Source organism: Uloborus diversus, chromosome 7, assembly GCF_026930045.1.
Source record: "Uloborus diversus isolate 005 chromosome 7, Udiv.v.3.1, whole genome shotgun sequence".
NCBI lineage: Eukaryota > Metazoa > Arthropoda > Arachnida > Araneae > Uloboridae > Uloborus > Uloborus diversus.
Window position 1 is genome coordinate 148,119,541 of NC_072737.1, and position 72,089 is coordinate 148,191,629.

Consider the following 72,089-nt stretch of genomic DNA (forward strand, 5'->3'; position numbering starts at 1 on the left):
GGTCGTTTCCAAAATTTTAAAGGTATTTTTTTCGGAAAGAGCAGGCTTAAAAACATAGAATCTGACCATTTTTTAAATAATTTCTTTAAGTTTAATATTTTTAAAAAATTACTTAAATCGGTGCTCTTTCATCGTTTAACGCTTCTGCCGATGACATCACAAATGATGAAATGCCATTCATTATTGCCATTCACGGTCCAAAATATTTAATTCGTATCTGTACTCACGTGTATTGGCAACGATATGGCTGGTAGCAAGCGTAGCGCAATTTTTTTTCGTTGCTTGATTTTCATAACGTGGAAACATAGTAGAAAGATGCGGCAAAGTGCATCATTTGTGACGTCATAAAGAACACGCCTTGTGCGAAAAATCGGACATTTAAAAAAATTAATTAAAAAAAAATATATTGGGAAAATGAAAGTATTTTCTGGGTCCATGTTATTTTTTTTGCTCATTCTATCCATTTCAATGACTAAAAGTAGTACTTTTGACTGATGGAAACCACCCCATTCTACACCACGCACTACTTTAAATCTACACTGCTTATTGGTTTTTAGATCTACAATACTCACATGCGTAAACGAGTGACTAGACCAGTTTTGTATGTAAAATTTCCCCTCTTTTGTAACCTAGTATGAACTGTTTTAGTCAGGGTTGGGTTTTGGACTGTCCAAAACTGGTTTAGGACAGGACAGGTGGTTTTTACCGTCCAAAACTGTCTAAAATTGTCCAAAAGTGTCCGAAACTGTCTTAAACTGTCTAAAACTAAGCTGATGCTAAAGGGGTGTAATTTAATTAATTCGTATTTACTGCAATATTTCTAATGCATAAATATAAATATTAATGAGGTCAAAATAATAAGTATTTGATAGTACTTTTCTTTAAAATGTTCATTAAAAAAAAATTTTACATTAAAAAAAAGCCAATAACTATTACATTAAAACTACCTTATGAACAGTTGGTATAGTTCTGAAAGGGAATTCACAACACTACCAAGACAACTAATTTGAGTTCCATTTGTAACTTAAAGGAATGTTATTAAATGTGCAATATTAAGGTGCAAAAACAAAATTGTTATTTATTGCATTTAAGTCTATTATTGCAGTATATTTTGAACACTTTCTTTTGCACACATACATAAATGTCGAAAAATTTGGTAAATGGAAAAAAACTACTAAATTGAAATGTTTAATGAAGAATTTAATTTCTACTCAACTAGATTATTAAAATCAGTTGCATAAATAAGTTACCATACTTGAATGTTCACTTTGAATAAACATATTAAATAGTCAAAAAAATAATTTTGACACCCACTTAGCCCCATTCTTAGTGATATTTACATGCATTATTTTGAGGTTAAGCTGTTCCAAAAACTGCAGTTTCAATTTTATGTTCGGTATGTTGATGATTGTTTTGTTCTAATGAACCAGAATCAGTTTGAGGGTGATGAGGTTTTATCTATTTTAAACTCCATTGATCCTCATATTCAGTTTTCTTGTGAGAAAGAACGGAATAATTGCATTTCATTTCTTGATGTACTTGTTTCTCGTACTGAAATTGGTTTTGAAACTACTGTTTATCGCAAACCTTTTGCTGTTTCTTTACCTCCTCAATGGCTATCGTCTCATCCTCCAAATCAAAAATATTCTGCTTTCAATTCTTTTGTTTATCGCGCAATTAATATTTGTTCTTCGTCGGAACTTCTCAAAGTGGAACTTAATTATCTTAAAACTGTGGCAATTGATAGAGACTATCCGCCAACTTTGATTGATTCCATTTATAAAAAACTTTCAAATAAATCCCAAACTAATGTTCTTAACCGAACCTTCATCAGAAAGAATTTGGTTGTTTTGCCATTCTTTCCATCTGTAAGCTATCAGGTTGCTAAGATTCTAAAACGTTTCCAATTCCAGGTGGTGTTCTCTCCTATTAATAAACTTTCATTCTCTTCTCTTAAAGATCCTATTCACCCTCTTAATTGTTGTGGAATTTATAGAATTAATTGTAGTTGTAAACTTGCCTATATTGGACAGACTCGGCGTGCTTTAAAAATTCGCTTGAAAGAGCATCAAAATTATGTGAAAAAACAACAATTAAATAAGTCTAGTATTGCTGAACACTGTTGGGATTCGAATCACTCTTTTGATTTTAACTCTTATCAGATTATCCAAAAATGCCCCAATTCATCAGATCTTGACTTTTGGGAATCCTTTCATATTTTGAGGAACAGTTCTAACTTAGTTAACGATCTTAGTGCAGTTCCATATTTTTCTAACATTTGGCTCCTATATCTTTAATACTGTCCTTTCCCCATTCCGCCCCCCCCTTTTTTCCCATTCATTTTTATCGATCTTACTTTGTTTATTTTTACCTTTTTGTCTTGATTGACACCCCCCCCCCAATTTTCTTCTATTTATCTTTATTTTTCCTTTTTTCGAATATTTTCTGTTTCCGTTTATTTTATTTCATGGTTTTCCATTCAGCTTTTCCTTTCTTGCGGTTCACGGTTACTGACAATTTCTTTTCTTTTTGTTTAAGCTTCGGCTTAATCTTTGTCCAATTGAATTCTTTCTTTCTGGGCTCGAACCTAAGAGAAAGCTCTTGGCCTTTGCTTGCATTCCTATTGGTTCCTGATCGGTTTATGACTTTGTCATTGGTGTTTGGTTAATCCGCTGTTTTTATCTTTTAAGCTGCATGCTTATCTGCTCTTGGCTTTTGTCGGATGTCTTTTCATCCATAAGCTCATTATTTTTTGCATTGAAAAAGGCGTTCCCTGTAACGCCGAAACACGTGTCTGCTGTAATTTACAAATTTGTGCTTCTTCTACGTTGTTTTGTCTTACTTTACTGTTCAGCACAAAGGTATTTATTTATCTTATTTATCACATTTTGTTCTGTTTTTGATATTTTCTCATAAAATATAGTTTCTCAAAATTTGGACACTTTCGGACACAGAAGTTTTGAACAGGATGATAAAAACCTTGCCATTATTGCTTTCATTTGCAAACATGCATAAACATAGGGAAATTTGGTTACTATTATCAAAAAATAAACAAATGAACTCATTCATACAAATTGAAATGTCAATCAATTATTCAATTTCTATGTAACTGGATTAAAAGCAGCTGCATAAATAAGTTGAATGCTTTCATTGAATAAATGTTCAATATAAAACATTACTTTGATACATTTTATTCTGTTTTTGATGTTTTCCACACAATACAATTTTTCTAAAAATATAGTTTTGGACACTTTCGGACAGTTTTGGACACTAGGGTTTTGGACAGGACGGTAAAAACCAGGGTTTTTACCGTGGTTTTTACCGTTGTGTCCAAAACCTTGCCAACCCTGGTTTTAGTTAATCAGTTTGCACGATTTGATCGCATATATGTGAAATTCGTTAGCAATAAATAAAGAGTAATTTTTGTTTAGCTTTTACATATACTGTTGTCAAAGTTTAAACGCATGCGAGTTTTGTTGAGTTTTTAAGCTATTGCTTATACTAGTATCGTTTTATAACAATTTCTGAGTTATTCGCGAAATTCGCTCATGCGCGGTTACCGTGCCATCATATTCCACAGACAATCTGGAGTTCACTGTATGAAATCCTCATAAATATACTAGCCAATGATCGAGTAACGTTCCTGACGTCATCAACAATAAAACTCGTGCCACGGCATGATAATTTGATAATTGTTTTGTTAATGTTTAAAATGCAGGGGAATACTTTATTTTGACGAGGCTGAACTGGGTCCGGTAACTTAATTATTTTACTGGTAAGACTGTCATTTCAGGAGAATGAAGAAACGAAAAAGTGGTCAACAATGAACGCTATCGACTGAAGTTTAAGATTAATCCACAGGAGTTATATATATAAGGGTACAATTTTAACTGTAAAACTATCACCATCAGGCAATGGCTTCATTCAAATGTAGAAGCAATTTTCACCCGTCGTATCTTGACAGGCGATTCTCTAGTCTTTAGAATGATTTAAAATAATTTAAATGTGCAAAAATATTTTCGTTTTTGCACTATTTCTAGGAGTAGAAATATGCAAGTTTGAAATTCCACCATTTTTTTCTTTTTTTTTTGAATACCCTGTATAATAATGAAAACAAAAGTATACCGATTCAAGTTAGCTTGACGAAGGGAAAAAAAGGAATTCTGCTGCGACCGAATAAATTCTGACGACCTTGGACGAAACCACTGGACACTGCTTCCTTTTTTCCGACACGCACTCATGCCGGCAGACAAAGATTTCGTATGAATGTCCGAAAAAGATCAAAACCTGTGCAACGCCCCGTGCTCTCTTTTGATAACGAGAATTCATCAACGACTTCAGTAGACACACGATTGGATGAATGAGGGGGACCGTCCACAAATAACGTTACTGTAAATTTTAAGATTAAAATTAAAATATTTCAGTTCAACCTCGTTCATCCGGACTAACTGGGACCAAAGACAACAACCCGGATGAACGAAAATCCAGGTAATCCTCATATACATATTAGAGATGAGACGGGCTCAGCCCGGGCCTGACAGCCCGAGTCCGGGCCCGAAGCGGACTCGGGCTCTAGAACCGAAAATAGGTTTCGGGCTCGGGCTCAAGCACAGATATTCAATTGCCAATCTCCATACAAATTCAAAGCTAATAAACATTTTCCTACTGTGAGAAAATGAAAGGATCAATCAATGTCAAATCCCCCCCCCCCCAAAAAAAAATAATTAAGGCTTATTTATAGTATTTTTTTGTGATTACTACTGCAATATATCATACAGTAATGGTAATGCATTGAAAGTGGAGCATTTTAAGAAAATTTAGAAACTTCTATTAATGAAGAAGATTTGACGTAACATTTTTCATTAACTGAGAGATCATGTCAGACTGTAGGAGGCTCAGTTTTTGATACAGGAAATTTTCTTTCGGGCTCGGGCGGGCTCGGATTTCGGTCAGAGACACTATCACTCGGGCTCGGGCGGACTCGGTTATACATTTTCGCACTCGGGCGGGCTAGGGCTCTCGAAAATGAGCCCGAACTCATCTCTAATACATATTAGCTAATGATCAAGTAACGTTCCTGACGTCACCAACAATGAGACTCGCGCCACGGCATGATAATGTGATAGCATGGTTTGGTAATAATTAAAATGCAAAGAAAGGCTGTTTTGTGACGAGGCTGAACTCGATCCGGTAACTTAACTGCTTTACTGGTAAGACTGAGTCAGTTCAGGAGAATAAAGAAACGAAAAAGGGGACTACAATGAATGCTACCTAATGGAGTTAGGGTAAATCCACCGAAGTTAGGGTTAAAATTTCACCTATCAAAATATCACCAAACAGGCAATGGCTTCGTTCAAATGAAGAAGCAATTTTCACCCGTCATATCTTGACGGGCGATTTTCTATTTAGGCAATAAGCAGAATACATTCTTTATAAATTTATCTTTAAATACTGCAAAAAACAATGCTTTATAACACAATTACATAGCATCGTTTCTCGCGAATACTTTATCACTTACTAGTTGTACCTGCATGGCTTTGCCCGTAGTTGAAAATTAAAAGATCATTCGGTTCGCCTGTATATTTACAAATAATGGATGATGAATTTCTCGCCAATTGGCTATGTTCATTCGCTCTCCCATTCCACGTCATGATAACTTCGTAATTTACTTGTCCATCTTATGATAATTTTGCTCCGGAAAGCGTTCTTAAAATTGAAATAGAAAAAGAACAAAATCGAATTTTCGAAAAATCGCTTCGAGGTGCATACTCCCATGCTACAAACTAACTTTGTGCAAAATTTCATGAAATCGGCGGAACGGTCTAGGCGCTATGCGTGTCAGACAGCCTATAGACATTATCCAGACATCCAGACAGAGAGACTTTGAGCTTTATAATTAGTAAATATAGTTCAGCTGCAGCGGTGTTGGACTGACGCTCCAAAAGAGAGTATGGCATGTTGTTTGACAGATTGGTACTGTACTTTATTGCGAGTTTTATGCAAGAATTGCACGTTTAACCAAAATAAAAACCAAACATTCGGCGTATTAATAGTGCCGTTCTTGCTGTCATTATTTCAAATTATTATTTGAGTAAATATATCGCTTATTTTGGAAGAAGAGTTCCACAACACGAGGAAATGAAATTTTACAGGAGAAGCGTTTGAAGTTGAACTCTTCATTCAGTTTGCATTAAGTTTGCTGTGCGCTCCAGTGGTTAATATTCGAACAAAAAAAAAATGTCATTATTTTCTAAAGAAGATAACGGCATTTGAAGGCAAGGTCGTAACCAGAAAATAATTTCGGGGAGGGTTTAAAAACTTTTATGCGAACCTTTGGGCTATTTGTGCTAATGTTCAAGTCGTTGGGTTATCTATTATGAAAGCGTTTTATGCAATTAATATACATATGAAAGACATTTGAATTTTGGAACAATATTTTTTGGAAATTTTTAAATATAAACGAATTTTTAAATGTCAAACCGAACTTTTCGGGGGGGGGGGTAACCTTAAGCTCTTTTGAAGGACTTTAAACGGGGGGGAAAAAAAAGAAAATTAAAAATTTCGTATTGTTACACTCTTTTTCCAAATGAGCGATATATACAATTTTTACTTTACAAATTTTATCCGGATAAGCCGGAGATCCAGATAAACGGGGGTCGGATAGACGAGGCTCTAGTAAAAAATTCTATTTCCTAATGCTTATTTTAATCAAATACTTTTTTTCTCACGTGGGCGTAAGATTTTCATATTTTTCTAATTATAATGGGTGCTTGAATTAAATTCTATTTTCTAATGGAGGAGGAGTAGGATTTTCAGTTTGTTCTAATCATCAGGGCCCGATTTTGATCAGGAGGCCCAAGGCCAAATAGTCTTTTGTGCTCCCCTGTATTCAAACTTTGAAATTTTAGCCATATTTGATAAAACAATTTCAGCTATTGACTAAAACAATTTTAGCCATAACGGTCTAGTCGGCCGATTCAGTAATCTAGTTATGCTAATCATAACGCTTATTCTAACACTCTCTCCTTACTTACCAAACGATTTAACTCTTCGCAAACCAAATGAAACGGGAGTAGATGAACGGTAGCTAGTGAGCAGGGGGTTGGAAGTTGGAAGTTGCATTTTAAATAAGTAGTACACATTTAACCATTATTTTTGCTGTGCTTACAACTGCTGTGTCATTAAAACACATAGTAAAAATCAGAGAAGCCCCGAAGTTAAATTTTTGGGAGGGCGGAAATTCTTAATTTGCCGAATGGTACTCTAAATTCTGCCGAATGGAACTCTAAATTTTGCCGAATGGAACTTCAAATCTTGCTGAATGGTGATAATTTTTCTGCATGGAATTTCAAATTTTGCCGAATGGTGATAATTTTACTGAATCGTCAGACAAAATTTGACAAACAAGGAAATTTCCGGGAGGTCACAGTGACCTCCCATGATTCCTGAATGATGAAAACTTGGTAAAAGTTTAAAAATACAATTTGAAATATGATCTACAATGCTGTGCTTTGTTTCTTAACTGTAAGTATGTTCATAGGCGGCTAGTACACCAAAAGGGGGGGGGGGATGAGACGCGGGGAAGGGCGTTGCAAAATTTAGGTGGGCGATGCCCTTAAAATTAATTTTTAAAAGAAATTGAACTATTTTTGGATCATTAACGTCATTATTGATTGAATGTTCTTCTCAACAGTGGGGTCGTTTCCAAAATTTTAAAAGTATTTTTTTCTGAAAGAGCATGCTTAAAAATATATGATCTGACCATTTTTTAAATAATTTGTTTAAGTTTAATATTTAAAAAAAAATAGTTAAGTCGGTATGCTTTTATTGTTTATACTTTTGCCGATGACATCACAAATGTTGAAATTCCATTCAGTGTTGCCATTCACAGAGCAAAATATTGAATTCGCATCTTTACTCACGTGCATTGGCAACGATATGGTTGATAGCAAGCGTAGAGCGCAATGTTTAATTCGCTTCATGATTATCATAACGTGGAAACGTGGTAGAAAGATGCGCCAAATTACATCATTTGTGACGTCATCAAGACCACGCCTTGTTTTCAAAATCGAACTTTTTAAAAAATTAATTAAAAAATATCTGTTGGGAAAATGAAAATATTTTCTGGGTCCATGTTATTTTTTTTTACACATTCTATCAATTTCAGTGACTAAAAGTACTACTTTTGACTGAAGGAAACAACCCCATTGGGACGGATGATAACAGTAGACTATTTCCTTCCAATTCAAAGCTTCCTTTGAATTTTTACGAAAATAATAACGTGCAAAAAATATAGAACACGAATTTATTAAGTCAACCCTTCTTTGTTGACACATGAATTCATCAATACTAACCGTTTTTGACCGATTGATAAATTTTGAACTCAGAAAAGTGTGAGGGGGAAGTCGTTCCCCTTGCCCCTCTGTACGAGCCTCCTGTGATTTGTGAATATGTTTATGAAAAAGCAAAGGTGACATGTGACAGGAGGAGGGAAGGGGATATGGTGAAATGTGACTTTTTTGTGGCAGAGAGGTGGTCAAAAATCCTGAAAAAAAGGGTGACTTCTTTTTTGGACAGCCCCTCTAGAAATGGCTCTCTCGTTGGATGCGCTGTATTGCACGGATGCACATAAATGGTTTTCCATTTGTAATGCACACTGTCGTTGTGCTTGCTTTATGGATTCCGACAAAACATCCATTAATCACGCCATCGGCCTTGGCGAGCTGACTTGCCACGAGAGGATGTGTTTTAATTCATCTTTCTCTATTTTCGCTTTGCATACCTGGAAGGACGGGACGCTCGCTCGTGGTGATAACCACCGGATTTTTGCTGGAATTCATGCTCGCTAAGCGAAGAGATATTTCAAGCAGTGACGTGAGGAGATATTTTAATGGAGGGGGATTTCATTTATTTTGACACCCACGCACATAGATAGACATAAACTAATAGACAGACATAAATAAATAAATAGAAACAAGGACGTTCCGCGAATCAAATTTGTACAGTTAAATAAATTATTTTCAAAAAAAACCTTTCAAATTTTCTAAATTAATTTGAATTTTGAAATTTTGAATTCAAATTACGTTTTTCGCAATCACGAGTTGCGACATGACCCTACCCATTGGTTATTACCCCATTCGCTTGTTTCTAGAAACGGTTCCTGTCCCTCATCTTGGGCAGTTTGTGTATGTGTAGGCTTGTATGTGTGCGTAGACCTATGTGTATGAACCTTGGCGTGTGTGTATGTGTGTAAAGGCGTGCGTGTGCATGGGCGGATTTATGGGGGGGGGGCAGAGGGGGGCAATGCCCCCCCAGTTTTGGGAGGACTTTATGTAGTTACAACACATCTTCCAAAAATTAAAAAAAAAATCATTATTTTTTTTGTTTTTGAACAGTTCAGAAGAGCATGGGTGGATTTATGGGGGAGGGGGCAAAGGGGGCAATGCCCCCAGTTTTGGGAAGAGTTTATATAGTAACAACTTATCTTCCAAAATCTTATAACAAAAAGATGATTTTTTCTTTTTTGAATAGTTCAATGAAAATGAAGAGAATAGCGAATGTCCTTTTTTGAATGGAGAAAAGAAAAAGAAAAAAAAAACGAACATTAAATACAAATAGTACAGCTGTCACTGGGGTACTGAAAATTGGTCTAAATTCACTATTTTGGACTGAAAACTATTTGGTCAATATATGAATGAAAATATAGGCTAAACGAGCTATGCATTCAGCTGCAACACTTATAATAATTGACGTTTGGGACACTCCCTTTCCCCTCCCCAATTTGCTCTAACAGAACGATCTACTCGTTACGATTTGTTTTCTCTCTTTTCAGAATGTTTAATTTTCAATTTGCGTGATTTCAAAAACTAGATGTTTTGGGTTGTTACAGACGAAAGATTTTGAAGAACCTTCTGGATTCACACGTTCAAATGAAATTGGCTGATTTGAAATGTATGCTATTAGAAAAGAAGTACATAGCTAAAAGGTTTTTGTACAGCAAAATACTATCAAATGTAACAATTAACACCATACTCAATGAATGTATGTAACAATGAAACAAAAAACTGGAAAAATTGTCCAACCATTGAACAAACAGAACGTAAAATAATTAAATCAAAACTAAATTTCTGATTTTCCAGAATCATACATTGTAAGGAAAACATCTGAATAAAAGAAAAAGTGAGGGAGATATATTTCCGGCACGAAAGTTTTGCACAATTCTTGTAAGATTGCATTATTACCTGATGAAATGTTTTTATAACTGTGTTTTCTTCATTTTTTAAAGGAAAAAATTTGTATATATGAAATTAATAGTTAGAAATGTACTTCATGCGCTTGGAAAGTTTTCGGCTTGTTTTTTTTTTTTTTTTTTTTTTTTGAGAAAGAAAAGTAAATACTATCGCAGACTGAATAAATTTTAGTTATCTGAACGTTCTGATTAATTGAATCTTTTTACTTAGAGGGAAAGTACCATTTTCCTTACTTTCTAAATACTGTTTAAAATTTATGGTAAGTCATAATCATCTAAGTCTAAATGAGACAGTTATTGTCATTATTGAAATCTGAGTAATTCAGTCATCAAAAGTTTTGCAAAAGTTTGCTGAAATTTGATAAAATTCTTACACAGATTGGTAAAACCATAAAAATCCTTTAACTGTAAAAACTGAGGAATATTCGTTCAAATTATAAAAAATCTACAGGTAAGAGTGAATTACGTGCAGGGCCAGATTTGCCTATAAGATAAACAAGCTATAGCTTAGGGCCCCTGCTTTGAAGTGGGCCCCTAACTCCCAAAAAATTGTGATTCGTTCCTTAAAAAAATGGAAAGTGCTTGAAAAACTAATTTCATTTTCAAGTACTTGAAAACTTTGAATATTTGGAAACGTGTGGCTACAAACCTTAAATTTTAAAATTTCTAACAATTTGTAGGGGGAGGAATGCCAAAATGTGTCAAATTCAGCTACTTGCTACATCCTGCATCAAAAACGTAAAAATCATGGTTCTCGCGTTTGTGACATATTACTTGAAATAAATTTTTGTGACTCACATGCTTCATATCTTGCTATTTATTTAATCCCGAAAGCAGAATTTTGGAAATTCTTTTGTACTGATTGCTTTTATCTTACTTTTACTGCATATTGTTAATCTGTTTAGCCCGGGGAAAAAATGATACACCACCCCTATTTCTTTTCGTTTTCTGCACTACTTATAATTTAAAAAAAGTTGTAATGAGATATTAAAGTTTATTTTTTCTCTTAAACATAAAAAAGCCGTTTCTTACAAAGTTTGAACAATACTGTACAACTGTATATAATCTACTAAATTTCAGAGACTGGAAAGTGCAAATTATTGATAGGTTCTAAAATCCCTGAAAAGAAAGTGTAGTATAGCCTACCAGGGCTCTTGAACCAAAACCGCAATCTAACCAACCAAACCTTGAAAATAATTAGACAAGTCTTTGAAACTCCTAAAGCAAATTGTGCTTCAATTTTATTTCTTATCAAGTGTATAAATTAAGAATTGTTCAAATGGGTAGTATGTTACTCTCTTGGTACCTATTCTCTAAATCTGTGCACCATTTCTTTTAAAGTATTAACTTGCATCACAAAGCACTTTTAAAGCGTAAAACTTAAAAAAAAAAGCCTATTATTTCCAATTAACCTTTATAAGACTTCAAGATGCAGAATTTTATATCCATTTTATATAATTTCCTCCGGGGGAGTACCCTCAAAATTGGAGATATTCTATATCCCACTTAAAAGGGAGCCCTGCGTCACTCTCTCAATACCAGCCCCCTCTATTTTAAGGTCAATTCAAAAATTACACCATGATTACACACTGTAATGAAAACGACACATAAAAAAGTAAAGAATGGCCTTATGCATCACAGAAAACAGAGAAAAACATGGGAGAGGGGTGGGGAGGGCAATTAAAAATGTTGCTCCAAAAAAAAAATCCTGCCCCCCCAGGAACTCAGTCCTAAATCCGCCTATGTGCGTGTGTATAGGACATGGACGCCACCGACCAGGCGCAGCGGCTACCGGGAGGAGTCGCGCCTGCAGAGGACGGTGGGGTTGAAAAAGGAACCAAACATCAAGGACTGTCAAATGAAAACAATTAGCAATCGTGATTGCTCAATAAAAAAAGAACCTACTTCAAAAAAAAAAAAAAAAAAAAAAAGGAGCTAAGAAGTTAAAACGAATTGGTCATACTTACATACGATTTCCTACCCAAACGTATAAATCAAATTTATTTTACAATTCCAGTACAAAAATCAACTAAACTAAACACCCAATTATAAATAAACACTAATTGTAATTACTATACGATGAATAATTATTTTAATACCGAACTAATTATATACGATATCTTAATTTTTAATAACCATTTGAAGTCGGAACCTCCTATAAACTACTACCTAACGTAACTGAGTAGGTTTAGCTTTAAAGACTAATTTCGCGTTTCGTTAAATTAGTGTTTAACTCAGGATTTGGTGGGTTGTCAGTTACGTTAGGTTTATAGCAGGGCTGTGACATCTGACATTTTAACACATATATTTGCACTTGATTCCCAAAATTTTAGACTTAGGCTTTTAATTGTGATATATTTGAATATTAAGAATCATTATTCATCATAATACGAAGTGTCAGCTTTCTAAAAATATTTCTGTATTTAAAAATTAATGCTTTGTACGTGTTTGGCGCGGGCAACCGGGAAACTCGGCAACTCGTATTAATAATATTTTCTCAAATACAAAAAAAAAAAAAAAAAAAAAAAAAAAAAATGTTTTAAAAAGTTGACTCATTAGAACACAAAATGGAATATTTTGTTCAAATTTAAAATATATGATTAATATGCTACTATAGGTAAAATTTCAAAAAAGAAGCAAGTATGACCACTTGCCTCTTGACTGTGACAAAATAGTTGATTTTAATGGATTACAGTTGATGAGCTTAAATATTAATTCTGTAAAAAACATTGTCATCGGAAGTGGCTCTGAAAATCACCTGCTTTATAAACAACCTGTTCTCCGTGTGCTGTAGCTCAGATTTACTTCAAGAAACTTGATTTTTACTTCCTTTTACAGAAAAGGAAGTATTGTATTCGCGAAAAAATTTTTTTACTGAAAAATCGGCCTTAATTTCCATTTTGCTCACCCCCAAATGAGTGTTGAGTTTTTTTCGACCCGACCACACGTACATATGTACCTAAGAACGTATAGACGCCCGAAATATCCATTTTGACGTTTCCCGAGTTAATTACAACGAGTTTTCTCGTGTCGTCTGTATGAACGTATGTATGTGCGTATGTGTGTATGTATGTCGCATAACTCAAGAATGGGTTGAAATTTAGTACGTAGACTCCTAGTGGGGCCTAGTTGTGCACTTCCCCTTTTGGTTGCATTCGGGTGTTTCTAAAGGGGTCTTTTGCCTCTTTTTGGGCGGAAATCATTGTTAATTTCGATGTAAATTCAAGTGGTGCAATAATTTGTCGGACACTTGGCGATATATCGCCAATCTTTTGGTCACCAAGTTTTGTCGCCAACTTGACGACAAATTTGGCGATTTCTTTTTATGTTTGGAAAGTCATTTCGTTTTTTTTTGGGGAAAATGAAAGACAGTTTTCGTATAATGAATAAATATTTTATTAAATTATAGATTGGCCATTCTGATCCAACACCTTTTGCCATCTTTCTGGCAGTAACATAATTCTCCTCTCATAAAAGTTTTGGTCCTTGCTGGCAAAAAACTGGTTCAGGTGGTTTTTGACATCTTCATTTGAGGTAAAGGTTTTGCCATCCAAAAAATTTTGCAGGGACCGGAACGAATAGTAGTCGGAAGGCGCCAGATCTGGAGAATATGGTGAATGTTGCAGTACGTCCCATTCAAGCTGTAAAATTTTTTGGCGAGTGACCAAACTTGTGTGAGGTCTCGCATTATCCTGGTGGAACACTACACCCTTCCTGTTGATTAATTCGGGCCTCTTCTCTTTAAGTGAATCATTCAATTTGTCCAGCTGATTACAATAGACTTCTGAATTAATCGTTGTATTGTCCGGCAAAAGCTAAAAAAAAAAAAAAAAAAAAAAAAAAAAAAACGATTCCTTTGACATCCCACCAAACGGAGAGCATCACCTTTTTTTGGTGAATGTTGGCTTTTGACACGCTTTGAGCCGGTTCATCTTTTCTGCTCCATGACCTCTTGCGTTTAACATTGTTGTATACAACCCATTTTTCGTCCCCAGTAATGATCCGCTTCAAAAATGGATAATTTTCTTGACGTTTGAGGAGCGAATCACACGCGTCAACGCAACGACACAAATTTCGCTCCGTAAGGACATGGGGCACCCACACATCGAGCTTCGAGGTTAAGCCCATGCCTTTCAGATGGCCATAAACAGTCGAATTCGACAAATTTAATCTCTCACCAATCTCTCGTGTGGTTATTCGCCGATTTGCTTCAACTAATGCCTTTATCGCATCTTTGTCAGCTTCGACCGGCCTTCCAGACCGTGGTGCATCTTCGACATCAAAATTGCCGGATCGAAATTTTGCAAACCAGTTCTGACACTGGCATACTGTTAACACGCCTTCTCCATACACATCCGTCAATTTTTTTCTCGCTTGGACAGCATTTTTACCTTTTCTGAAGTAAAAAAGTAAAATATGACGAAAATGCTGCTTATTGCTCTCCATATTTAAAAGGGCACCCACCAAAAACTACTGCGTAGAATTAATAGAACTTTTTCACACACAAGCCTTGCAATATCAGCTCTCAAGACATATAATGGTTATGCGGCTTAAGTGTGAAGTTGGTTTCGAAAAAACGTAATTAAGTCCTCTGACGGGAAAAAACGAAATTACTTTCCGAACAACCCAATATTTGGTTTTAAATTGGCCACTGTTGGTGATATTTAGAGAGTAAAATATTGACTCACATTAAAATTGCCGGAAATGACACTGAATTGGTGTAAAAGGAAGTCATGTGATGCACACATCAGCTTGTTATTTCCACCATTAGAAGGAGAAGATTTTTTTCCTATTGGTATATGTTTTTTTTTTTTAAATTTAAGTGTCCTTTCAGATAAGGATGAAAAAATGAGTTTTAATAAAAAAAAAAAAAAAAAAAAAAAAACCGTTCATTTACTGGTTGGACTACAATATACATAACGATTCACCGACACATTTCTTCTTTTAAATTTCCTGTTATGATTGCTACTGAGTGAGTTCTATACGCATGGCAAAGCAAACGATTCTGTTTTATTTTTCTTGTAGGTTTCAGTTAATGGTAAAATCCATCAAATACCGCTTTTGTAGCGACAAATGTTTTTTTTTTTTTCCCCGAGAAGCAATCATTTTTGTCAAGAAGTTGTTTCCCGTAGACAATCGTGTGGGTCGGGAACACCCTAGTCATCTCCATTTCACGTCTTTTGGTTGCGTAATATCGAGGTGAAACAGTTGGTTCGTTTAAATGTTTATATACGCTACACTCCAGGGTCCCCTGTACCTAATACTATAAACTGTACTTAGTTTCACCAGCTGGATGGGGCGCTGAGAGTAGCTCTGTTTTTTGATCCAGACCAGAAGTCGAACAGTCCCTGAAACAGCACCCCCAGAGGTGTTGATTTGGAATGGGAGCTTGGAGGACTTTGTGACACGAATATATTTAACGTGTCCCAGTAACCATTAGTGAACACGGAGCATCTTCGCCCGGTTGGCATCGAACCCGGGACCCTCCAGTTGCGTGTTCGACGCCTTACTAATCTGGACCCCACTGCCTTTTTAATTACATACAGGGTGATTATAATAAATGGGATGCACCAATAAGCAAACCGGTAAGTTACTAATAAGCAAACTGGTAGATTAATTAGCGGAAGACAATCAGTCGATGCCGATGTAATGGCAGTAGGTGAATTATAATGTTAATGGTTTTTAATGCTCCAGTTTTTCTATCAACGTTTTGTTTTTATTTTAATTACAATTTCAGCTTCTCAGCAAAAGTTAATTGTTTGTTTCTGTAAGCGGTGGATTTTTTTTCTCTGTCCCCATAATTTTTCAATGTTTCAAAATTTAAGGGATAAGTAGTATTTAATTTTTCAACATTTAAACATTTTGTATTTAAAACAAATAACAAAACATTCAAATATTGTCTTTTTAAATTTCCAATTTCATTTTTTTTTTCCAATTTCCGCAGTGCTAAATTTCTGTGCAAAATACCACGACAGAAAATATCTTCGAGTAGCATTTTGAGGCTTATTTCCGGCTTTCAATGCGTCAAATACGTTTCTTTAGAGATGTTAAAAGTATATCTGCTCTTTCGTAACATTTATCTTCTGTAAATTGCTCTTTCCAATTTTATCTCCTACTTTGGAAAAAAGCCAACTTTAAGTGCAAATGCCATATTTCCGGTGGGGGAAAACCCTCTTATAAATTTCTTGTTATGATCGTCACTGAGTGAGTTCTATACGCATGGCAAAGCAAACGATTCTGTTTTATTTTTCGTGTAGGTTTCAGTTAATGGTAAAATCCATCAAATACCGCTTTTGTAGCGACAAATGTTTTTTTTTTTTTTTCCGAGAAGCAATCATTTTTGTCAAGAAGGTTAACCATGTGAATTATTTATTATATTATAACCATGTGAAATCCAATCTCTTATAAGTGAAATCCTGAAATTACATCAAGATTCACTGTCAAATTTGTTGAAAACAATGAAATCTGTAACTGCTTAAACAGGTGTCCTTCATTTTTTAAGATGACTTATCTCCCAAATTGAGATTTTTGAAAAGGATTCTACTTGACGACAAATTTTTCAATTATCAACATTCATGATGCTTAAATATTCGATAAAACATCAAAGGAACGGTTTCAGGCTAGCTATTCTAAAGATGTTTTTCAATAGAATATTGCAAAGTAACGCTTGTCGGCTGAACTACCTTTGCCAATATTGAGTATAAAGGGAAAATTTTCATATTGTTGACAGAAATAACAAATATCAAGCTGATTATTCAGTGCAATTTTGAACTTAGTCATACTAATATGTACATCGAACTTTGTACACAAAACTAGACAAGAGAAGGATAGAAAAAAGGATTTCCATGGAGGAAGGATTTGATGAATATGAATATGAATATAGTTTTATACACATGAAAAACTTTTGCTTTTTAAATCATTTTCTTAGTTTTTTTTTTAATTTTTTTACGCCAGACTTTATTATTTCTTTAAAACAAGACGAAAGAAAGAGAAAATACACGATGTATTTTCTTATTTATGAATACGGACTTCACTAATTATTTTTGTCACTTTGTAATATTATTTTTTATTATCATAAATCAATTTGAAACAAATCAATTTTACTTGATTTACATTTCATTTTCATCAATGTAAATTAGTCTTTCAGGATATTCATTGCAGAAAAGGAATAAGTTCAAATTAAAAAAAAAAAAAATAATAATTAATTTCAGTGACGAAATGAAACGTAATTTAAGGTGAGTTGATGATGCCACTTCTGGCTAGATTAGTCATAAAAAATTTCGTAGAATTTAGTTCATTTCTGAATGAAATAATTACTTTTTATTGATTCCGGAAAAGTTTCAATCGTTGGACTTATGCCCTTTCTGAAAAAATCGATTCAATTATAATGTTGCTAAAAAGACCAAGTGTTAACTGATTGATATTGGCACTGTGCTTGCATTTTTTTTTCTAAACTTTAAACTATCAAAGTCTTTATTTAAAGCATTGATTCAGTTACGAAAATAATATTTATCTTTCTTTGGAAATTGAACGTTGCAGAACAAGGTTTCATCACATTAACTTGCAAATCAAATCTCGTAGGCACGTTTCGGGATTACAAGGAGCCGATTTACTAACGCCTATCAAGTTAACTTTGGTCCGGTTAACTTATCATCCACCGATCGGATGATAATTTTATTGACAAAGGAACTCCATGTAACCCCGAAATAGGTAATTTAATTTCCAGTTTATACGAGAAACCGATAGTTTCCCACATTCGACAATTCCATACCACCACAGAAAATCTCATACACTCCATCTGTGCTGCAAACCAATCATAGCTCCCCAGCGGATGCTCAATTTCAGCCTGAGATGTGGTGTCCGTTCTGTTTAATTTGTAACTGCTACATTTATGGATGCGTTGTTAAAGAGCGGATGCAATCGCAGGGGGAGGTGGTGTTTTCCGGTAATTCGCAGGTGTGAACACGATTAATGGCCAGAATCGCAATTTCGATCGAGTCCGGGCTTCCCGCCTCGACTGCAAAAAAAAAAAAAGAACACGTTTGTTTTTGTTCTTTCCTTCTCGTTTAGCCGAACGAAGTAACAGGAAGCTCACATTATGAATATTTGAGTAGATGGGTTGGCGGAGGAGATAATGTGTGTGTGTGCATTTTGCACTGCAAATAACTAAATTTACTAAATTTTCGTCATTGCGAAACTTCCGATGACATTCTCACGAATGCGGTTTCGGTCACAGTTATGACGCGCCTGCCGTTGAGCTCGGTTATCGCTGGATCTCATAACTTGTAGATTTTTCTTGCTTTTTTTTGTCACGCGTTCGCGTTCCATGTCATTCAATTTCGACAAATATGTCATTTGTAAAACCTCGATTTATTCATTATATTTTCTTGGTGCTTGCATAGGCTCAGAATGACTGAAAGCAAAAGTTTCAATAGGGGGGCGCTGCAGCTACTGTCTAATGGCAGATGAAAAAGGTAAAACAAACAAATGCCGTAACTTATAACTTGCTTTGACGCTTAGTGAATGACAATAATTTTTCATCGTGTTTGTGGGAAGCTTTCATTTTTATTCTTCTAAAATTACATTACACCATAAACTGTCTGAAGCCTGTAATTTACACCAAAGAAAACACGTGGAATGGGATGTTTTACCCTTTTCTTTAGTATTATTAACCACCGCAAGGTTGCGTATTCGAGCTCTGGAATTGCGAATAAAAGTAAGTTATCTCATAAAACAGTTGACACGTCAGAAATTAAAAAAATATACATATAACAATGATTTTTTTCCCCCTTGGTAATGAAAATGGCACAATGAGGGGAAAGGCGGTAAAAACATTCTCCAGAGGGTTTAATTTTAACATTATTTCCAAAACTAAAAAAGTAGTTTTTTCACATGTAACGAGTGTTTATATAACTCCCCCACTCACAGTACTTCCTTTAACGTCTATTAAACAGCTGATATTTTTTAATAACTCAAGCGAATGAATTCCTGTACTCATGTACGAATTTTCAGGCTTCAGAGCGAGTCTGAAAAATCTGTTTTCTGGTAACATCTTGAATGATATCAGTTTCAATTATTTCTTCACTTGCAGTTACCTCGCTGCAAACATTACCAGCACTTCACAGATCGAATTTCAAATTAACCGAAAAACAGACATAAATATTCGAATTAAAGACACATTTTTATCACAGGAACCAATTGAGAATAACAGGGACCATTAGCGCAGCCAGAAATATCTTCTGAAGGGTTTTCTTGAGCGAAAATACCTTATGGACCGTTTCTTTGTTCAAAAAACTCTTCTAGGAGGTATTTTCATCAATTACCCTCTCCATACGGTGGTTATTTGGGGAAAAATACCTTCTGGAGGGGGTATTTTGATGAAAAACACCTTCTGAAAGGAAATTTTTTTAATAAAAAATAACTTCTGAAGGGTTTCTTTTTTGATCAAAACAGCCCTTTTATATGCATAATTTACTGCATTAGAATTTGAATTAATGTTAAGAACCAATGGCTCTGGGAGGTGTTTTCAACCCCCCTTCGCTACGCCACTGACAGGACTAAACTAAGTTCGAATTAACTAATAATTCGAATTAACCAAGTTCGAATCAGAAAAAGTGCGCTGTGTTTATTCCCCAATCTGTTGTGTCACTTGCTGATAAAAGTTTCCGGTTTCTCATCTTCTTTGAACAAGCTCTCAGGCCTCTTGAACAAGGGGAGATAGCAAGGGGGTGTTCAGCTCATCATTCGATCGGAAGTCTTTACCTTTTAGCACGGATCGTCTGCCGCATATCCTGCTCCAAATAACGAATCTTTCGGCGGAAGTCGTTGTTTACCGCTGAAGCCTAAACAGTCAACGGCACGCTTCAACGGCTCTGGATGACAGAAATATTCCTTGCGCACGATTCCTCACTTTCCGACCATCTATCACCCTGCGCGGATCTCCCCGGTCAACGGATTACCCCTCAGCAGCTCGATGCCCCCTCCCTAGAATCCCTATAACTGGAGCGGCCGACACATCCGCCATTTTGGAGCAAGCGGGAGTAGAGTACTTATGGCACAACAGAAGTGGCGCACGCAGGAATTTTGTTAAGAGGAGGGTCCAGGATCGAAAGTCCCATTCTCATATTACATTCCAACACGACGTCCAATATATTTACTTGATTTATCGATTCGCGAGAACAAAAAACAGTGAAAAATGAATTATTGAATAAATAATTGACATAATTTTAAAGAAAAATATTATTATCTGCAATTACAAAACTAAAAACATGTTTATTATGATGTAGTATTTATTTATAGCCACCAGCCTGCTTCTATAGGCTTACAAAACGTCACAGAATTAAATAAAGTTTTCTAGTTTTTCTTTCGATTTCATTTATAACTTCCTCAGAGTGTGATGGTGACATTGTTTGACTTCAGCAGTGCAAGATCATTTAAACGTTCATCACACATGGTACCACCTAAGTATGTTTTTAGCCCCCTCGAAGTCAAGAAAGATCTCTCACTCGTGCAATTCGTTATAGGAAAAGTGCACAGTTAAAAAAAATATTTTAATAAGCAAATTTTATTATTATTTTTTCTCTTATGAGTACTGAAATTATTCTAATCTTTGTTTGGAATTATTGTACGAACAAAATACATAGAATCAAAATCAATCGGAAAAAAAAAAGAGCTCCAGGGAAGGGTCCGAACCCCCTGGACCCCTCCCTCTCTTGCGTGCGCCACTGCATAACAGGGAAATACAGAATAAAAGATATTCCGTAGAACACTGCAACATGTTTGCAAAGATTACAGAGCAACGTAATGATAGTAAAAAATCATCTTTATCTTTCTCTTCTTTATCTTCTTTACTAATAATAAAGCTGAAAGTCTCTCTGTCCGGAAGATGTCTGTAGGATGTCTGGATCTCTGTGACGCTCATAGCGCCTAGACCGTTCGGCCGATTTTCATGAAATTTGGCACAAAGTTAGTTTGTAGCACGGGGGTGTGCACTGCACCTCGAAGCGATTTTTCGAAAATTCGATGCGGTTCTTTTTCTATTCCAATTTTAAGAACAAAAATATCATAAGTTGGACGAGTAAATTACGAAATTATCATAACGTGGAACCGTAACATGGGCACAAGCCAATTGGCGAGATACGAAATTAATAAAGCTCAAAGTGTCTCTGTCTGGTGGATGTCTAGATCTCTGTGACGCGCTTAGCGCCTAGACCGTTCGGCCGATTTTCATAAAATTTGGCACAAAGTTAGTTTGTAGCATGGGGTGTGTGCACCTCAAAGCGATTTTTCGAAAATTCGATTTTTTTTAAATTTCAATTTTAAGAACATTTTCCGGAGCAAAATTATCATAAGATGGACGAATAAATTATGAAATTATCATGACGTGGAATGGGAGAGCGAATGAACATAGCCAATTGGCGAGAAATTCGTCATCCATTATTTATAAATATACAGGCGAACCGAATGACCTTTTAATTTTCAACTACTGGCAAAGCCGTGCAGGTACCACTAGTGAAAAATAAATCGATATTAACCTCACACAAGCGAGCTCCATTTCCAAGCTGCCAGTCAATTCGTCTCGGCTACTAATTGTCACTTTCTTTCTTTTTTCTGCATCTGATGGAAGTCTGAAGAGCTGAAATTGTTTCTGGAGCTGTTTGCACAATTAACAGCCGAACAACCACCCATTTGACTCAATTTAACATATGCTAAAGAAATGTAAACATCAGTAGCAATGCTATCGCTGCGAAGCACTGGCTCAAGTTTGCTCCAAAATGGCGGACGCGTCGGCTCCTCCACTACAGGTGCCTAACCCTCAGCAGCTCGATGCCCCCCCCCCCCCACCTTCTACCTCTCGCTCGAGTCTCGATAACGCCCTGGTACAACGAAGCCCCGCTCCGATAATATTTCCTGGAGAGCGATATGGGGCTGTCAAGGGAACATCTGTACAGCGCGAATTTTCGTTTGACATCCGATACCTCGAGAATGGTTGCTGGCCCGTTGATGCGAAACCGTTCGGGTTTCGGTTTAGTTTCCGATGCTCAAATTGCTCATTGTTCTAAGGATTCATTCCCCCATTAGCATGGGCCGTGGGCACAGCTGATACTCTCTGAGAGGAGTGAGACTTCCTCCAGGCTGGATGATGTTCCTACAGCACGTGCAACAAGCAGAGCCTGACGAAACTGCCCAAATCATAGGTTTGTTTTTTTGCGTTTTACAAGGCCACATAAATGGAACCAGTGAATCAAGTGCGCAATTGTGAAACCTAAGGTTTCGGAAGCTCATTCTGAAGAGTACGTCCCCACAATGTAAAAGCAACATCTCTTGCTCAAAGGAAAAACAGTGTAAAACAGAAAAACGGTGATTAAAAAAAATATATATATTGTTAAGAAGTGATAAACAATGGGAACGGTGTACTCCCAAAAATATAAATATATATTAATGCTATATTATGCACTTAATTTCATTTTCAACCTTAGTTATATCTGAATGTAACTCGAATAAATATACATAATTCGGGTAGAGGTTACCTAGTGGATAACTGCGGTGCGACCTGTGCGCAACATGCTGTGTTTTCAAGATTTAAAAAAAAAAGTTCAATGCAACCTGGACACGGTTTTCGCTATAGGAGCAGCATCGGGAGGGGCCGGCCGACGACGGTGCTGCAGAGGGAGGCGGGGGGAAAATAAAATCATAGGAATTCAAAACAGTCAAGTGAAAACAATAAGCAATGTGATCGCTCAAAAACAGCTTAAACATTTTTTCGTGTATGCCTCCCCCCCCTCAAGTCTCTTTTGTTGCTACAAATATTCATGTTTTGAACTTTTCTCCTCTCGGGGCCCTCAGAAAAATGTTAACGGCTCCCAAATCAAAATAATGGCTATGAAACTGTGGAACGTAGGGAAAATGGGAAAGAGGAGGGGTGAATTATCTTTAAAAAGTGGTAGATGATGGGAGAAACTGTGGTCATGTTTGGATTCAGGAGATAATTTTACATAATAATAAATAAGAATGGTCAGCTACGAGGAAGAGCAGGGTATTTGCGGAAGTGCGGCATGTCCATAACCTTTTTAAGGTTACATAGAGGGCAAAAAGAATCCGGTGCGGCATTGATGCGGTGAAGACAAGGGAGAGGAGACAGGAGAAGGGACACATGTTCACCCGGGTCCGACCCTGAAGGGGACCCGAGATTTTTGTAATGAAGGGTGAAATTTATGTAACAATATGGAGGGGGGGGGGCGGTGTAAAGGTCTTTTGTGACGGGCCCCAAAATTTCTGTGTACGCCCCTGACTGAAAGTGTGTTTTGAAGGCAGATATCCAGGGCCCGACTAACTAAATGTGAAGCCCTAGGCCTACAATATTTTGGAGGCCCCCTGAAGACTCTATAGCGGGATACAGTGGTTACAGGTTTGCCCCCCTTCGGAATTCATTTTTGGGGCCTCTTTGTCTATCCCAGAATTTTACGTAAATCATTAACCATGTGCATTTATGAATCCCTTCAGGAGGGTCCCTCATAGTTGTGACATGGTAAATTCGCTAATAGCAGAATGAATAAAAATTCTCCTTTAAGGAATTTTCTTGTGATTAATAAGTTATTATCATTATTTTTAATTATTATGCATAATTCTTTGGAAAATTTGAGTCCCCTTAGGAAGATGGGGCCCCAGGCCCAGGCCTAGTTGGCCTGTGCCATTATCAGGCCTGCAGATATCTACTCTAAGATTTTATGTTACATTAACGGTGAGAGGCATAAGAGACAGTAGCGTCCGAAGAATGGAGTTTCTCGAAATTAGAGCTCATTAAGAAACATACATTTAAGAAGCTCTATGGCACAAGATAGACTCTCATAATTGGCTACTATCACGATCACGACGAGTAGGATTGAAAACGAGTTGGATTGAAGTTTAGACTTCAGTACTTTTATAGAAAATTTGAGTAGGAAAAAAGTCGACATTTCCATAGAGTTTCTTAATTTAAAGTGTCATAAAAGACGATGTATATTATAAGTATTGGTTTTTGCTTTGAATTATATGTGTCCTAAAACAGGGATTCTCAACCGATGGTTCACCAATCCCGGGAATTTTTACCTGGCTGCGTTAAAAATATTTCCTTAATAATTATTACCCTTCATGAGTGCATCCAAGTTTTATTTTTAGCTCCGCTTTTTGTGAAAAAAATTTTGTAAACTTTTTTTCCTTTTTCTGAAATAATTATTTATTTGGGCACCACGTCCTCCTTGAAAACTTTCTGGATCCGTCCTTGCTATACGCATACTGTTATTGTTTAGATGAAAGTTTTGAATAGAATTAAATAAAACTGCTCTTAATTTTTTCCTCTTACTTATCTGTTTGTCCGTCTGTGAGAAATATCGAGAATAATGGGAAAAATAGGATTGAAAAATATAGGCAGGTTAACTAGTTATAAAGAATGAACTCCTTCGCGTCTAAATGATAAGTGTCCTTGGAATTGCCGAAATGCAGATAATAGTTATTAGAAGAACATTAATTTTAATGAAACAGATAATAGTTATTAAAAGATCACAGAAAAGTGCATAACATAATTGTCACACACTTAATTATAGACTTTTCTGATCAAATTAAGAGACCCAAAATTGCAAAAGTTAACCCTTAAATGACATTACTCTCGGTTGGGGGGGGGGGGGTGTTTTTTAAGTTTAATGTTTAGTTTAGTGCTTAAATTACTCTCAGGGGAGGGGGGGGGTCTTCTCTTTTTCTTTTCTTTAGCTAAACATCATTGGCTTCTCTAACAAAATCATATGCTATGCCAATGTATATGCGGGATATTATTGAGAAAAAAAGGTGATATGTTAATTTTATTTAGGTAGTAATGAATAGGAGTAAATTATCTTAATATGCATTCTTTTTATTTATCATTAACAGGGGTGCCCAAAAGGCGGGGGGGGGGGGGGGCATCGCTGAAACTGAATAAGACAAACTTTTAAGGCGCTGTTCCTAGGAATCTTTTTTTTTTTTTTGCTTTTTTGGGAGGTTTTGTTCGTGGAGGAGAAGAGCTCCATAGCATTGTGAGGAGAGCAGGGATGAGTACAAGGGAGGAGCGATGGGGGCGATCGCCCCTTCCTTGAGCCGAGATGCAGGAACTCTCTTTTATCACATGAAGTTCGAAAAACGTAATTTTACGGAAAAAAAAGGCTCTCCCTCGGAATTTTTTCAGAATTGTAGCCTTGAAAACGTAATTGCGTCACATCTCTTAACACTTTAGTGACAGAGATCGGAACTTTGCACAAAAAGTTTTTTTTAGTTCCAAAACTCAACTTTTGACTATCTTAGATGACATGTGATGGGTTCCGGGGGTCTCCCCTTGAAAGTTTTTTAAATTGAAGTCCAAAAAGAGTAATAATAGGACACCTTTGAAGACTGTTTTTAGAAATGGAGTTCAAAACTAAAAAAAAAAAAAAAACTCTGATTTGAGTCGATCTTCCATGATGTTAGGGAGGCGGAGGTTTTGAAATTTGTAAAAGGGTAAGTATCTGAAATCAATCGCCCCCTCCTTGAATATTTTCTGGATCCGTCCTTGGGGGAGAGGGAGTGATATCGCCCATGCGATAGACACCCCTGTTATTTAAGTCATCAGTAACATTTTTTTCAGCTAAGGGCTCCACAAAATTTTTTCGCCCAGGGCCCCACAAGACCTAGGGCCGCCACTGACTACAGAGATATGACAAAATAACAATCATAATCTATTGATTGTTATTTATAAGTTTCTGCATATTGATTGTTTATCTTATTTAAAACTGTCTTATGTGAATATTTTTTTCCTAGAACAGCAATTGAGCCTATGAGCTCAACCAAAAACGTACACAAGTTAAATAATATGAAAAGTCATCATTTCTTAAAGCTTGACAAGTTTAATTTTGGGTTAGGAATATTATTTTCAAAGGATTTATTTAGGTTCTTAAAATAAGGTAATTTTACTTCTTCTTTTTAACGACAGGGATGAGGGTGCAAATTTCAAGTCAACTCAGAAACGGTAGCTAAATTCGACTTATATCTGAGTTAGTTCAATATTTTTCCTGAGAAAGTCATCCAAAAGGTTTTAATGGTAGCGAATAGATGGCGACACCAGCACTGGAGCCATTTATTCGTGTATTATTTCAAACATAGATGGCAGCACAACAAAAAGGTAAAAAATCATTTTTCTTGAAAATTCTTTGATTAATAGGAATACCTACCCCCACCACCCCAAAAAAGCAGCTCCCTACGAGAAGCACTGACCTACAGCAGGAAGACAACTGCCCCCCCCCCAAAAAAATGGTTTGTTTACACCACTATGCGAAGATTTTTTTTAATGAATGAAAAAAAATACAGAAATTCTAGAAAATTATGAAATTTACAATAGGAGGGGAAAGAGAGGATGGGGGGGGGGGATTGGCTTCGGTTGCCACCATTTTGTCACTGTCAACAGAAAGTCCTCATTTGTCAACAAACTGCCAAAAACACATTTTCCCCCTGGCACTGTAATCAGTTTTCTTTGGAAATAAATTTGAAGAAAGTTTCAGAATTGCAGCACAGGTAGTAAACCCTCGTTTTACACAGGGGTGACGTTCCACGAAAATGCAGCGCAAAACAAAACCGTGTAAATTAAGAACGAATAGTACCAGTGGCGGATCCAGACTATGGATTTGGGAGGGGAACTTTTTTGCAGTTATGTGTATGTTTTATGTAAAAATATTCATTAAAAAAAACACCATAAAAACTTAGTCTCATCCTCTGCTTGTTCACGCTTTCTATCAAAAACATTTTTATGCATTTCAAATTCTGCTACTACAATCCTCAGATAATAATTTTAAAAAGCGTTTTGTTCATTGTTGTATTTTTAAGGGCTTAAAGAAAATAATATTTGCATTGCAGCAGTGGTACAACGAGAAAATAATTTTAGAAGGGGCACTCTTAAAATTTCCGCCATCTGACAGGGGGATCCGGAGGTTCTCCCCCGGAAAATTTTTGAAATTGTAGTTTTACGAACTCAGGTTTTGACGGTCTCTGATGTTACGGAGAGGAAATTTTCGGCGGGTATTCTGCGGAAATTTTTAAGAATTGAAATTTTGAAAACACTATTATAGGCGATATTTGTTGACGGTACAGAAAGAAATGGGACTTTTTGGGGCAGCCCCCGATCGATTGTGTGGTAAAATAGATCTAAATCGATCACCCCTCTGCCCAATTTTTTTGAAATTGAAGTTCCAAAAATGCAGTTACAGACAAACTTTGATGATGTTACGAGCAGTGGGGTTCTGGGGCGGTCCCCAAAAAATAATTTGAAACTGAAGTCCTAGAAAACGAAGTTTTTAAGTGATATTCAATGATGGAGGATTTAAACGCTCTACCCTTTAAATTATCGAAATTAATTTTTTCATTTTCTGATTTCCTACGGGAGCAATCGGGCCCTCGTCCGGAAATTTTTCGTAATTGACGTCTTAAAAACGTGAGTAGACCATATTATTTTGTTAGCATCAGGTGTTCGGCAATTTTTCGAAATTGAAGCTCAAAAAAAAAAAATCTTAAACGATTTTTGATGTTGTTAGAATGCGAGGTGTTAGGTAGTTCTTCCCTGGAAACTTTTCGCAATTGAAGCCCTAAATACAAGATTTGAGACGCTCTTTAAAGATTTTGGTGGGGGAAGTGGACTTCCGATGCGTAGCATTAAAAGAAGTAGGAGGTGTGTTATGTAACTTTCTGATCAATTTTCCGCCACGATTGAAAATTTTTATTTCAAGGTTCTTTTCAAAAGAAATTTAGATTTTTTCGCGACATTCTTTTTTCCCCTTATTAATATATCTTCGATTTCCAAGGTACGTTCTACTCTTCCCTTTAAGTGTAAGAAATGTTTTTGAACATGGAAACCCCTCCTATGAAAAACATGGGAGGGGGCACGGGCAATGTGTTTGTTCTCCCTGGTTGCGCCACTGAACTGCAGAAGTTTTAAAAATAATGATCAACTCTACACCAAATAAATTATGATAACTCTACACCAAATATATACAAAACACAGTTTAAACAGATTTGTGATCAAAAAGAATCATTTTAAAAGATTACTAGAAAACAAATAGTACTACAAAAAGCAAATAAAGCAATTAGGAAGATTAGAAATGGCCCTAAAGTGGATAAAGGGAATTAAGACTAGGAAGCTGTATTGTGCCATACCGATGAGCGATGAGCCTTTAAAATTAAGTACGATGAAAAATATTTAATCAGACCACGAACTCGAATTTACTTCTTGTAGCCTTATAACTTTTAGTATAACTAAAAAAGGCCATTCCACGGAAAACGGTAATTTTGTCCCGCACGTGACGCTTCATATATTTCATAAAAAATAATAATTTAAAAGGATGATGAACAAACTTTTGTTGCTTAAGAAATCACTAGCGCATGTGTGACTTTTAAGCGAAGACTTTCTTCAAAAATTATTTCTTTTTTATGAAATATAGGAACTGTCACGAGCGGGACAAAATAACCATTTTCAATGGAATGGGCATATACTTTTTTTTTTCAATGGTTTAAATAATTATTTCTATGAGACATGTTTCCTTTACGTTGGAACCATAGCCTTCAAAATCTAAAATTTGTTTCGTTATTGCTGTATTAATAGAGCAAAAATATTAACTTATTCATAAGCAAGTTACCAGAGGTTGACTTTGGATGTCTCGCACGTGACGCATGTAAATAAATTTTATTTTAAATAACAAAAGTAATTAATAAAAATATAATTGCGTCAGTAGTATCTTTGTATCAAATGTAAAGATTAAAAAAATTGCTTACCCCTGTTTCATTAAAATATTAGGAGATATGACGAAATGTTAATGAAATTTAAGCGTATTTTTCTCCCGCACGTGATGGTGGAATGGCCCATAATCATGACAGATGCATTTAGTTTTTGTATTTTTAACTCCTAACCTCCTATCTTAACATTCTTGCAGTACCAGATGTTCAATTTTTCAGAATCGGAGCAAAACCTAAAACCTGCCACCCTTACCCATCTTCCTTTAAATATTAGACCGAGATCCAACAAAAATCAACAGAAATATGGTAAATTTGCCCCCCCCCCCTCCAAAAGTTGCTACCCGGGAAATTAGGGAGAGGGCAAAGGGTATCAGCTATGTACAAAAAGTAAGCCATCGGTACCGGCTTGCTGCTGCCTGAATATTCTTGAATTCATATAGGTATGATTAATTCCCTCCAAGCTATGTTAACAAACAGAAAAAATTAATCCTTAAAGTGTCTACATCTGGTGGTTTTACCCTACTCTGTTTTCTAAGCAGTTTTAGGTTTACGTGGGATTTTCAGTTTTGGAGATGGACATTCCCCCAGTTCCCCTCTTTGAATCCGCTCTTTCTCTCACCTCGCTTTTCCCTGCACCTTTCTTCAAGTTTTATAAAGCAGAAGAATTTTCCTGCACTCTGTTTTAAAAATTTTTAGGGACACATGAGATTTTTGGGGGAGGGGAACATTCCCCCAGTTCCCCTCCATGGATCCTCCTTTGCTATTATCTGATCATTTTTCATGGAGTCTTTCTTCAAGTTCTATAAAACAGAATTTTCCTGCTTTCTTTTCTAAAATTGTTTAGCTACACATAAGATTTGGGGGGGGGGGGGACATTCACCCAGTTCCCCACCGTGCATCTAACTGCCTCTGGTATTGTGATTGCTTCTCCTGGGGCCTTTCTTGAAGTTCAAGTTCTATAAAACAGAATTTTCCTTTCTTGAAGTTCAAGTTCTATAAAACAGAATTTTCCTGCTATGTTCTAAAAATTTTTAGCTACACATGAGACCATGAGACAATGTTCCCCTCCCTTTAAAATCGGGGAGGGGAACATCCCTCCAGTTCCCCTACGTAGATCCCCTTTTGCTGTTGTCTAATTGCTTTTCCTGGTGCCTTAGTTCACGTCTTGAAAAACGGAAAAATGTGCCTATACTCTGTTTCCTGATCAGTTTTAGGCACATTTGGAATTTTGTTTTCTGTGAACGGGGAGGGGAGGGGGACATCTACGTGGTTCTTCTCTGTAGAGAACCACTTTTTAGCCTACTTTCCCAGTAAAAATCAGAGAAAGAAGAAAAAAGCACGAAAGAAGGCTTAATGCATCTTAAAAATATCATGAAAAACAAAAAAAAAGTCAAAAATAAATAAAATAGTTAGATAAATATTGAAAAATTAAAAATTGGAAAGTAGGGTATTGAGATGGGGGAAAATGTCTGTCGGTCTGTCTGTCTGTCTGTCTGTCCCCCCCCCCTAATAACTTTTGAATGAATAGTCCGATTCGAACAAATTTTTTTTTGTTAGAAAGATCTCGGCGAGGACATCTCATTCCCATAATTCATTTTTTGATTTGAACAATTTTTCGTTTAATTTTGAATAGTTCAAAAAAACTTAACATTAGCGCCTACGGGGAAATTCAAATCAAAAATAAATCTTGAACTTAGAAGCGAAGTGGCTCCAAACAAACTTTGTAGGGAAAAGCTTTTGATGAAAAACATGTATCGAAAATATCTTTTTGATTTGAACAAGTTTTCGTTCAATTTTGAACAGTTCAAATCTCTTAACATTAGCGCCTAAGGGGAAACTGAAAGTCAATATAGATTCCGAACTTAAAGGAGGATTTACTTCAAACAAACTTTGTTGGAAATAGCTCTTGACGACCTACTCCTGACTCCGACTCCGAGAATTTAGGGGCACCTGACTCCGACTCTGACTCCTGTGCCCGACAACTAATCGGACTCCGACTCCCCGACTTGACTTTGACTCTGATTTCGTAGCTTTGGCAAACATTAATACACGGAGGACAAATGACTGACTCCGATTCTAGGATATTCGACTCCGACTCCGATTTTGGTAGGTGCATTAATTCATTTAAAAATTTTTTTTTTTGGCAACAGGGGAAAAAGAAACGATTTTTTTTTATATGATGTATTTATTTTAATGAACTTATTATTATTATTTTTTCGTTTTGAAAGCTGTTAAAGATTTTTTTTTTAATGGAAAGAAGTGTATTAGCTGCTTTGTTTAAAAAGTACTGCTATTTTATTTGTTCGTTTTTTTTTAAAGAAAAGTAAGGAATATTTTATTCCTAGAAATCAGCTTAAAATATTAAAAAATATATGTTTGAAAAAATTTGCGGTTTTAGCTATTTTTGAGAATATTGATCAGGTAGAAAGTAGTATGGGTATACGGGAAAGTAGGCTCGTCTAGTTCTAGACAGAACTTCTTGTTAATTCTCTCCTCGCTTTTCCTGAAACCTTTCTTCAAGTTCAAGTTTTAAGAAACGATAGAATTTTCCTTTATTCTGTTCTGAAAAATTTAGGTACACTTGAGGTTTTGGAGGGGGAACGTTCCCCCAGTTCCCCTCCCGTGGATCCGCGCCTGAATAGTACTGTAAAATAGGAGTCAGGTTCTATCGATTACAAAAAAAAAAAAAAAAAAAAAAATACTAATAATAATTTAAACTTTGACACCTTGAATTTAAATTATGTTTTTCGCAATCACGAGTGTGTGTGTGTGCATGTAGGCGTGTGTGTTTGTGTGTGGGGGGGGGTATGTTTGTTTGTGTGCGAGGGGTATGTGTATGTGTCAGTGGCGTATATATGTTTTTATTTTGGAGGGGGCTCATATAACTGAAATTAGCCCCCCCCCCGCACTTTTTTTGTAGTTTCATTTTTTGGGGGGGGGGGTGACAACAGTGCCCTGGTCTTCTGCTTTTTTTCGAGGTGGGGAAGGATTTCATTCCGACTATGGCACAACTGAAAGATAGTTTTAAGAGGGCACTCTTAAAAAATTCTCGCTTCTGATGGGAGAGGGGTCCAGGGGTTTCTCCCCCGGAAATTTTTTGAAATTGTAGTCCTAAGGACGCAGTTTTAAACGGTCTCTGGTGATGCTACGGGGAGAAAAAGTTCTGGGGAACTTTTTAGAAATCGAAACCTTAAAAACGCCATTTTCGGCTATATTTGTTGCAGATAGGAGTAATGAAAGGAATGGGACTTTTTGAAGTTAGCCCCGATCGATTTTGTTTTTAAACACCTAAATCGATGATCCTTCTGCCTGATTTTTCGAAATTAAAGTTCTAAAAACAGACTAATTGGCAAGGCGGTTCTGCGGCTCTCCCGAAAAACTATTTCGAAATTTAAAGTCCTAAAAAACGAAGTTTTAAAGGGTGGTACTTGGTACTAAACGCTCTCCATCTTAAATTTTTAGAAATTTTGTAGTTTTTTTTCTTTTTCAGATTTCATACGGGAGCAATCGGGCCCTCGTCCAAAATGTTTTCGTAATTGAAGTTTTTAGAACGCGACTGTGGACCATATTTGGTAATGCTTAGGGTTCGGCCATTTTTCAAAATTAAAGCACCAGAAAAGCAATCTTGAACGATTTTCGATGCTATTTAGAAGGCAGTACGTATAATAATTGTCCCGTGGAAATTTTTCGACAGTGAAGCCTTGAAAACAAGATTTGAGGCGCTGTTTTATGTTTGGGGGGGGGAGGGAAGGGGGAGGGAGCTTGTAGCATTGTAAAGACTTTTTTAGTTTTAGACAGACTAGGAAAAAGGAAAAAAAAAAAAGGGGCTGGGGGGATAAAATAAATAGAAGGTGTTGAGCGTAATTGCTTGATTAAGTCAGCAACTTTTGAAATCTTTTATTGTAAGATTCTTTTCAAAAGCAATTCAAATTTTTTCCCAATTTTAGGCAAACTTTGGAAAGAAAGCGTTCGAGAATCCTCCCCTGAAAGGTAAAACGCAATTTCAGGTTATCTTTGGAGAATGGAGACCTTTTTCAAGTAAATAGCGGTTAAGGATCTCCTTCGAAAGTTTTCAAAATTGAAATCTTGAAGGCACAATTTCAAACTATTTTTGGTAGTAACCTTAGTGAAAGGATGGTGGTTCGGGCCTCTCGTCCAGAAATTTTTTGAAATTGATGTCTGAAAACAGTGGCGGCGCTAGGCGTCGGCGATGTCGGCGACTGCCGACGGCCTCGCGTTGATAGGGCCTCGCAAAACTCTCAGAAGTTTTAAGAAATTTCCATGTTTTCAATTGAAGCTCTTATTAAATACAACAGACACAAAAGTAATCAAAATAGTGCGTGCAGGGGAGACTGCACAGAGCCAGTCTTAGCAAATGCGGGGCCCAATTCTGTCGGGGCCTGAATTAAAAATATTCAATAGCTACAACTTATTGATCAGCCAACTCTATTCCCCCCCACCCCCATCCTATTTCTTTTCTTTTTTCTATTGTTTTCTACGTTCGTCTAAAAATAAGAAAATATTCAAAATGCTGCTCTTCCGAACCCCCTCCCTCCTCCATAAACACACACACAAACCGAAAGCATTATGGGGGCATCTGAAATTTCGTTTCCAGGTCTTTAATTTCGCGATATTTCCAGCTTAAAGCCCCCATATATTCAACAACATCGAAAATCGCTTAAAATTACGTTTTGTGGCTTGAATTTCAAAAATTACCGAGTCTAATATTACAAAATATGGCCTTACAATCGCATTTTGTAGGCTTGAATTTCTGAAAATATTCGGGCAAGGGTCCCCATACTGCCTTTCTTTTATATCATAAGCAATTGGGTTTTTTATAAACTACATTAACAAAAAGTTTAAGTGGAATGGCTCCTAAATGTAAAATATTGCTAAAGTTTTTAAGACCGTAATTTTCAAAAATTTTCGAGGGAAAAGCTCCTTTCCTTGTCTAAAACTCTGTTTTTGAAACTTCAATTTCGAGAATTTGCAGGGGATTGATTTTGACCTTTTTTTTTTTAAGAATTGATCTGGGACAGTCTCTGACCCTAAAGTCAATAAATATGACCTATAATTGCGTTTTTAAGGCTTCAATTTCTAGAAATTTCCACCGAGACCTCTGTACCTCTTTTCCCCTAACATCAGCAAACAAAGCTTAAAACGGCATTTTTAAACTACAAATTTCAAAATTTTTCCGGGGGAGAACCCCCGGACCCCCCTTTCTATCAGGTCATTTTTTTCCCTTCAATGTGCCGTCCCCCCCCCACCAAAAAAACTTCTTTTTGATTGCGCTAGTGGTCATAAAATGTTTTTGTTCTAGCAATTAAGTGGATTAGGTACTCAAGTGCCAATAGCTAGTACAAAAATTAATTCCATGCATTCAATTATTTGTCTGAGAATATTTTATGAATAAAAAGGCCTCGCAAAACTGCATCGCCGACGTCTTTTTTTGTTCTCGCGCCGCCACTGTCTGAAAAACGCCTAAAAAAATGTGTTTTTAGGACATCAATTTTCCAATATTGCTCCAACCGAACAACTAAAAAGTATTTTAAATTAAATACGTAGGGACGAGAGTTAAGGAGAGAAACATGTTGAAGACCCTTCTTTTCAGAGTGACTGAAAAAAAGATGGGAGGTGGGGCACAGTTTGTAGAATTAGAATTATCCTAGTCTAGTTTTATATACATATATTATTGTAACAAAGTTTTATTTACATTTCGCGGCACCATTCTCCTATTCCTGCGGCACCCAGTTCCGAAATCCGATATAACATATTATAATTATTATTATTCCTATCATTATTTATTTATTCTTTTATTTATTTATTTGTAGCTAAAGGTTCGGAAATTAGTTGTCAGCAAACTAAAACCAAATAATTAGTGCCTTTATTTAATTACTTCATTTTACAAAAAAGGAAGTATTGTATTCGCAAAAAGATTTTCATCCAAAAATCGGCGTTAATTTCCATTTTGCTCACCCCCAAATGAATGTTGAGTTTTTTTTTTTTTCGACCCGACCACACGTGGATAAATGCCTAGGGACGTACAGCCACCCGAAATATCCATTTTGACGATCCCCGAGTTAATTACAACGAGTTTTCATGTGACATGTGTATGTACGTATGTATGTCGCATAACTCAAGAACGTAATGTCCTAGAAAGTTAAGATTTGGTACGTAGACTCCTAGTGGGGGGTCTAGTTGACCACCTTCCTTTTGGTTGCATTTGGATGCTCCAAAAGGGGTCTTTTGCCCCTTTTTTATGGGAAATCATTGTTAATTTCGATGGTGTTATAATTTGGGGGACACATGGCGATATATCGCCGGTCATTTGGTCGCCAAGTTTTGTCATCAACTTGGCGACAAATTTGGCGATTTTATTTATTTATTCATTTATTTATTTTTTTAAATCTGAATTCAATTTGGCCACTGCTGGTGATATTTAGAGAGTAGACTATTGAATCATATTAAAACTACCAATAATGAGAAAATGACATTAAATTGGAGTAAAAGGAAGTCATGTGATATACACATCAGCTCGTTTTTTTCTAGATTTTGGAGGGGGCCCGGGCTCCCTTAGCCCCTCCCTCGTATACGCCCTTGGTATGTGTGTGTAGACATGTGTGTTTGTGTGTTTGTGGGTAGTTGTGTTTATGTGGGTGTGGGAGTATGTGTATGTGGGGGTAGTTGTGTGTATGTGTTTGTGTATGTATGTGTTGGTGTCTGTATGTATGCGTGTGTGTGTAAGTGTTTGTGTGTGTAGGTGTATGTGTGTGTATGTGTGTAGGTGTAGGTGTAAGTGTAGGCAAGTAAGTGACGCAACCTGGAGACGGTTTTCGCTAGAGGAGCAGCATCGTGAGGCGGCCGCCCGCGACGGTGGTGCTGCAGAGGGAGGCGGAGTGAAAATAAAATCATAGGAATTCAAAACCGGTCAAGTGAGAACAATAAGCAATCGTGATTGCTCAAAAAAGCCTTCATTCTCCAGTTCAAAAAATACCACCGTTCAGTTCAGTACGTGCAGGAACAGCGGGACAGGATACTTGAAAACGGGATGTATGGTAACCATGCGTATGATGCTTCGGTTGTGTGAAGCATTGACAGCGTTTCCCCGTCTGATGCTTTCACTGTAATAACACCAATTAATCATTTGCAAGAAATAAAAACCACAAACTAAAAATGTTGAACTGATACTGATACATATTATTTCAAATCATCGATGGTTCTATAGAAGCTCATACCTAAAGGGTCTAGCGTTCCCCCTCTCCTAAACATTTGATAGAAATTCAGTAAAATCAATCCCAACAAAACATAAATGTGAAAAAGAAGCCAAGTTCGGTTGAAATGAGGTGAGGGAAAGACTATGTCACCGACAAAAAAAAGTTCAGATCTAAACAGTTACCAAGTTCTATAGCAGTTCCTCATAGAAGTTGGATTTTCCCATGTTCTTCAATTCATTTAGAAAGCAATTTTTTACTTGCTTTGATAATGGATTTTAAACTTGCGGCTAGTTTTAGTCATAACTATTTTTTTTTCTTTCAAACTTGCCAAGTTTTATATCCAATATCAAAGAAAATAAAAAATTGTTTTCTAAATGAATTGAAGAACATGGGAAAATCCAACTTCTATTAGGAACTGCTATGGAACTTGGTAACTGTTTAGATCTGAACTTTTTTTTGTCGGCGACACCGTCTTTCCTGCACCTCATTTCAACCGATCTTGGCTTCTTTTTCACATTTATGTTTTGTTGGGATACTTATTACTTATTGAAAAGCTAAATCAAAGGTTATGTTCTAATTTAGACAGTTATAAATGCAAAGCGTATATTGCAAATACATAATTTCTTTTTTATTTCCCTGCTGTTACGGTGCACTGGTCTGCGGTTTCTTTTTTTTATTTTTTTTAGAAGTAATGAAGATATTTCGATAACTGGGGACTTGGCGCGATCGCCAATTTTGGGCAATAATCATCTGTTTTCCCATTTATCAGCAAGACCAACGTACATTAGCTCTTGGTCTTTGGCTTCCTCAAATTTTCGACAATTGGGAAAATTTGCCAAGACTCATCTCAAAATCTATATGGAGTTTCTTTATTGTTCGGGCGGATTATCATAACGTAGATCGTAAAATATGCAGAATTGGCGAAAATATTTCTCAATTTGAAATTATTGCTGCCATTTCTGCTCCTCCTGTAAAATTTTGCATTTAACTGAGATATAAAGTTTTATAAAATTTTAAAGCCGGTTTTTTTATTTTAAAGGCTTAGCTGTAGATTTGCAATTTTAATTATTTGCTGGATCATTTTTCATTTTAGTGGAAATTAAAGTATTGTTTCAAGCCCCATTTCGGTTAGAAATTAAAGTGTTAATTTAAATTTCAACAACCATGTTTTGGCAACGTTTGACGAGCCCATTTGTTTTGATTTATTTGGCGAAATATTTTGCAATCGCGCGGTGAAGTGATTACGCCATGATGCTCATAAAAAATAGCGTAGTTTTTTGCTAGTTTAATGTAGTTTTTTGACTTTTTAGATTTTTCCCTTGACATATGCATGAAAATCTATCTTTATGCCCAATTTCAAGTATGTGAGACACTTGGAAGTTCGTAAACATTTTGATGAGTGAGTGGGTGAGTGAGTCAGTGTAAAAAATGACACTTTTCAGATAGTAATAATTCCATAACTATAAGAGGTACATTCATGAAATTTAGGATTATAGGTCTACTACGCAGCTCTATTAGCCATACAAAATTTCAAGAACGTAGATTTAATAGTTTTTGAGAAATGAGCGAGCAAAAAGTAGCTTGAAATGGTTTGTGTAAGATACACACTGGCAGATGTGTCGCCTGATTTCCGAACTTGGCCGACACACTGCCGTGTGTCTAAATAACAATATTGCTCTTGAACCAAAGGCAGGGGAAAATTTTCAGTTCTATTTGTAACAATGCATTTTGTTTTCACAAAGTTCATTGATTTTGATTTTGGTGCTTAGAAACACTATAGTTTGGGGCAAACCTAACCTGGCAGTGCCGTAATGCTGTGATTAGGATCTGCGCAGCCTTTCTAATGATGCCCCGTTCGGTTTGCCCCTACTAAAGAAGAATATGTACAATACACGTAATTTTACCCATTTACTAAAATAAAGAAACAAAAAGAGCTTTAAAAGAAAATGTAAAGTAAAAACATTGCAAAGATACTATGATTAGAAAACTAAAACAAATATAAAAAGAAAAACTTTATTTTGGGTCTTTCCATTTGTATTTTCTAATGTAAGACATTACTTAAATGAGATAGACAAATGACAATTAATCTTTTTCACTTTTAATTGATAAACTTAATAGCGAAATATAAATGTATAAAATTAACTTCAACAGTATTATACTAAGCTGTATAAACAAGCTTCAACACTCAATATTGCAAGACAATTTACGTCATAAACTTTGATCTTTAGTTGTTCAACTCAACATTGAAATATAAAATTAGTTCAAAGAAAATCACATTTCAAGATAATTTACCCATCCTAAACTTTAACTTTTAACTGTTTAACCCAACATCAAAAAGTAAAATTACAGTTAAAAAAAATCACACTTCAAGGGTTTATTCATCATAAAATTGGACCTTTAATTACTCTCACATTTCCAGATAATTTGCCGACTTTAACCTTTGACCTTTAATTGTTCAACTCAAAAGCGAAATGTAAAACTCGTTTTGAAAGAATTTCTTTTCAAGATAATTTATCGACTTTTTTTCTGCCGACTTTACTTTGTTCAACCTATAATAGAAATGTAAAAATAGTTTTCAGAATCACATTTAGAAATAATTTACCTATCATGAACGTTGACTATAATTCATTCAACTTTACAGCGAAATGTAAAATTACAGTTTAAAAAAAAATCATATTTCAAGAACATTTATTTATACATTGTAAACGTTGACATTTAATTTTTCAATTGAACAGCGAAATGAAAAAGTCTATTTTTAAAAAATCAAATTTGATAATCATCCATCATAAAGTTTGATTCATTCCTGCCAATATTCGAAAGAAATAATTTGAATAAAATGAACTGATTATTCGGTAAAAGATCAATATAGTCACTGACTAAAAAGACAGCTGCTTCTTCTTCCGAAATATCCGATGTCGATTCTTGTGGCACATCGAAAGGCTTTGAAAATTCGTCATTATAAAAATCTTCAATATCTTTGATCAAATCAGTTGCTTCATCATTTTCAGGGTCAAATATGTCTTCTTCAATTACGTCGAATTCGCCATATTCGTAAATATCGTCGAAAATGGTTCTTGGAGCTTGGAGTACCTGGCGGAAGAAATCAGTTAAATACTTTTTGCGTTTCGATATAAATACAGAAATCAGCAAACTTTTTTCCCGCTGGTAAATTTATTGCTAATTTATTCAAAGTGGTTTCATTTTTGGACTTTTTGCATTGTGTATGGGTTTTCTTGGAAAATTTATTACTTAACGGTTTTTTCCTGATGGAATTATATAATAAATTTTGTCTCCAGGTGTCATTTTAACTTTTTTTTGTTTTGTATAATTTCTATTTTTTGATATTTATACTATCTCCTGTTCCACCGTGTTGCTTTTCTCGGATGATTTTTCATCCAGAAGTTCACATTTCTTTGCATTGAAAAAGGTGTTCCTTGTAACACCGAAACACGTGTCTGCAATATTTTGCAATTTTTGTGCTTTATGACGTTGGATTACTGATTTTTTAAATTATAGTAGGAAAATTGACATGAAGTTAAGTAACCAAAAGGAGTTTAAGGATGACTAATAATTACCTTTTCAGAACTCCTATTTCGAAAGCTCTAAGAAGAAAGACACTTTTAAACAATTTCTGGATGGTAACCCTTCCCCCCCCCCCCCTCTTGTCTAACATCACCAAAAAAAGCCTTAAAATGTGGTTGTAGGATTTGTGCGTTAAGAATTTCAGCATTCTCCTGCTCCTGCTATCAACAAAAATTGCTTAAAACTGAGTTTTTAAAGCCTAAATTCCGAAAAATACCGGAGAAAGCCCTTAAACCATCTCGATTTCAAAATTTCAAAAAAATTCCAAAGGAGAATCCCACCTACTTCCCTAGCTTCTCAACATTCGGGGGAAAAGGCTCCAAAGCATCACTCTTCACCTAAAGTTAGAACTAAAGATAGCCTGCGTCTTGAAGATTTCAGTTTCTAACATTTTGCAAAGCAAACCTGTATCTCTCCCCCCCCCCCCATATAACGTCTCCAGTGATAATCTAAAACCACGGTTTGAAACTTGATTTGACGGTTTGAAACTTGATTTGACGGTTTGAAACTTGAAGTCAGAATTGTTTCTGGGGGAGTTCAGACCCTCATCTCTTTCTCTAATCTTCCCACATAGCTTGAAATTTTGTTTTCAGCTTTAGCATGAGTCTATCTCTCAAACCCTTTCCTCCTAAAGATAAGATAGCCTGAAATTGACTTCAGTATTGAGCACAATTTCAGGAAAGAACCCCTTCCCCTTTCCTCTATTGTTATGAAACAACCAATTTTTATTTATTTATTTATTTTTTAAGGCTGAGATAGCTGAAAGTTTTAGGACCCTAACGCCCTTAAATTTCTTAAGATATCTTAAAATTCACTTCATTTTGAAAAAAGAAAAAAAAAAATCCAGAGAAAACCCAATTCTCCGTTCTCCAAACTTTGCCTAAAATTGTAATTTTTAGGTCAGTTTTGAAACTTTTCTGACCCAACAAAGCTTTTTCTGCTTCCACTAAGAAAGATTAACTATTTGCGTTTTCAGGACTTTAATTGGGAGAAATTTCTGGAAAGCAATCTATCGAAAAAAAATTAGATTTTTAATTTACCTGAGCATTTAGAAAGACTAAATATACATAAAAAGAGAAAGCTAGAGAGAAATTTAAACGGGTTAAAGTACGGAAAGTAGTTTTTTTTTAGGAATTTTTTCTCATGGCGCGGGGCCCCCAGAAGAGCGGGGCCCGTAGCATTTGCTACTTCTGCTCTATGGCTAATCCGGCCCTGGGTGTACGGTTTCATTGATCAATGCTCTAATATGACAAACAAATAACATAACGTTTCGTCGGACTTATATCTCCGTGTGACTCTTACCTGTTCCCAGCAAAAAAACATTTGCATGGACGCCGCTTACGTCCGTCAGGAGAAGATAAAGCAGCATCATAGTAATTTGCGAAAAAAGCTTCCAGGAGTGTTTCCAAAAGTTATATGAACACTGGCAGAAGTACATAGTCCCTCAAAGTGACCCTTTGAAGATGGATCTGCTTCGATAATGTGAACTATTCTGGGTAAAGTTTTATACAACTTGTCCCCGAAATTTTGGATCGTACTATGAACAATCTATATAGGATGTAGTTATGCTTCTCTGTTTTGACTGTTGTATGATGATAGAGAAAGAACAACAGACCAAAAAAAAAAAAGAAAGAAAAAAAAATGGAAGAAAAACAAAGACACTGTTGAAAAACCAACTGATTTGCTTTTTTTAATTGAACATATAACTAAGAGTTCAGCAATATTGTAATAATGTATGGATTATGTACACTATACATAGTTAAAAAACTTTAAATTATGTTGTTCAATCATTCAAAAAATAATAATGAGAATAAAAATATGACACCGTCAACAAATTACACAATTAAAGTGGAAAGATTGCACGTAGACATTTTTTAGTCATCAAATTAAACAAAAAAGGTAACAGATAAATTACAATATTTAATCATAATAGGAATATTTTTATATTTATTTAAAATTTATGAATAGAAAAATTTGTATTTTTCATAAAAGCTATAAGAGTGACACAAATTTTTCTGAAAAAAGAAATAGCCATGAAAAGAGTGAGGTTCTTAAAACGCAGCTACAATGAACAAACTCGATATTTACAACAAGTTGATAATAACTGAATACATATACTACTTGATCTGATGTTTGCACGCATAATATTGAACAATTTGATTGTTTTAAATCTTTTATGAAGCACTACAAACAAGTTCAAATTAAATTTTTCAATTTAACAATAATTTGCTGAAATTTAAAAAATTGCTTAATAGAAAATCCTTGAAACTTTTCTATAACATATTATTGAAAATATGATGAAAACGAAAATAACTTTTCATTGATTTTATAAAAATAGATGAAAATAGTTACTTACAATAGAAAAAAATCGATTGCTATAAATGATGCAAAAAAGATGGCGCATTACGAAATAAAGGTGAAACAAGAATGAGAAATAGACAAAATGACATTTCTTGAGCAAAATAAATAATTGCTAAATATTTAAGAAATGCTTGACGAGGGTGGGGGGGTCAACCGCTGATTTTGGAGTAACTCACAACATTCAACTTCGCTCCCAACTTCGGCCTTTTTTGTTTACTACAGAACCGCTACCATCAACGCCTCGGAAGAGTTTCTGAGTCGACTTCAACACTTCCGAAGAAAAAATTCAAAAGTCCCTTTGATTTCCAAATTATGTCACCATTCAAAACGTCTTTAATCAATTTCTTACATTAATGCTCTAAATTCTTCCTAAACAATAGATTAAGTTTGAAAAAAAAAATCTAATTTTGTGAATGGTGTTAGTTTTAAACAACTCGGAAGTGCAATTAGAGTTTAATTTCAGAAATACAGGAAAGGGGGCACGCAAGTGTTCTAAAAATTACCGTTGGTTCAATGGTAATCTAACAAAATGACACAAAAACCGGTTTCGCCATCTCATATTTGTTTCCTTAGTCTCTAATTCGGCAATATATCACCAAATGATCGTCATTCTGAGACGCTATATTAGTTTCGTATTGAAATAAGTAATTAAGAGCCACAAAAAGAAAAAAAAAAGAGTAAATAGGCTTCTTAGAACACCCGATCGAAAACAAAAAGGGAAGTGCACAACTGGAACGTACGCACTCCCCACATGCGAAATTTTAACCTTCTACAGCTTACCATTTTTGAGTTATGACTTATAAGAGATACATACGAACATCCAGCCGCAAGAAACAACGTAATAATTAAATTGTTTGGTACCTGAATGCAGTATTAAAAACTCTTTCAGGAGTGACTAAAATAGAAATTCATACTGAAATTTAAGGAAACAATTGTATATGAAAACAATAACTCCCTTTACTTTGCATTAAAAAGTAAAACAGCAAAGGTCTTTTTTTTTCCCCCCGAAAACATCGCCAATTCCATCGGCTTTTCGATGTTTTTAAGGCCGATGGGCCGATGTTTCCTGCAAGTTAGCATCGGTCGCCGATGTCGATGCCGATGGCTAAATTTTTGAACCATCGGCGCCGATGCATCGGCCAGACCGATGCATCGGTCGAGTCCTACCTAGAGGTTCAAGTAGCCCCACTTTACGGTACCTCTGAGGGTGATGGATAAGGGGTTGCTCGGCTCCTGATTTGGATTAAAACACGGATCTCTCTTCAGGGGCTCATCCAACTGGTTTCATCACGAGTAGTGGTAGGTACGGGAGTTTCTGGAGTTTAGTTTAGCGTAAATATATTTTCAAAAGTTTTACTGGTCCCTGGTGTGTACGAAAAATGTTGAGAAACGTAATATGAAAAATTCTTCGATTGGTTTAAAATGTCAATTTTATTTTGCGGCATATTTGGAAAGGATATTGATCTTTCTTTGTTCTTATCAACAATCAACAAAAGAAACGAGAAATAATGCTCACCTGCCCTAAAATGATGCCACATGTGAAGAAGAAGAAAACTAATCGCCAGAACATATTCTTCGCTCAGTAATTAAAACGTGAAGAACCATGGCAGAATTAAATGACCGAAGAGCCATTTGACGGTGCTCCTTGCCAAGATATTTTATGAACTGAAGTTATTTCCTTTCGAAAACGGGAAAGGCACGTGAGTACTCAGACTAATAGTTATCTTTTGTGCACCTGTTGCGTTTTCATTTTCGCAGACGAACTCAAAGCAAACAAATATGAAAACTGACTTAATATTTGGAAACGCTTAATGGTTTTAGTATACTTTGAAATGAAAGGAAGAATAAGCATTAAGTAAAGCACAGGTTTGAGTGTTTTTGAAGGAATTAGAATTGGTTTTTTCCTTTTTACTTCCTTTTACAAAAAAAAGGAAGTATTGTATTCGCGAAAAAATTTTCACTCAAAAATCGGCCTTAATTTCTATTTTTCTCACCTCCGAATGAATGTTGAGTTTTTTTCGACCCGGTCACACGTGGATATATGCCTAGGAACGTACGGACACCAAAAATATCCATTTTGACGATCCCCGAGTTAATTACAACGAATTTTCTCGTGACGTCCGTATGTATCTCGCATAACTCAAAAACGGTATGTCCTAGAACGGCATGTTCGATTGCTTATTGTTCTCATTTGACTGTTTTGAATTCCTATCATTTTATTTTCCCGCCAGCACCCTCTGCCAGCACCACCGTCGCGTCGACCGGCCTCACGATGCTGCTCCTCTTGCGATAACCGTCTCCAGGTTGCGTCCATATCCTACACACACACGCATACACACACACGCCTACACACTCATGCCTGCACACAGACACAAACACATATGCCTACATACACACACACACGAACACTTACACACACACGCGCGTACACATACAGCACTGCATACACAACACGCACACACATGCATATATACACACATACACACGCACCCACACTCATGCGCCTACACAAACACACACGCGCATTCATACACACACACACGCTCGTGATTGCGAAAAACATAATTTGAATTCAAGATGCCGAAAATTCAAATTTATATATATATATATATATATATATATATATATATATATATATATATATATATATATATATATATATATATATATATATATATATATATTTTTTAAATTAAAACTACCTTTTGAAGAGGATTTTTTTATCAAAAATTCTTTATGAAGGGGTGGGGTTTTTTGATCAAAACAGCCCTTTCATATGCATAAGCTACTGTATTAGAATTTTCATTCATGTTAAAACCAATGTCTCTGAGGGATGTTTTCACCCCCAAACACCCCAGGATTTATTCTTTCAGAAATAAAAGAATTGATGCTCAATACTTAATGTAGATGAAAATGCATTGGTTAATATTAATGAAAAAAAACTATTTCTCGTAACAATGTATAATGAAAGCATTCTTTTCTGTGCTTCCGAAAGAAAGAATGAACTTTTGTTGTTTTTTTTTTTTTAGTCATTTATCTCCAAAAGTACTTGCTGCTGCTATTTGCTCACAAGAAGCTGTGAAGAATGCCGAATGCATCTTGAGAAAATCATTATAAGATGTTGATTTTTGACTTCGAGAGAAGTTATGCGACGAGAGTAAAGATGGTTCAGGATGCTCTTGGCTCAAAGGATGAGGGAAAAGGTCAAATAATGATTCAATCGCTACGCACAAATATTGAAAGCGTGCAGGAATTGAGAAGTTTTTCATTCACTGGTATCACTTGTAAAACACTTGATTATTGCTGATCGCGAAGAAAATTACAAATTATACGTTCAAACTGTTGAGTTACTGTTTCCAGTCTTTCGTGATTTTGACTGCATCAATTATCTACTATGTGCAACATGGTTAGGAGAGGATAAGGGTGTTAGAAAATGAGTGTCGATACCAGTAGGAAAAATTTATTCAAGGTAAAAATTTGTTCTTAAAAAAAATAATGGTAAATTCAATGCTGTAGAGCCAGACATGAAGTTGGAACAAACGATTCAACGGTCATAGAAAAGTGCCGGAGGAATTGCAGGGCAGACGAGAAAAAGTATGTTGTATGAAAGTATTACGAAATTTTAAAGATGTGTTGATGCAATGTGTTTCGTGGTCTTACTTATTCACATTCAATGGATCACTGTGAGAGTGTCCCGCATCATTATCTTCATAGGCATTCGTAGCCAGTATTTTGATGAAAATGTCAAAACATTTGTTGATTTTATGTATCAACATATAAATCTCTATGAGATTTCTGAAACAGTGCAACTTGACAGCTTTCTCACTAAACAACTTGTGAATGGTAGTGTCAACATTCGCCCTGTCAATATCATGAATCTTTGATCAGAACAGTACCGCCAGTTTAAACAGAAGGCATTTGTTACAAAAATTGTTTGATATACATTCAAAAGTCAACCTACCAAGCTTCGATGCACACAGTTCTTCACAAAATATCACTTCTAAGCTAATAGGAAAGAATCAACTTTAACAAGGGTAGAGACATGAAAATAGCGAAAGAAAGGGGAGAATGCATTAAAAATATTTTAGCTCATGACTTGTTTACCAACGAACACATTATGTGATGGTGGTTCACCTAAAAGCTAGATATTATCGTTGCACAATTGCAGAAATATGTTGCCAGAATTTCTATTTGGCAAAGTATCCCCTATGAAAACTGCTCTCGTTCTATTTCATGTCGCAAGTCCGCTAAATAAAGAAAACTTTTCGAAAAGTTATCAAGCTATGTTCTGCATGGATCCATTTCTTTGTATGCTCTTTTTATGAACTTCCATGTTGTGTTCGATAGTTATTTGCAGCATTCTGTGAAATAATCTGAAAGGATGGGAATAGTATCAACTACGGGCACAATAAACCTTGCTATAATTGACAGAAAAACAGTAGTACGTATGCAGGTAGAAAATTTCTGGTCTTCAGTATCAAATAAGGAAAATTTACAGTAACTAGCACGCAAGGAAATAGAAGAAATGTCCAAAAATGCTACATTTTCAGCGATTGCTAGCTGTTTAACAGTTAAATGCAGAAGCAATCTGCAATGCTTTTCATAGGAGATTTGAGACAGATCATTGAATAACTTGATTAGAATAACTCATTGGAAGAAGCGGATATACGAATTGTTCCAGACATAGACTGGGCTGATAAAAATGGATCAAAAAGACATTAAATATGCGTCTTAGGCGTCGCCAAAGACGTCGTAGTGCAATAACATACAATGCAAAAACAGATCGTAACCTTTTTTTAAAAGTAACCAATCTTGTATTTTTCGTTTATTGTGTTGTTAAAGAAACATGTATGTGATAAACACGAGTTTAAAATGAGAATTCTGGATTATTTATTAATTTTTGTGCACTTTTTAGTAACCAGAATATTCAACAACAAATGTCAGTGATATCAAATGTCAGGTGATTGTGAAAACAATCAGAGCGGCTTTTATGACATAACTAATACATTAATTGACTTCTTAGACTCCAAAAAGTGCAGCTCAAAATTAGAAGTAAATTTGTAGGTACGCCCGTTGCTAAAAACGTCATGAGCAAGTGAACCAAAATGGCCGCTTTCTTTGAACGCCTGTAAAATTATTTCGCGCAGGATTCAACATGTCTACCCAAGATATTCTCACATTAGAACACCTACAGATCAAGATTCTAAAGAAAAATTCTCTGGACCTAAAAATTTTTACGGGATTACATTGTGGGGACAGGACTAAAACATTTACGCTTTAGGAACCTCGAAATTACTTTAGTGTTTTATTTTAGCTCTAACAAAATACAGAGATAGTACTCCTAGACTGGAGGGTTATAAAATACCTCAGACTGCGCCAAATTTTCAAAAAATTAATCGAAAAACCCATTTAGAATTACAGTGAAACCTGTGCAAGTTGACCACCAGAGTCTTAGCGTCGGGGGGGGGGGGGGCACGTGCCCCCTCAACTTGCTGGAGACTTAACCTTTTGTCCAAAATTATAAAAAAAATAGCACAAAAATCAAAAAGAAATTCTGTTTTTTTCCCTATTTGTGTATGGTTTTAAAAATGTATTCTAGACTATCTTTGTTAATGTTAGGGTGGAAAAGCGGCCTAGGGGCGTTTTTCCCGGCCACTTTTCCAAATTGAAGCTTGAAAAACACAATTTTAGATTTTTTCTCTAATTACGTTAAAGAGGTTGGGGTTTTGGGGGTTCTTTCTCAAAATGTTTTCAAAACTGTTGTTCTGAAAACGCAGTTTTAGACGATATTCGGAGATGTTAAGAAGAGGAGAAATCCGGGGCCTCCTCCCGGAAATTTTTCGAAAATGAACCCTTTAATTATGAACACTTTAAATTAATGAACACTATGCAATTGTGCGCCATTTTTTGATATTGTTATGAGGATCGGAAATTTTTTGAAATAGGATTTTATTTGACTTTGAATGATGTTAGGGATGAGTTTTCGGGAGCTTTACCCCAGTAATTATTCGAAATTAAAGGCCTTAAAAAGAATTTAAGACTATTTTAAATTATATTGGCGAGGGGGGGGGGGGGGGACGGGCAGACGAGTTGACCCGCGCGAAGCATTCGCACTCATTGCAATTATTATTTACACTTCACACGAAACAGAATTTATGCAACACTAATCGATGTTTACACTTATCGAATTGCAAATACTTGAGCTGAGGTAAGTCCAGGTCCACGGAGCAATATGCCATACTAATTATCATTTGAAGTTTATTAATAACATTATTTCATAGATTTTTCATAATACACTTACAATAGTTTCGGACTCAAATTTAATGTTTTCGGTGTGTACTGTAAGGCAAAGTTGTAAATACCTTTACTGATAGATAATATTAATTTATTCTGATGCTTGTATTTATTTTGTACACACTTAAGTTCTCATGTTGTGGCTTCTTTTACACGTGTTGGCTTTCATTTTAGGGAAAACGCAGTTTAATAAACTTTATTTTTGAAAGGAGTTTCAGTTTTTTGACCGAAAATAAAAAAACTTTTTAACGACTGCCTGCGAATGGCTCACCGAGATTTTTTTTTACCAGATGTTTTAACGTACTTAGAGGTACCTGTGCACAAAAATTGGTTAAAATCGAAGGGAGTCTACTTTGATTAAATTTCTGTCAAAGTTACTCCACTTTAGGGTCAAAAAATTAAAAGTAAACCCTCACAGAATTTTTAAAAAAAAAGTTGTACAATTTAAACCCAGTTTAGATTGAAATTTGCATCATACTGAACAAAATAAAAAAAAATCAAAGCTCTGTGATAATTTGTTAATGAGTTATAGCCATTTATACACGTATTTGTGTCAATTAAAATGGCGGCAAAAAATCATCTTGGCATATATTTAAAAGGTCGTACCTTTTCAACCCCTTCATAAATCTCTAAATAATTTATATTTTCATAATCAGCATCAAAAAATCTAGAAGTACACCAAATTTGAACAAAATCGGAGATGGTGGGTGGCATGGCCTGGATGATGACGTCTGCCTGTATTTCATGTAGGTCAAGATCATGCAGCAGACTCTTTAAAATTTGACAAATCATGGGACTTGTACTCAGGGACGTGCACAGAAATTTTGGGGTCCGTCACAAATGACTTTTCTGGCCCCCTTCCATATTATTTACCCCTATATTTCACGCCTAGTTTTAAAAATATTGGGCCCCCTTCAAACTCAGGCCAACAAGTGTCAATTCTCTCCCCTGTGCACGCCCCTGCTTGTACCTTAAAGCATTATTTTTAATATTTAATTTTGTTCCTTTTTTATTCCAATTTGAAGCAAACCTCTTCACATAAATTTGCAAATAAGGTGACTACAACTTCTTACAATTCTTATTAATGGTTATTCTACAGAACTTTTAACTCACAATTTTAAGCATAAAGTAGATTTTTATATGTACTATGTATGCTAACATATATGTAGAGAAATTTACTGAAAAAAAATGAGACAAGGAAAAAAATGTTTTTCAGACTTTAGTCCAATTCTTTTAAATGAAAACCTTAGAAACAAGTACTGTCACATATAGTATAATTTTATATCATTAATTAATGACAACAGTAAAAAACCGACTATCCACAAAAAAAAAAAAAAAAAAAAAAAGAAAATGAAAGGTTTGATTTGCGATATTTTTAACCATATGAAAATCAGTACTCATTTTCAAAAAATAAAATGTTACAAGTCTACAAAAAATTAAAAAGCAAATTTTATTGACATTCATTCATAACAAACAACAGTTTAAAAAAATGGTAGATGCGAAAACGGACTGTTTACGAAAATCAGGAGCACTAAAACCAATATTTTACAAAAATAGAGACTGCAAAAACGAAACTCTTAGCGCTAAAGTATGAAAAACTCACTTTTCTGAGCTTAAACATGTTACCTTTCGTTTTCTTATTATTTACTAACGGTACCCGCCAGTAAATAGTAAGAGCTAGTAAATGTTTCGTCCACCATCTTTTCCCTTAATAATGTACTGATTAGTTTGATAATCCTTAAAGTACTGTTGCCATTGGTACCAAATCGATTTGAACCGAGAAACAATGGACCTAAAATCGTTGCTTTCAAGAAATGAAGGTTTCACTCTCTCTCTCTGTTTTATCTAATCTCAATTGACATGTCACAGTAGGAAATTTCATTACAAAAAGCAGAGCTGGCTTTCTTATTGTTCTTTGGCAACGGGTTAAATATTTATTTCAATTCTCGCTCAACAATGGGTTAAAATAAATATTAATCATTTGGGAGATATAACCATCCAATGTTTAAATTAACTAACAAAAACGTTTCCGATTCGATCCATCGCGCTTCGAAACCATGCTTGCTACAACTTAATTATACACAAAAAATTTGATCGAAATCGGTCCAGCCTTTAAAAGCCTTATGGTGACAAACGTCCGCACAGAAGATTTTTATATATTAAGATGGCTTTTACTAATTTTACTGCGTGTGATTTACTTCTAAGTTTTTTTACTTTTAGAAAATCTGTTGCTTGAATCCACAATATTGAAAATTATCTGCTTTGATCAGGATAATAGTTTAAAAAACTAAAAAAACAAGCTTCTGTAGCAAAATGAACTAAAATGTTAAAAATCTTTGGATGACAAGTATATAAAGTAATTGACCAAACACTTAATTTTACTGTAATAGAAAAAAAGCGTGGGGAGCTGCCTATTTACATTTTTGCATGGATAACAAGTGGAAGAAATTTAAGACAACTGATAAGAAGCCTCCCACGCTTTTTTTCTATTACAGTAAAATTAAGTGTTTGGTCAATTACTTTATATACTTGTCATCTAAAGAATATTTTAAACTTTTTAGTTCATTTTGCTAAAAAAAATGTTTTTTTAATATTTACAACTATTATTTTATAATAGAATGTATCTTAGTATTCTATTGCATTATGTGCATCAGACATTTTGAATGCTTTCTGGTAAATTCATGTGCAAACACTGTTACACTCCGCAGCTCTGATTTGTACCTTGTAAGTAATTCTAATAAGCCACTGGCTATTTGTGCAAAGGAAAGTTTGACCCACAAGCATACAAGTTAAGCTAACAAAAGCGTGTTAACTAGAATAAACTAATAACTCACTGTTAATAAATTAATTTGATTATAGAATATTGCATTGTCATCAGGTCTGAGGTTGCATTCCAAATTTTAAAAGAATCCGATCACAAAAAGTGGTGCACGCTCAATGACTCCCGGAGGTGGACGTCAGCGAAGATCCACGCCTTAGACCGCTCGGCTACGAACGCTCATAAAGTGGTGGAGTGTACTAACAGTAATAAGTCACTAGCTCTTAGTCCAAAGGAGAGTTACTCACAAACATGCAAGTGAAACTAATAAAAGCGTGTTAAAAAGGATTACCTTGATCAAACATTATGCTCTTCCCCTCCATTTTTTTACCTGCTCAGCTGGCAGTTTGCAATCGGTTCTATTTGATTTTTTTTCCTCAATATATACTAGTGCGCCAAATTCCTGTTTTTTTTTATTTTTTTAAACCAACAAACTATTTACAATTTGTTTTGCTCCGGGTGATATGCGCCCCTAGGCCAGGGCCTAAGATGGCCTGATGAGGAATCCGGGCCTGTCCATATAAGAGGTAAACACACTAGCAGTCGCCACAGTGAAGCATATTTTGTGGCTTTTTCAAACTGTGGGCCTACAATATTAATTACCACATTTGAAACTCAATGAGCGTATTATAGCTCTACTCTTCCTTAATCCTCCCATTTGTTAAAAATTCCAAAACGTCATTTTGTTAAAATTTTTTCCCAAACATCCAAAATTTGATCCATTAATGGCCATTGTGCCTGTGCGTGAGTCAGTAGTGGCTATATTGTTCTTTAGAAGTGCCCACCGGGTGGCCACTACAAGACCACACAATAATATTACATTAGAAATGAGGCAGGTTATTATGTCAAGATATTATCGAAAGGAAAATCGAGTTGAATTATGAAAAACCTTCTTGATTCAGTGGTGACTGCAGTACTAGTCAGTATGAAAAACCTTCCTGATTCAGTTGGCCACTCAGTGGTCATTTTTGATTTACCTGACTTTTTTGGCACTAGTAGTGGCCAGCTAAACTGTCAGCCAAGAAAGCAACTATTTCGAGTTAAAAACGTTTCAAACATGATCTTTCATATTTCATAACATGGTTACAGCTCTAAAAATATTATTTTTGAGCATTGTTCTATTCATAATACAACACAATGTTTATATACCTCATTATGGAGAAGTGTTAAAAGACAGCTGAAAAATCATGGGCAATCCAGAAGACCATACTGAATAGCTGTTAACAATTCTCCATGATGCTCTACCTACTCCTCCTTGAACTGTTCACTACAATATAGTCCGAGTTCTACCTCCAGCACATTTGAATAAATTGGGAGACCTGAAAGCTTTATTTTTCAAATATAAACCTTAAAGTGACCACTACTGGTGCGTTTACCTTACATAGCCTTATTGGTGAATTTTTGATAACAAAATTTTTTTTCTAATGTTTTCGCAAAGGTAAAAATTAAATTATAAAAAAGGATTTTTTTCTTACATTTTAGTTGTTATTTCACTAAAATAGTAGTTATTTCACAAAATTGTTTCTTACAACTGATGACAAAATAGTAACTTTTTACTATATGCTGGTCAAAAAAGCCGCCTTTGATTCAAAATAGTCGTCCTGCTGACTAGATTGACATGGCGTTTTGTCAGCCAGGGATGCTACAGGCTACAACTTTGAGCAATTTATTTAAACCTTACTTTAAAAAATAATATGTTCTGCAAAATTTGTCTTTTGTGTAAAAAATCATCACTATTTGTGACCTGTTCTGCATCTTTCAGTCTTATTCTTTCTATGCAGAGCCGGCCTTAAGCCGATTAGAGCAAAAAGACCCAATTGGGCCCCGCGCCAGCAGGGGCGCCCGCTCTAAAAAATCTTTTTTTTCCCTTTCTCCTGAAAATAAATAAGAAAAAAAGAAAAGAAAAGAAAAAGTTCAAATGAACTTTACTGATATTTATCATAATACGCTTAACTGATACTTAATTTGGTAGTATGGAGCTATTTTCAGTTCGATTAATGGATTTAGGGAGAGTTTCTTGTCTATATCCAAGGCCGTACCCACTGTACCCCATTAATTCCGATCTAGAGAAAGGGACTAGGTAGTGTGGAACCAATGGACAAATTTTTAATGATTATCGGCAATTAATACGGTAAGCATTAACGTACAGGTCAAGGGGCCCTATCCCAGGACTGTACTATCTCATGGGCAATGCAAGAATTTACCCAAAGCCCCGAAAGTTTAGGAATTCTCAAAGGTTTTAGTTCAGGAATTCCCATTTTCATTTATTTCACTTAATATATTAACTTTTATTATTATTTTTATTTCTTCATTTTTGTTGAAAAAAAATGCTAAAACTCAGCAGCAATGACAATTTGTCTAATATACAATTAAAACTAAAGTAGGTACGTTTCTAAAAAAATAATAATAAAATGAATAAATAAATAATTGAATAAATAATAAACTTCAAATAGTGCTTGCTTAATACGCGTAAAACATTTCCATAACCATTCTAAAGAGAACAAATTGCCTATTGCTTTCATTCCTCTCCTAACGTTATACATTTAGCCTGGAATTAGGTTTTTAAATCTTCAATGTCTACAAATTTCTAGGGCCAGCCATCAAACCCTGACATTTCTCCTAATGTAAACGAAGGTAACTTAAAATGCTTTTTTAAGACTTCAACTTCAAAAAATTTCAGGAAGAGGCTACCCGAACGCCTATCCTTACCTCAACTTTACCACCAAAGACTAATTACATCACGAAGTTTTCAGTTTCAAAACATTTCTAATCAAGGAAGATTCATAAATTTCACAACACCCTCCTCTTCTCCCATAACATCTCCAAAAGTAGTCTAAAATAGTGTTTTTACGATTTAAATTTCAAAACATTTCCAGTGGAAGGTCTCTGAACACCTCGTTCTAATGACCCTTTTTCTAAGCCTCAGCACAATAGCTTAAAATTTCGCATTTAGAAAATATTACCATGAAAAAACCCTTGAATTCTTCCCTTTCCATGAATAGCCTAAAATTGATTTCATTTTCGAAAAAGATTCCGGGCAGAGTCTCCTCCCTTGTCCTCTATCGTTACCAAACAGGGCTTTAAACTGCGTTTTTACTACATCAATATTGAAAATTTTTTGAAGAGTCGCCGAATCTTCTAACATCACTAATGATAGTTTAAAATAGCACCTTAAATCCTTGAAGTTTGAAAGTTTTCTGTATGCGATCACCAAATTCCCTTTCTTCATCTTCATCAAACATTACCCAATTGGGACTACAATTTCGGGAAAAATTTCTGAGAGAAACGCCCAATTTCTTGTCATTATCAAAATTAGCCCCAACTTATCCTAAATTTGCAAAAGTAATTTGGTAAGTAGAACCCTCCCCCCCCTCCCTTAATTTCACAAAAAAAAATGCCCTGATTTGCGGTTTCAGAGGCCAGCTTTGAAGACTCTTCCGGGGACCGTAGGCGGTTTATCTAACTTCCAACTCCCTCCTCATTTCTGTATGAAAACTGCTCAGAAAAAAAGACTTCAACTTTGAAGAATTTCCAAGAGGAGGTATCCCATTCCCTGCAACTCCGTTCTATTTTCGACATCAACAAAGACAGTCCAAATTTTCTTTTTTAGAACTGGAAAATTTCGGTGAATTTTACTTTTCCGTCAAAGCAATAAATTGCGCACATAGGCGGCTCGTTCATGGGGGAGGGGAGGGAGGAGAAACCGCCCCCTTACTTTTCAGAGTTAAAATTAATGATCTATAGGAAAATGATTTTTTACTGGGTGGATTGATTTATTTCCCTTAAATAAAAACTGAAAATTCCAACTAAATGGACCTTTTCGTGTTATCTAACGATAATTGAACTTGATTTTAAAGTGGGAAGTCTACGGTGACCATTCCGCCCTATTTTGGAGGCCATATTCCACATGTTTTGGAGATTATTTAATCATGTTGAAATCCCGTAATAAAGTCCGATTTTACAAAAAAAAAAAAAAAAAAAAAATCAGCACCAGGGGCACCGTTTCCTAATCCCCACACTTCTTTTGACCCACCACTTTTTTTCGTGCACCAGCCGCCTAGGATAGTGCATAAAGAATTTCAGGGCTACTTATCTTATGTTCCTGTAAAACTAACACATATTTTTGTGGGCATTCATTCATTCATTTCTTAATAAATAAATGAATAAATCAAAACAAAAAGTGATGTAGCAACTTGATGGAAGACGGATAATTGCAGTAGTTTCGAATAATTGCCCGCCGCGGAAAAATCAATGCTATTTCTCAAATTTGTAATCATTCTATAAAGGGCAGGGTTGGCCGAATTGGACCCAATTGGGTTGGACCCAATGGGTTTTTTTGAAAAAACCCATTTAAAAAAACCGATTATTTAGCCCACTTTTGGGTTTTTTAAAATTTTCTGAGTTTTTTTTTTTTAAATAATTAATTTAAATACTTTCACAATTTAAACTTGCGCTAGTGGTCATAAAATGTTTTTGTTCTAGCAATTAAGTGGATTAGGTACTCAAGTGCCAATAGCTAGTACAAAAATTAATTCCATGCATTCAATTATTTGTCTGAGAATATTTTATGAATAAAAAGGCCTCGCAAAACTGCATCGCCGACGTCTTTTTTTGTTCTCGCGCCGCCACTGTCTGAAAAACGCCTAAAAAAATGTGTTTTTAGGACATCAATTTTCCAATATTGCTCCAACCGAACAACTAAAAAGTATTTTAAATTAAATACGTAGGGACGAGAGTTAAGGAGAGAAACATGTTGAAGACCCTTCTTTTCAGAGTGACTGAAAAAAAGATGGGAGGTGGGGCACAGTTTGTAGAATTAGAATTATCCTAGTCTAGTTTTATATACATATATTATTGTAACAAAGTTTTATTTACATTTCGCGGCACCATTCTCCTATTCCTGCGGCACCCAGTTCCGAAATCCGATATAACATATTATAATTATTATTATTCCTATCATTATTTATTTATTCTTTTATTTATTTATTTGTAGCTAAAGGTTCGGAAATTAGTTGTCAGCAAACTAAAACCAAATAATTAGTGCCTTTATTTAATTACTTCATTTTACAAAAAAGGAAGTATTGTATTCGCAAAAAGATTTTCATCCAAAAATCGGCGTTAATTTCCATTTTGCTCACCCCCAAATGAATGTTGAGTTTTTTTTTTTTTCGACCCGACCACACGTGGATAAATGCCTAGGGACGTACAGCCACCCGAAATATCCATTTTGACGATCCCCGAGTTAATTACAACGAGTTTTCATGTGACATGTGTATGTACGTATGTATGTCGCATAACTCAAGAACGTAATGTCCTAGAAAGTTAAGATTTGGTACGTAGACTCCTAGTGGGGGGTCTAGTTGACCACCTTCCTTTTGGTTGCATTTGGATGCTCCAAAAGGGGTCTTTTGCCCCTTTTTTATGGGAAATCATTGTTAATTTCGATGGTGTTATAATTTGGGGGACACATGGCGATATATCGCCGGTCATTTGGTCGCCAAGTTTTGTCATCAACTTGGCGACAAATTTGGCGATTTTATTTATTTATTCATTTATTTATTTTTTTAAATCTGAATTCAATTTGGCCACTGCTGGTGATATTTAGAGAGTAGACTATTGAATCATATTAAAACTACCAATAATGAGAAAATGACATTAAATTGGAGTAAAAGGAAGTCATGTGATATACACATCAGCTCGTTTTTTTCTAGATTTTGGAGGGGGCCCGGGCTCCCTTAGCCCCTCCCTCGTATACGCCCTTGGTATGTGTGTGTAGACATGTGTGTTTGTGTGTTTGTGGGTAGTTGTGTTTATGTGGGTGTGGGAGTATGTGTATGTGGGGGTAGTTGTGTGTATGTGTTTGTGTATGTATGTGTTGGTGTCTGTATGTATGCGTGTGTGTGTAAGTGTTTGTGTGTGTAGGTGTATGTGTGTGTATGTGTGTAGGTGTAGGTGTAAGTGTAGGCAAGTAAGTGACGCAACCTGGAGACGGTTTTCGCTAGAGGAGCAGCATCGTGAGGCGGCCGCCCGCGACGGTGGTGCTGCAGAGGGAGGCGGAGTGAAAATAAAATCATAGGAATTCAAAACCGGTCAAGTGAGAACAATAAGCAATCGTGATTGCTCAAAAAAGCCTTCATTCTCCAGTTCAAAAAATACCACCGTTCAGTTCAGTACGTGCAGGAACAGCGGGACAGGATACTTGAAAACGGGATGTATGGTAACCATGCGTATGATGCTTCGGTTGTGTGAAGCATTGACAGCGTTTCCCCGTCTGATGCTTTCACTGTAATAACACCAATTAATCATTTGCAAGAAATAAAAACCACAAACTAAAAATGTTGAACTGATACTGATACATATTATTTCAAATCATCGATGGTTCTATAGAAGCTCATACCTAAAGGGTCTAGCGTTCCCCCTCTCCTAAACATTTGATAGAAATTCAGTAAAATCAATCCCAACAAAACATAAATGTGAAAAAGAAGCCAAGTTCGGTTGAAATGAGGTGAGGGAAAGACTATGTCACCGACAAAAAAAAGTTCAGATCTAAACAGTTACCAAGTTCTATAGCAGTTCCTCATAGAAGTTGGATTTTCCCATGTTCTTCAATTCATTTAGAAAGCAATTTTTTACTTGCTTTGATAATGGATTTTAAACTTGCGGCTAGTTTTAGTCATAACTATTTTTTTTTCTTTCAAACTTGCCAAGTTTTATATCCAATATCAAAGAAAATAAAAAATTGTTTTCTAAATGAATTGAAGAACATGGGAAAATCCAACTTCTATTAGGAACTGCTATGGAACTTGGTAACTGTTTAGATCTGAACTTTTTTTTGTCGGCGACACCGTCTTTCCTGCACCTCATTTCAACCGATCTTGGCTTCTTTTTCACATTTATGTTTTGTTGGGATACTTATTACTTATTGAAAAGCTAAATCAAAGGTTATGTTCTAATTTAGACAGTTATAAATGCAAAGCGTATATTGCAAATACATAATTTCTTTTTTATTTCCCTGCTGTTACGGTGCACTGGTCTGCGGTTTCTTTTTTTTATTTTTTTTAGAAGTAATGAAGATATTTCGATAACTGGGGACTTGGCGCGATCGCCAATTTTGGGCAATAATCATCTGTTTTCCCATTTATCAGCAAGACCAACGTACATTAGCTCTTGGTCTTTGGCTTCCTCAAATTTTCGACAATTGGGAAAATTTGCCAAGACTCATCTCAAAATCTATATGGAGTTTCTTTATTGTTCGGGCGGATTATCATAACGTAGATCGTAAAATATGCAGAATTGGCGAAAATATTTCTCAATTTGAAATTATTGCTGCCATTTCTGCTCCTCCTGTAAAATTTTGCATTTAACTGAGATATAAAGTTTTATAAAATTTTAAAGCCGGTTTTTTTATTTTAAAGGCTTAGCTGTAGATTTGCAATTTTAATTATTTGCTGGATCATTTTTCATTTTAGTGGAAATTAAAGTATTGTTTCAAGCCCCATTTCGGTTAGAAATTAAAGTGTTAATTTAAATTTCAACAACCATGTTTTGGCAACGTTTGACGAGCCCATTTGTTTTGATTTATTTGGCGAAATATTTTGCAATCGCGCGGTGAAGTGATTACGCCATGATGCTCATAAAAAATAGCGTAGTTTTTTGCTAGTTTAATGTAGTTTTTTGACTTTTTAGATTTTTCCCTTGACATATGCATGAAAATCTATCTTTATGCCCAATTTCAAGTATGTGAGACACTTGGAAGTTCGTAAACATTTTGATGAGTGAGTGGGTGAGTGAGTCAGTGTAAAAAATGACACTTTTCAGATAGTAATAATTCCATAACTATAAGAGGTACATTCATGAAATTTAGGATTATAGGTCTACTACGCAGCTCTATTAGCCATACAAAATTTCAAGAACGTAGATTTAATAGTTTTTGAGAAATGAGCGAGCAAAAAGTAGCTTGAAATGGTTTGTGTAAGATACACACTGGCAGATGTGTCGCCTGATTTCCGAACTTGGCCGACACACTGCCGTGTGTCTAAATAACAATATTGCTCTTGAACCAAAGGCAGGGGAAAATTTTCAGTTCTATTTGTAACAATGCATTTTGTTTTCACAAAGTTCATTGATTTTGATTTTGGTGCTTAGAAACACTATAGTTTGGGGCAAACCTAACCTGGCAGTGCCGTAATGCTGTGATTAGGATCTGCGCAGCCTTTCTAATGATGCCCCGTTCGGTTTGCCCCTACTAAAGAAGAATATGTACAATACACGTAATTTTACCCATTTACTAAAATAAAGAAACAAAAAGAGCTTTAAAAGAAAATGTAAAGTAAAAACATTGCAAAGATACTATGATTAGAAAACTAAAACAAATATAAAAAGAAAAACTTTATTTTGGGTCTTTCCATTTGTATTTTCTAATGTAAGACATTACTTAAATGAGATAGACAAATGACAATTAATCTTTTTCACTTTTAATTGATAAACTTAATAGCGAAATATAAATGTATAAAATTAACTTCAACAGTATTATACTAAGCTGTATAAACAAGCTTCAACACTCAATATTGCAAGACAATTTACGTCATAAACTTTGATCTTTAGTTGTTCAACTCAACATTGAAATATAAAATTAGTTCAAAGAAAATCACATTTCAAGATAATTTACCCATCCTAAACTTTAACTTTTAACTGTTTAACCCAACATCAAAAAGTAAAATTACAGTTAAAAAAAATCACACTTCAAGGGTTTATTCATCATAAAATTGGACCTTTAATTACTCTCACATTTCCAGATAATTTGCCGACTTTAACCTTTGACCTTTAATTGTTCAACTCAAAAGCGAAATGTAAAACTCGTTTTGAAAGAATTTCTTTTCAAGATAATTTATCGACTTTTTTTCTGCCGACTTTACTTTGTTCAACCTATAATAGAAATGTAAAAATAGTTTTCAGAATCACATTTAGAAATAATTTACCTATCATGAACGTTGACTATAATTCATTCAACTTTACAGCGAAATGTAAAATTACAGTTTAAAAAAAAATCATATTTCAAGAACATTTATTTATACATTGTAAACGTTGACATTTAATTTTTCAATTGAACAGCGAAATGAAAAAGTCTATTTTTAAAAAATCAAATTTGATAATCATCCATCATAAAGTTTGATTCATTCCTGCCAATATTCGAAAGAAATAATTTGAATAAAATGAACTGATTATTCGGTAAAAGATCAATATAGTCACTGACTAAAAAGACAGCTGCTTCTTCTTCCGAAATATCCGATGTCGATTCTTGTGGCACATCGAAAGGCTTTGAAAATTCGTCATTATAAAAATCTTCAATATCTTTGATCAAATCAGTTGCTTCATCATTTTCAGGGTCAAATATGTCTTCTTCAATTACGTCGAATTCGCCATATTCGTAAATATCGTCGAAAATGGTTCTTGGAGCTTGGAGTACCTGGCGGAAGAAATCAGTTAAATACTTTTTGCGTTTCGATATAAATACAGAAATCAGCAAACTTTTTTCCCGCTGGTAAATTTATTGCTAATTTATTCAAAGTGGTTTCATTTTTGGACTTTTTGCATTGTGTATGGGTTTTCTTGGAAAATTTATTACTTAACGGTTTTTTCCTGATGGAATTATATAATAAATTTTGTCTCCAGGTGTCATTTTAACTTTTTTTTGTTTTGTATAATTTCTATTTTTTGATATTTATACTATCTCCTGTTCCACCGTGTTGCTTTTCTCGGATGATTTTTCATCCAGAAGTTCACATTTCTTTGCATTGAAAAAGGTGTTCCTTGTAACACCGAAACACGTGTCTGCAATATTTTGCAATTTTTGTGCTTTATGACGTTGGATTACTGATTTTTTAAATTATAGTAGGAAAATTGACATGAAGTTAAGTAACCAAAAGGAGTTTAAGGATGACTAATAATTACCTTTTCAGAACTCCTATTTCGAAAGCTCTAAGAAGAAAGACACTTTTAAACAATTTCTGGATGGTAACCCTTCCCCCCCCCCCCCCCCTCTTGTCTAACATCACCAAAAAAAGCCTTAAAATGTGGTTGTAGGATTTGTGCGTTAAGAATTTCAGCATTCTCCTGCTCCTGCTATCAACAAAAATTGCTTAAAACTGAGTTTTTAAAGCCTAAATTCCGAAAAATACCGGAGAAAGCCCTTAAACCATCTCGATTTCAAAATTTCAAAAAAATTCCAAAGGAGAATCCCACCTACTTCCCTAGCTTCTCAACATTCGGGGGAAAAGGCTCCAAAGCATCACTCTTCACCTAAAGTTAGAACTAAAGATAGCCTGCGTCTTGAAGATTTCAGTTTCTAACATTTTGCAAAGCAAACCTGTATCTCTCCCCCCCCCCCCCCCCCATATAACGTCTCCAGTGATAATCTAAAACCACGGTTTGAAACTTGATTTGACGGTTTGAAACTTGATTTGACGGTTTGAAACTTGAAGTCAGAATTGTTTCTGGGGGAGTTCAGACCCTCATCTCTTTCTCTAATCTTCCCACATAGCTTGAAATTTTGTTTTCAGCTTTAGCATGAGTCTATCTCTCAAACCCTTTCCTCCTAAAGATAAGATAGCCTGAAATTGACTTCAGTATTGAGCACAATTTCAGGAAAGAACCCCTTCCCCTTTCCTCTATTGTTATGAAACAACCAATTTTTATTTATTTATTTATTTTTTAAGGCTGAGATAGCTGAAAGTTTTAGGACCCTAACGCCCTTAAATTTCTTAAGATATCTTAAAATTCACTTCATTTTGAAAAAAGAAAAAAAAAAATCCAGAGAAAACCCAATTCTCCGTTCTCCAAACTTTGCCTAAAATTGTAATTTTTAGGTCAGTTTTGAAACTTTTCTGACCCAACAAAGCTTTTTCTGCTTCCACTAAGAAAGATTAACTATTTGCGTTTTCAGGACTTTAATTGGGAGAAATTTCTGGAAAGCAATCTATCGAAAAAAAATTAGATTTTTAATTTACCTGAGCATTTAGAAAGACTAAATATACATAAAAAGAGAAAGCTAGAGAGAAATTTAAACGGGTTAAAGTACGGAAAGTAGTTTTTTTTTAGGAATTTTTTCTCATGGCGCGGGGCCCCCAGAAGAGCGGGGCCCGTAGCATTTGCTACTTCTGCTCTATGGCTAATCCGGCCCTGGGTGTACGGTTTCATTGATCAATGCTCTAATATGACAAACAAATAACATAACGTTTCGTCGGACTTATATCTCCGTGTGACTCTTACCTGTTCCCAGCAAAAAAACATTTGCATGGACGCCGCTTACGTCCGTCAGGAGAAGATAAAGCAGCATCATAGTAATTTGCGAAAAAAGCTTCCAGGAGTGTTTCCAAAAGTTATATGAACACTGGCAGAAGTACATAGTCCCTCAAAGTGACCCTTTGAAGATGGATCTGCTTCGATAATGTGAACTATTCTGGGTAAAGTTTTATACAACTTGTCCCCGAAATTTTGGATCGTACTATGAACAATCTATATAGGATGTAGTTATGCTTCTCTGTTTTGACTGTTGTATGATGATAGAGAAAGAACAACAGACCAAAAAAAAAAAAGAAAGAAAAAAAAATGGAAGAAAAACAAAGACACTGTTGAAAAACCAACTGATTTGCTTTTTTTAATTGAACATATAACTAAGAGTTCAGCAATATTGTAATAATGTATGGATTATGTACACTATACATAGTTAAAAAACTTTAAATTATGTTGTTCAATCATTCAAAAAATAATAATGAGAATAAAAATATGACACCGTCAACAAATTACACAATTAAAGTGGAAAGATTGCACGTAGACATTTTTTAGTCATCAAATTAAACAAAAAAGGTAACAGATAAATTACAATATTTAATCATAATAGGAATATTTTTATATTTATTTAAAATTTATGAATAGAAAAATTTGTATTTTTCATAAAAGCTATAAGAGTGACACAAATTTTTCTGAAAAAAGAAATAGCCATGAAAAGAGTGAGGTTCTTAAAACGCAGCTACAATGAACAAACTCGATATTTACAACAAGTTGATAATAACTGAATACATATACTACTTGATCTGATGTTTGCACGCATAATATTGAACAATTTGATTGTTTTAAATCTTTTATGAAGCACTACAAACAAGTTCAAATTAAATTTTTCAATTTAACAATAATTTGCTGAAATTTAAAAAATTGCTTAATAGAAAATCCTTGAAACTTTTCTATAACATATTATTGAAAATATGATGAAAACGAAAATAACTTTTCATTGATTTTATAAAAATAGATGAAAATAGTTACTTACAATAGAAAAAAATCGATTGCTATAAATGATGCAAAAAAGATGGCGCATTACGAAATAAAGGTGAAACAAGAATGAGAAATAGACAAAATGACATTTCTTGAGCAAAATAAATAATTGCTAAATATTTAAGAAATGCTTGACGAGGGTGGGGGGGTCAACCGCTGATTTTGGAGTAACTCACAACATTCAACTTCGCTCCCAACTTCGGCCTTTTTTGTTTACTACAGAACCGCTACCATCAACGCCTCGGAAGAGTTTCTGAGTCGACTTCAACACTTCCGAAGAAAAAATTCAAAAGTCCCTTTGATTTCCAAATTATGTCACCATTCAAAACGTCTTTAATCAATTTCTTACATTAATGCTCTAAATTCTTCCTAAACAATAGATTAAGTTTGAAAAAAAAAATCTAATTTTGTGAATGGTGTTAGTTTTAAACAACTCGGAAGTGCAATTAGAGTTTAATTTCAGAAATACAGGAAAGGGGGCACGCAAGTGTTCTAAAAATTACCGTTGGTTCAATGGTAATCTAACAAAATGACACAAAAACCGGTTTCGCCATCTCATATTTGTTTCCTTAGTCTCTAATTCGGCAATATATCACCAAATGATCGTCATTCTGAGACGCTATATTAGTTTCGTATTGAAATAAGTAATTAAGAGCCACAAAAAGAAAAAAAAAAGAGTAAATAGGCTTCTTAGAACACCCGATCGAAAACAAAAAGGGAAGTGCACAACTGGAACGTACGCACTCCCCACATGCGAAATTTTAACCTTCTACAGCTTACCATTTTTGAGTTATGACTTATAAGAGATACATACGAACATCCAGCCGCAAGAAACAACGTAATAATTAAATTGTTTGGTACCTGAATGCAGTATTAAAAACTCTTTCAGGAGTGACTAAAATAGAAATTCATACTGAAATTTAAGGAAACAATTGTATATGAAAACAATAACTCCCTTTACTTTGCATTAAAAAGTAAAACAGCAAAGGTCTTTTTTTTCCCCCCGAAAACATCGCCAATTCCATCGGCTTTTCGATGTTTTTAAGGCCGATGGGCCGATGTTTCCTGCAAGTTAGCATCGGTCGCCGATGTCGATGCCGATGGCTAAATTTTTGAACCATCGGCGCCGATGCATCGGCCAGACCGATGCATCGGTCGAGTCCTACCTAGAGGTTCAAGTAGCCCCACTTTACGGTACCTCTGAGGGTGATGGATAAGGGGTTGCTCGGCTCCTGATTTGGATTAAAACACGGATCTCTCTTCAGGGGCTCATCCAACTGGTTTCATCACGAGTAGTGGTAGGTACGGGAGTTTCTGGAGTTTAGTTTAGCGTAAATATATTTTCAAAAGTTTTACTGGTCCATGGTGTGTACGAAAAATGTTGAGAAACGTAATATGAAAAATTCTTCGATTGGTTTAAAATGTCAATTTTATTTTGCGGCATATTTGGAAAGGATATTGATCTTTCTTTGTTCTTATCAACAATCAACAAAAGAAACGAGAAATAATGCTCACCTGCCCTAAAATGATGCCACATGTGAAGAAGAAGAAAACTAATCGCCAGAACATATTCTTCGCTCAGTAATTAAAACGTGAAGAACCATGGCAGAATTAAATGACCGAAGAGCCATTTGACGGTGCTCCTTGCCAAGATATTTTATGAACTGAAGTTATTTCCTTTCGAAAACGGGAAAGGCACGTGAGTACTCAGACTAATAGTTATCTTTTGTGCACCTGTTGCGTTTTCATTTTCGCAGACGAACTCAAAGCAAACAAATATGAAAACTGACTTAATATTTGGAAACGCTTAATGGTTTTAGTATACTTTGAAATGAAAGGAAGAATAAGCATTAAGTAAAGCACAGGTTTGAGTGTTTTTGAAGGAATTAGAATTGGTTTTTTCCTTTTTACTTCCTTTTACAAAAAAAAGGAAGTATTGTATTCGCGAAAAAATTTTCACTCAAAAATCGGCCTTAATTTCTATTTTTCTCACCTCCGAATGAATGTTGAGTTTTTTTCGACCCGGTCACACGTGGATATATGCCTAGGAACGTACGGACACCAAAAATATCCATTTTGACGATCCCCGAGTTAATTACAACGAATTTTCTCGTGACGTCCGTATGTATCTCGCATAACTCAAAAACGGTATGTCCTAGAACGGCATGTTCGATTGCTTATTGTTCTCATTTGACTGTTTTGAATTCCTATCATTTTATTTTCCCGCCAGCACCCTCTGCCAGCACCACCGTCGCGTCGACCGGCCTCACGATGCTGCTCCTCTTGCGATAACCGTCTCCAGGTTGCGTCCATATCCTACACACACACGCATACACACACACGCCTACACACTCATGCCTGCACACAGACACAAACACATATGCCTACATACACACACACACGAACACTTACACACACACGCGCGTACACATACAGCACTGCATACACAACACGCACACACATGCATATATACACACATACACACGCACCCACACTCATGCGCCTACACAAACACACACGCGCATTCATACACACACACACGCTCGTGATTGCGAAAAACATAATTTGAATTTAAGATGCCGAAAATTCAAATTTATATATATATATATATATATATATATATATATATATATATATATATATATATATATATATATATATATATATATATATATATATATATATATTTTAAATTAAAACTACCTTTTGAAGAGGATTTTTTTATCAAAAATTCTTTATGAAGGGGTGGGGTTTTTTGATCAAAACAGCCCTTTCATATGCATAAGCTACTGTATTAGAATTTTCATTCATGTTAAAACCAATGTCTCTGAGGGATGTTTTCACCCCCAAACACCCCAGGATTTATTCTTTCAGAAATAAAAGAATTGATGCTCAATACTTAATGTAGATGAAAATGCATTGGTTAATATTAATGAAAAAAAACTATTTCTCGTAACAATGTATAATGAAAGCATTCTTTTCTGTGCTTCCGAAAGAAAGAATGAACTTTTGTTGTTTTTTTTTTTTTAGTCATTTATCTCCAAAAGTACTTGCTGCTGCTATTTGCTCACAAGAAGCTGTGAAGAATGCCGAATGCATCTTGAGAAAATCATTATAAGATGTTGATTTTTGACTTCGAGAGAAGTTATGCGACGAGAGTAAAGATGGTTCAGGATGCTCTTGGCTCAAAGGATGAGGGAAAAGGTCAAATAATGATTCAATCGCTACGCACAAATATTGAAAGCGTGCAGGAATTGAGAAGTTTTTCATTCACTGGTATCACTTGTAAAACACTTGATTATTGCTGATCGCGAAGAAAATTACAAATTATACGTTCAAACTGTTGAGTTACTGTTTCCAGTCTTTCGTGATTTTGACTGCATCAATTATCTACTATGTGCAACATGGTTAGGAGAGGATAAGGGTGTTAGAAAATGAGTGTCGATACCAGTAGGAAAAATTTATTCAAGGTAAAAATTTGTTCTTAAAAAAAATAATGGTAAATTCAATGCTGTAGAGCCAGACATGAAGTTGGAACAAACGATTCAACGGTCATAGAAAAGTGCCGGAGGAATTGCAGGGCAGACGAGAAAAAGTATGTTGTATGAAAGTATTACGAAATTTTAAAGATGTGTTGATGCAATGTGTTTCGTGGTCTTACTTATTCACATTCAATGGATCACTGTGAGAGTGTCCCGCATCATTATCTTCATAGGCATTCGTAGCCAGTATTTTGATGAAAATGTCAAAACATTTGTTGATTTTATGTATCAACATATAAATCTCTATGAGATTTCTGAAACAGTGCAACTTGACAGCTTTCTCACTAAACAACTTGTGAATGGTAGTGTCAACATTCGCCCTGTCAATATCATGAATCTTTGATCAGAACAGTACCGCCAGTTTAAACAGAAGGCATTTGTTACAAAAATTGTTTGATATACATTCAAAAGTCAACCTACCAAGCTTCGATGCACACAGTTCTTCACAAAATATCACTTCTAAGCTAATAGGAAAGAATCAACTTTAACAAGGGTAGAGACATGAAAATAGCGAAAGAAAGGGGAGAATGCATTAAAAATATTTTAGCTCATGACTTGTTTACCAACGAACACATTATGTGATGGTGGTTCACCTAAAAGCTAGATATTATCGTTGCACAATTGCAGAAATATGTTGCCAGAATTTCTATTTGGCAAAGTATCCCCTATGAAAACTGCTCTCGTTCTATTTCATGTCGCAAGTCCGCTAAATAAAGAAAACTTTTCGAAAAGTTATCAAGCTATGTTCTGCATGGATCCATTTCTTTGTATGCTCTTTTTATGAACTTCCATGTTGTGTTCGATAGTTATTTGCAGCATTCTGTGAAATAATCTGAAAGGATGGGAATAGTATCAACTACGGGCACAATAAACCTTGCTATAATTGACAGAAAAACAGTAGTACGTATGCAGGTAGAAAATTTCTGGTCTTCAGTATCAAATAAGGAAAATTTACAGTAACTAGCACGCAAGGAAATAGAAGAAATGTCCAAAAATGCTACATTTTCAGCGATTGCTAGCTGTTTAACAGTTAAATGCAGAAGCAATCTGCAATGCTTTTCATAGGAGATTTGAGACAGATCATTGAATAACTTGATTAGAATAACTCATTGGAAGAAGCGGATATACGAATTGTTCCAGACATAGACTGGGCTGATAAAAATGGATCAAAAAGACATTAAATATGCGTCTTAGGCGTCGCCAAAGACGTCGTAGTGCAATAACATACAATGCAAAAACAGATCGTAACCTTTTTTTAAAAGTAACCAATCTTGTATTTTTCGTTTATTGTGTTGTTAAAGAAACATGTATGTGATAAACACGAGTTTAAAATGAGAATTCTGGATTATTTATTAATTTTTGTGCACTTTTTAGTAACCAGAATATTCAACAACAAATGTCAGTGATATCAAATGTCAGGTGATTGTGAAAACAATCAGAGCGGCTTTTATGACATAACTAATACATTAATTGACTTCTTAGACTCCAAAAAGTGCAGCTCAAAATTAGAAGTAAATTTGTAGGTACGCCCGTTGCTAAAAACGTCATGAGCAAGTGAACCAAAATGGCCGCTTTCTTTGAAGGCCTGTAAAATTATTTCGCGCAGGATTCAACATGTCTACCCAAGATATTCTCACATTAGAACACCTACAGATCAAGATTCTAAAGAAAAATTCTCTGGACCTAAAAATTTTTACGGGATTACATTGTGGGGACAGGACTAAAACATTTACGCTTTAGGAACCTCGAAATTACTTTAGTGTTTTATTTTAGCTCTAACAAAATACAGAGATAGTACTCCTAGACTAGAGGGTTATAAAATACCTCAGACTGCGCCAAATTTTCAAAAAATTAATCGAAAAACCCATTTAGAATTACAGTGAAACCTGTGCAAGTTGACCACCAGAGTCTTAGCGTCGGGGGGGGGGGGGGCACGTGCCCCCTCAACTTGCTGGAGACTTAACCTTTTGTCCAAAATTATAAAAAAAATAGCACAAAAATCAAAAAGAAATTCTGTTTTTTTCCCTATTTGTGTATGGTTTTAAAAATGTATTCTAGACTATCTTTGTTAATGTTAGGGTGGAAAAGCGGCCTAGGGGCGTTTTTCCCGGCCACTTTTCCAAATTGAAGCTTGAAAAACACAATTTTAGATTTTTTCTCTAATTACGTTAAAGAGGTTGGGGTTTTGGGGGTTCTTTCTCAAAATGTTTTCAAAACTGTTGTTCTGAAAACGCAGTTTTAGACGATATTCGGAGATGTTAAGAAGAGGAGAAATCCGGGGCCTCCTCCCGGAAATTTTTCGAAAATGAACCCTTTAATTATGAACACTTTAAATTAATGAACACTATGCAATTGTGCGCCATTTTTTGATATTGTTATGAGGATCGGAAATTTTTTGAAATAGGATTTTATTTGACTTTGAATGATGTTAGGGATGAGTTTTCGGGAGCTTTACCCCAGTAATTATTCGAAATTAAAGGCCTTAAAAAGAATTTAAGACTATTTTAAATTATATTGGCGAGGGGGGGGGGGGGGGACGGGCAGACGAGTTGACCCGCGCGAAGCATTCGCACTCATTGCAATTATTATTTACACTTCACACGAAACAGAATTTATGCAACACTAATCGATGTTTACACTTATCGAATTGCAAATACTTGAGCTGAGGTAAGTCCAGGTCCACGGAGCAATATGCCATACTAATTATCATTTGAAGTTTATTAATAACATTATTTCATAGATTTTTCATAATACACTTACAATAGTTTCGGACTCAAATTTAATGTTTTCGGTGTGTACTGTAAGGCAAAGTTGTAAATACCTTTACTGATAGATAATATTAATTTATTCTGATGCTTGTATTTATTTTGTACACACTTAAGTTCTCATGTTGTGGCTTCTTTTACACGTGTTGGCTTTCATTTTAGGGAAAACGCAGTTTAATAAACTTTATTTTTGAAAGGAGTTTCAGTTTTTTGACCGAAAATAAAAAAACTTTTTAACGACTGCCTGCGAATGGCTCACCGAGATTTTTTTTTACCAGATGTTTTAACGTACTTAGAGGTACCTGTGCACAAAAATTGGTTAAAATCGAAGGGAGTCTACTTTGATTAAATTTCTGTCAAAGTTACTCCACTTTAGGGTCAAAAAATTAAAAGTAAACCCTCACAGAATTTTTAAAAAAAAAGTTGTACAATTTAAACCCAGTTTAGATTGAAATTTGCATCATACTGAACAAAATAAAAAAAAATCAAAGCTCTGTGATAATTTGTTAATGAGTTATAGCCATTTATACACGTATTTGTGTCAATTAAAATGGCGGCAAAAAATCATCTTGGCATATATTTAAAAGGTCGTACCTTTTCAACCCCTTCATAAATCTCTAAATAATTTATATTTTCATAATCAGCATCAAAAAATCTAGAAGTACACCAAATTTGAACAAAATCGGAGATGGTGGGTGGCATGGCCTGGATGATGACGTCTGCCTGTATTTCATGTAGGTCAAGATCATGCAGCAGACTCTTTAAAATTTGACAAATCATGGGACTTGTACTCAGGGACGTGCACAGAAATTTTGGGGTCCGTCACAAATGACTTTTCTGGCCCCCTTCCATATTATTTACCCCTATATTTCACGCCTAGTTTTAAAAATATTGGGCCCCCTTCAAACTCAGGCCAACAAGTGTCAATTCTCTCCCCTGTGCACGCCCCTGCTTGTACCTTAAAGCATTATTTTTAATATTTAATTTTGTTCCTTTTTTATTCCAATTTGAAGCAAACCTCTTCACATAAATTTGCAAATAAGGTGACTACAACTTCTTACAATTCTTATTAATGGTTATTCTACAGAACTTTTAACTCACAATTTTAAGCATAAAGTAGATTTTTATATGTACTATGTATGCTAACATATATGTAGAGAAATTTACTGAAAAAAAATGAGACAAGGAAAAAAATGTTTTTCAGACTTTAGTCCAATTCTTTTAAATGAAAACCTTAGAAACAAGTACTGTCACATATAGTATAATTTTATATCATTAATTAATGACAACAGTAAAAAACCGACTATCCACAAAAAAAAAAAAAAAAAAAAAAAAGAAAATGAAAGGTTTGATTTGCGATATTTTTAACCATATGAAAATCAGTACTCATTTTCAAAAAATAAAATGTTACAAGTCTACAAAAAATTAAAAAGCAAATTTTATTGACATTCATTCATAACAAACAACAGTTTAAAAAAATGGTAGATGCGAAAACGGACTGTTTACGAAAATCAGGAGCACTAAAACCAATATTTTACAAAAATAGAGACTGCAAAAACGAAACTCTTAGCGCTAAAGTATGAAAAACTCACTTTTCTGAGCTTAAACATGTTACCTTTCGTTTTCTTATTATTTACTAACGGTACCCGCCAGTAAATAGTAAGAGCTAGTAAATGTTTCGTCCACCATCTTTTCCCTTAATAATGTACTGATTAGTTTGATAATCCTTAAAGTACTGTTGCCATTGGTACCAAATCGATTTGAATCGAGAAACAATGGACCTAAAATCGTTGCTTTCAAGAAATGAAGGTTTCACTCTCTCTCTCTGTTTTATCTAATCTCAATTGACATGTCACAGTAGGAAATTTCATTACAAAAAGCAGAGCTGGCTTTCTTATTGTTCTTTGGCAACGGGTTAAATATTTATTTCAATTCTCGCTCAACAATGGGTTAAAATAAATATTAATCATTTGGGAGATATAACCATCCAATGTTTAAATTAACTAACAAAAACGTTTCCGATTCGATCCATCGCGCTTCGAAACCATGCTTGCTACAACTTAATTATACACAAAAAATTTGATCGAAATCGGTCCAGCCTTTAAAAGCCTTATGGTGACAAACGTCCGCACAGAAGATTTTTATATATTAAGATGGCTTTTACTAATTTTACTGCGT

At 35.2% G+C, this 72,089-nt stretch overlaps 2 protein-coding genes across 2 annotated transcripts; both read right to left on the bottom strand.

Moving 5' to 3' along the window:
• Positions 1-38,221: 38,221 nt before the first annotated feature.
• LOC129226463 (uncharacterized) lies at positions 38,222-43,835 on the bottom strand. The gene is made up of 2 exons (XM_054861071.1): positions 43,682-43,835; positions 38,222-39,312 (listed from the first exon to the last, which is right to left on the bottom strand). Exons 1-2 carry the CDS (start codon positions 43,733-43,735, stop codon positions 38,986-38,988), a joined length of 381 nt encoding a protein of 126 aa, XP_054717046.1. The 5' UTR covers positions 43,736-43,835; the 3' UTR covers positions 38,222-38,985.
• A 15,817-nt stretch (positions 43,836-59,652) lies between these two features.
• LOC129226462 (uncharacterized) lies at positions 59,653-65,273 on the bottom strand. Its single transcript, XM_054861070.1, has 2 exons — positions 65,120-65,273; positions 59,653-60,743 (listed from the first exon to the last, which is right to left on the bottom strand). The coding sequence occupies exons 1-2, from the start codon at positions 65,171-65,173 to the stop codon at positions 60,417-60,419; spliced, it is 381 nt and encodes a 126-aa protein (XP_054717045.1). The 5' UTR covers positions 65,174-65,273; the 3' UTR covers positions 59,653-60,416.
• Positions 65,274-72,089: the final 6,816 nt, after the last annotated feature.

Coding starts and splice junctions, on each gene's coding strand:
- LOC129226463 (XM_054861071.1), bottom strand. CDS start 43,735: ATGTTCTGGCGATTAGTTTTCTTCTTCTTCACATGTGGCATCATTTTA. Junction 39,313..43,681: donor GTGGCATCATTTTAGGGCAG/GTGAGCATTATT, acceptor TTCTTCCGCCAG/GTACTCCAAGCTCCAAGAAC.
- LOC129226462 (XM_054861070.1), bottom strand. CDS start 65,173: ATGTTCTGGCGATTAGTTTTCTTCTTCTTCACATGTGGCATCATTTTA. Junction 60,744..65,119: donor GTGGCATCATTTTAGGGCAG/GTGAGCATTATT, acceptor TTCTTCCGCCAG/GTACTCCAAGCTCCAAGAAC.